This window comes from Schistocerca nitens, chromosome 3 (assembly GCF_023898315.1).
Source record: "Schistocerca nitens isolate TAMUIC-IGC-003100 chromosome 3, iqSchNite1.1, whole genome shotgun sequence".
NCBI classification, from domain to species: Eukaryota; Metazoa; Arthropoda; class Insecta; order Orthoptera; family Acrididae; genus Schistocerca; species Schistocerca nitens.
In genome coordinates, this window is record NC_064616.1 from 554,597,768 (window position 1) to 554,669,856 (window position 72,089).

The window sequence follows — 72,089 nt, forward strand, 5'->3', positions numbered from 1 at the left end:
TTCGGCTGGGGTCAACACGACGTACCTCCGGTCGGCGAGTTCTTTACAAACACAGAGCAGTGGAAGTGTTCCCAAGTCACCCCTGGCCCCTAGTGAGTACCACAGTGGGTCATCTCGGCTAGTGTCCCATGGTCTGTCTAACTGCTGGCTTTTGCAAAACATCGGCTCACACAAGCGAAACACCTACCATTACATGCACAGAAACCCAATTAGAGTATAAAGAAGAAGATTAAAAAATGTCTCGGCCTACACAATCATTGTTGTTAATCTCGTAACTCGAATTAAAAATAAATTGATCTGTCTAAATACGACTTTAATGTATATTAAAAATGGGAAGTGTAAGATCGGGATTGGCTTGTCGCGGCTCAATTACATTATAACTCATTTTAGCACTACAATACAGTAATATTTCATAACGTTCAATGATTTCATTGTATTGCTCTGAAGTACACATCCTTAATTTATTTCCACATCCTGGGCACCCCTCTCCATAGTATCCATGGAATATGACTAACGTAACGTAGTGTTATGCAGGGGGTTTAAGCTGTAATTTAGAGTCTCATTTATTTTGTGGTGCTTATGATGCCCATATTTTTGTTCACTGTCTCCAGAAAGACATCATAGTTTCACCTGGGGGCCTACAGCGGATGATTTTTGATATGAGAACATCCTTATCAGACAGTAATAGGTAATAGAGTAACTGGAGTGAATATCTGGTTTAGTCAACCGAAGATTAAGAAATGTCTTGACCTTTACAGTCATTGTTGTTAATCTCATAACTCGAATGACTGGCCAGGCCTAAAAAGACTTATTAGTGTTTAATAATTATGACTGCTATGAGTATAAGAGTATTCATTTTGAGGTTAAGGCTCACTTTTATGTTCGTGTTTGCTTAAAAATAAATTTGTTTTTGAATATGTTCCCTCTTGAGCAAACACAATTTTTTCTTCTTTTTATTCAGACACGTTTCGCTGAAGTTACAGTATCGCCAATGGTTTCTTTTATTTTCTTTGTATTAAATAAAAGGAAAATTGCTTTTTATGATCTGTGCATACAGAAATTCCAATTTTTAAGAAAACATGTTGACAAATTTGATACCAGACATTTTTTTTTATATCTACCTTGTTACCACATGTTGCGGTTTCCTGTATTTTGCGTTACAGTTGTTTTTTTTTTTTTCACTGGTGAAATTGTGATTAGCATCATTTTATTCTCTGCGGAAGACTATGTGTGTGTGTGCGTGCGTGCGTGTGTGTGTGTGTGCAATATATTTCCACTTACTTTTTCTGGTTTCCCCATTAACTGCACTGGGAAAAACTGCACTTTTAAATTTTCGCTGTGTCACTGTTGACAAGATTCGAAAACAAGATGGTGGATAGCTGAATGTATTCTGTATGGCAGTTTTTCAAAATTCACAGTGGAAGTTTAAACTTGCAGTTGCTCATGTATCTGAGAACGTATTCCGTATGCCAGGGTCATCCGTTAACAGTCTGCAGCGCGGCACTGTATATTACATTGTCCGAAATCTAGGAATGTGGAACCTGCTTGTTGCCCCTCATCCATTGTTCGCAGGATGTCATGCGAGAAAAGTGCAAACTTGAGTTTAGCGCCAGCGATGCTTTCTATATCCGTGCTGATTTGTGTACAGAAGCCCTTCTGTCTCAGGGAAATTTACTACATTAGAACTTAGAATACGCTCAAAAAAAAAAAAAAATGGTTCAAATGGCTCTGAGCACTATGGGACTTAACATCTATGGTCATCAGTCCCCTAGAACTTAGAACTACTTAAACCTAACTAACCTAAGGACAGCACACAACACCCAGTCATCACGAGGCAGAGAAAATCCTTGACCCCGCCGGGAATCGAACCCGGGAACCCGGGCGCGGGATGCGAGAACGCTACCGCACGACCACGAGCTGCGGACTACGCTCAAAAACTCTGCAGCAAGTCGACGTTAAGGTTATTGGTCTGTTGCCTGCGGCTGCGGTCTTTTGCCCTCCCTATAAACGATCGATTAGTTTTTAACTCTTTCAGTTGTTTCTCAATGCCAGGGATGTCTATTTTTATGTCCTTCACATAGGAATCTGCGCAACGGTCAAACGATGGTATGTCTGTACGATCAATCTGTGTGAATTAAAATCATAAGGCAATTCGTGTGTTCAACCATTAGCAGAGGCTGACCACAAATGCGTGGGCTGGTATTTTTCACGATTATTTGATTGGGCCGTATCTTCTGCACAACACGTAAATTACCGTATCTTCCTCCGTAAAGTACTACTGGAAGTATCGGAGACTGTACGGCTAACAGTCAGGTAACAATTATGGTTCCAGCCTGACGGGGCCCCACCACGCATTGCCGTTGATGACAGAAAACATTTAAACAGTGTTTTCCCCAATTTTTGGATTGAAAGGGGTGGACCATTGCGGTGGCCACAACCTCACTCCCATTGATTTCTTTTTGTAGGGGGAGATGAAGCGTGACAACGATAGACACTCCAGAAGAACTGGTTGCCCCTATCTGGGAGACGGTGAATTTGTGACTTTTTGTCACATTAAAGTGTGTTTCTTTTATCTCTTATAAACACTAAAATTTCGTGTACGTGTTTTCTTTACGCCTTGTGTATGATGATGGCTACGATAATACTCATCTCAGGCGTCTCTGTAGTAAGTTAAGTAAAGGCTCATGACAGCTTAGGGGTGAAGATATTCCTTGTTACAAAAACCCACTGAAGATTCCTGTTCTGCTGGTGGGTAACGATATTCCCCTTTCTCCAATCACCGAGCGAGGTGGCGCAGTGGTTAGACACTGGACTCGCATTCGGGAGGACGACGGTTCAATCCCGCGTCCGGCCATCCTGATTTAGGTTTTCCGTGATTTCCCTAAATCGCTCCAGGCAAATGCCGGGATGGTTCCTTTCAAAGGGCACGGCCGACTTCCTTCCCCGTCCTTCTCTAACCCGATGAGACTGATGACCTCGCTGTCTGGTCTCCTTCCCCAAAACAACCAACCAACTTTCTTCAATCAGATCGTCGTAAGTCTTCAGAGGTTCTGCGACCAGTCGTTTTAGAGGAATATTTCCGCGAAAGTCGCAAACGGAGCCTACGGTGAAAAGGGTGCAATCTTTGGGATAAAATCCTCGATCTTTGTAAGACAGTATAAGCGAGAGACACTTTCCCAAATGCAATCCCTGAACATATTTTCTTTTTCTCATTTTAGTAGTGATACCTTAATTGAAATAGGAATCTGAAGGAGGTGGCCATTGTCAATCTAGTTGCATAGCCTTGGTGTAATCGTATACACCAGACTGACATATACATCATCCAATATCTGATGAAACTAAAAAATTAACGTGATATAACCGCACGTTGCGATTGTCAGATGCAAAGTAAGATGATCCTTGCCATAGTTACCGAACGAGGTGGCGCGGTCTTTCGTACACTGGGCTCGCATTCGGAGAGACGACGGTTCATTCCCGTTCCCAGATTTAGGTTTTTCGTGATTGCCCTGAATTCCTCCAGGAAAGTGCCGACATGGTTCATTTGAAAGGGCTCGGCCGATTTCTTTCATCATTCTTGAAACAATTCGAGCTTGTGTTCCCTCTCTAACAATCTCTATGTCACCTGGAAGTTAAATCCTATCTTCCTTCCACCCTTCGCCTTAGGTGCTGAAGCAAAAAAATGAACATCAAAACAGTAATTAAGGAGGTACAGCTCACAGTAGCGAAGTTACTTCTCCTGAACCTCTTAGCTGAAAAAATATCAGTCGCTCTGACAGACACATGACCACTCATCCTAGTCAGTTTCTTTATACATATCTCCTTATCGCCGCGCGGGATTAGCCGAGCGGTCTACGCGCTGCAGTCTTGGACTGTACGGCTGGTCCCGGCGGAGGTTCGAGTCCTCCCTCGGGCATGGTTGTGTGTGTTTGTACTTAGGATAATTTAGTTTAAGTAGTGTGTAAGCTTAGGGACTGATGACCTTAGCAGTAATAAGATTTCACACACATTTTGAACATCTCCTTATCAAAATTTAAATTTAGTTATTGCAAGAATAAAGTACTGTAATACAATGACTTGTTAAGAAAGTGAACTAGCACTAGTACACGGTACTGTCACATCAGTGTGACCATCACATATGTCCGACGTCAACGTCCAATAACCACTCACAGACGTCAGGTGTCAGCACTAGAAGTGGAGGGAATACAAACTGTGTCGCAGGACGCGGAAAATTGTGCAGGCGTTGTCGTAATACGTAAACGAAACGACTTATCTAACGTACAAAGCGGCTTGATCATTGGCTTTCGGGGCCAAGGGTGGAAATATTTCCGAAACAGTTATGTTTATAAACTGTTCGCTTGCCACCGTTGTTAAAGCATACCGTGGATAGCAAAATGGCGCTATCGAAAAACGAGCGCCGAGACAACTGCGGTGTACCACGGGCCATAGATGACAGTGGTGAATGAAGGCTGCGGAGATGTGTACGGGTGAACACACGTGGAGCTGTTGGGCAGCTGACCGCCCAGATGAACCAAGGGGCTACCTACAGTGACTCCTCAATGACCGTTCAGCGAACGTTGCTGCGTATGAACCTCCGCAGCAGGGGCCTGTTTCACGCACCCATGCTGGCTACTGTTCATCAGCCTCGATGACTGGAGTTTGCACACCAATATCACAACCGAACGTCCACTGAGTGGCAACAGGCGGCGTGTAACGTCTACAAGCAAACATCCTGCAACAACGTTATGGTCTAGGGAACGTTTTCGTGGCATTCTCTGCGTGATCTCGTCATACTGGAAGGCACAGTGGATCAATACAGGTATGCATCTATCCTTGTGGACCATGTCCATTCCTACATGCAATTTGGTTCTTCCTCAGCACATAAATGATCTTTTGGATAGGGTGGATAGCAATGTGCGGCTGTTTGCTGATGATGCTGTGGTGTACAGGAAGGTGTCGCCGTTGAGTAACTGTAGGAGGATACAAGATGACTTGGACAGGATTTGTGATTGGTGTAAAGAATGGCAGCAAACTCTAAATATACAGAGATAAATGTAAATTAATGCAGATGAATAGGAAAAAGAATCCTGTAATGTTTGAATACTCCATTAGTAGTGTAGCGCTTGACACAGTCACGTCGATTAAATATTTGGGCGTAACATTGCAGAGCGATATGAAGTGGGACAAGCATGTAATGGCAGTTGTGGGGAAGGTGAATAGTCGTCTTCGGTTCACTGGTAGAATTTTGGGAAGATGTGGATCATCTGTAAAGGAGACCGCTTATAAAACACTAATACTACCTATTCTTGAGTACTGCTCGAGCGATTGGGATCCCTATCAGGTCGGATTGAGGGAGGACATAGAAGCAATTCAGAGGCGGGCTGCTAGATTTGTTACTGGTAGGTTTGATCATCACGCGAGTGTTACGGAAATGCTTCAGGAACTCGGGTGGGAGTCTCTAGAGAAAAGGAGGCGTTCTTTTCGTGAATCGCTACTGAGGAAATTTAGAGAACCAGCATTTGAGGCTGACTGCAGTACCATTTTACTGCCGCCAACTTACATTTCGGGGAAAGACCAGAAAGATAAGATAAGAGAGATTAGGGCTCGTACAGAGGCATATAGGCAGTCATTTTTCCCTCGTTCTGTTTGGGAGTGGAACAGGGAGAGAAGATGCTAGTTGTCGTACGAGGTACCCTCCGCCAAGCACCGTATGGTGGATTGCGGAGTATGTATGTAGATGTAGATGGCATCTACAAGCAGGACAATGCAACGTGTCACACAGCACGCTGCGAGGTTCGAAGAGCACGAGGATCTGTTAACCGTTCTTCCCTGAGGTAAAAAGAGCTTACGCCATCTCAGATGCAGATAGTTTGACACAGGAACTGGACCATCTAAAAGCTGCTTTCAAGCGGAATGGTTATACTGACAATCAGATCCGTCATGCTCTACAGATTGGACCTTCGGGGGAACCAACGGAAGATACAAGCATATCGGAGGCATTCCTACATTTTGCGGGGAGCATATCTTCAAAAATAAGTAGAATTTTAAAGAAATTTAATATTAAAAGTGTATTCCATCCGCCAGGTAAGACCAGAGCCCTGTTGGGCTCAGTGAAGGATGATTTAGGTTTGAGAAAGCCCGGAGTCTACAAGATTCCCTGCCATTGCGGGAAAGTCTATATTGGACAAACAACTCGTACAGTCCAGGATCGTTGCGTGGAGCATCATCGACACACGCGTTTATTTCAACCAGAAAAATCTGCGGTGGCGGAACATTGTCTTACGGAAGGACATAAAATGTTGTACGATGGGACACAAGTGGTTGCCCCCGCGTCGCGGTATTGGGGCTATGTAGTGAAAGAAGCTATTGATGTCCGGCTATCTAACAATGTTATAAACAGAGATAAGGGGTATCCTTTAACTAAGTGTTGGAACCCTGTTCTGTATGACATTAAGAAACAACCGTCCCCGTCTCGGTCTTCAAAAATTGTCAGTAGTGTTTAATATCGATTTATCGTTTCCGCGAGCTTTCACCCCGGGTGCGCTGTTGTGTCTGTCGCTAGAGGGCAGTTTTTTTTTTTTGCGCACACGCGATGGACCCACGGTCGGTGTATAAAGGAGTCACCGCGGCGTGTTTGATTTCAGGTCCGGCGAGATAGGCGACGGCCTACTCACCTGCAGATAGCGGCCAGGTGGACCGCCGAAATATTGCGTCCAGATGACGAGATGTCCCGGGTGGAGACCCGATGTGAATACAACAAATTTTGTGTTATTTTCATTAGGAATGAGGTCCATCATGTTTTATTATTTTATTCTTTCTTAGTTTCTGTGGGACCATATGAGAAAACTTGGAATGATTCACTACTTAATTGATGAAATTATGATGTATGTATAACACAAAAAAAAATTGCAGTAGTATATGCAAACATGTAACACATTACAGCGGAAATCTCTATACGACTGCAAAGAAACTCCTGTGCAAAATTAAATCAGTGTGCTTCAAGGAAGCCTTTCAATTTATGTTTCAGAGTCTAGGGTTTATCATCACTCAGATTTTTCAGTTCTCCTGGAAACTTACTGAAAACCTGCAGCATAGTGCACACCTTTCTGCACAGTGATTCAGGTAATCATCAGAGATGAGGGTATCGTCAGGACGGCCCCTGGGAAGTGTGATAGGATCGCTATTATCTTCTATATACATAAATGCTATGGCGGTCGGGGGGGGGGGGGGGGGCGGCAGCAATCTGCCGTTGTTTGCTGATGATACTGTTGTGTACAGGAAGGAGTCGTCGTTGAGTGACTGTAGTGGGATACAATATGACTTTCAAATTTTTATGCCTACTTCCAAGTCGCCATTCGTCTTCCAAAGTACTAAAAATACACTATATCCCCAGGTCTGTCTCCCCCACCCCCAATCTCTACAAACTATCGTATGGGCGCCCTTGGGTACAGGGCATCCTCCCCGCAGCTTTTACGGTACCTTGCGGAGTATATAATTATGCAGATCTAGATGAAGTGTTTATGACGTCCAAATAATTTTTCTGCTGATTGTTCGCTTAGAGAGTGCTGTAGTTTCTTTTGGATGATTCCATATCGTCAACTGATAATCACACGGCAACGCGTATGTTCAGAGATGGTAGAGTCGCTATTGGAAAATGCTTAAACAACGGTCTTCACGAAACTCGCAAATTGACATTGTAGATAGTTCTGACAGGCAGTTTCTCGCCAATTATATTCTTGTTTATAGGCGGGACTGCCCGAAAACATGACACCATCGGAGATACCCTGTACTTGAATAAAAGCTAACCAGGCAAACAAGTTATCGCGTTTTAACGCCAGTGATTATGAAGCTTTTCTCCACAGTATCCTTTCTAACAGGAGTGCTAGTCTAGCAAGCACGAGAACTTCTGTGAGCTTTGGAAGGTAGAAAAAGTACTGGCGGAAGTAAAACTGCGAGGTGTGCGGCGGGGACGAAGGGAGGCTTGGGGGAGTGGGGGGAATCGTGCTTGGATAGTTCAGTCGGCAGAGTACCTTCCTGCGAAAGGCAAAAGTCTCAGGTTTGAGTCCCGGCCCGGTGCACAATTTTAATTTGCCAGGAAGTTTCGTCTTCATACTTGTTCGCATTACCAATAATTTAAAACGTTCGACTTTACTAATTATTTGGTCACTATAATGATGCTGCTCAGTACCGTACGTACTAAATCAGTAACTTTTCATTCAACGTCTTTCACGACGACACTTCTGTCTTCCAGCTGAAAACAAAACAAAAAAAGTAACCATCTGTATTTCAAACAGCAGCTATAAACATTGATTTCCGGTAGACTTTTTCAAATGGTTCAAATGGCTCTGAGCACTATGGGACTAAACTGTTGTGGTCATCAGTCCCCTAGAACTTAGAACTACTTAAACCTAACTAACCTAAGGACATCACAAATATCCATGCCCGAGGCAGGATTCGAACCTGCTACCGTAGCAGTTCCAGACTAGCGCCTAGAACCGCTCGGCCACTCCGACCGGCAGACTTGTTTTCATAGTCGTCTCTGCAAGTCCAGAGATGTAACAAGACATACTGCTTGACAACTTGGTTTCCGCAGTGGTGGGATATATATTATGGTCTGAGTGAATGCTGTAGCTGAAACAGGCGATTTTGTTAGAAGTAAATGTGATTGTACAGTTACCGCCTGTACTATGGTGCTCGATTCCGAGGTAAGCCGGTTCGAATCTTGGTGGTGGATGAAATTTTCTCCACCAGTATTTGGCCGGTAAGGTGGGGGGGGGGGGGGGGAGAGGGAGAGAGAGAGAGAGAGAGAGAGAGAGAGAGAGAGAGAGAGATGGATTAAATTCCAAACCTCTTAGCAATGTCTTAAGAACTGAGGGCATGTGACACTGTTGATGGCGATCCGTCCGTCGGATGTGGACGTTGAGCGCATCCATTTCGCTAACCTACGCTCTACAATAACACACACGGCAGAATTCTTACATATCCACCGAACCAGGTGGCGCATTGGTTAGCACACTGGACCCGCATTCGGGAGGAAGACGATTCAAAGTTCAAACCCGCGCCCGGCCATCCTGATTTAGGTTTTCCGTGATTCGCTACAGGCAAATGCCGGGATGGTTCCTTTGAAAGGGCACTGCCGACTTCCTACCACATCCTTCCCTAGTCCGATGGGACCGATGACCTCGCTGTTCCCTCTCCTCCCCCGAATTAACCAACCAACCATCTTACATATCCGCAAGGAAAGGGGCCAATGTGCGGCAGGAGGAACATCCTTTCCGACAGGTGCCTGAACGTGACCCGTGGGGCTTCCCATCCAATAATGCAATACATTTACAGTGTTATTGTGCTAGACAATAAATTATTTTCAAAATGCATTCAGTCTACAAAGGAGACTTTTACAAACACACGTACGTCCTATTTTCTAATACTGTATTAAGTGTGTGAGATCCATATAAAGCAGAACTAACAGGAGATATTGAACGTATACAAAGAAGAGCAGAACGAAAAATCATAGGTTCGTATGGCCTATAGGGGAGTGCCACGGAAATGCTGAAAAATCTGAATTAGCAGACGCTTGAAGACGTAAGTCCATTACTCTGCGAAAATCTGTTTACAAAGTTGCAAGGTCCAGTATTACATGAACAACGTAGGCGTACATTACAGCTCCCAACTTAGCCATTCTTCCCGTGCTACCTATGAGAATGGAACGGGAAGAAACCATAAAAATGTTGTATGATAGAAAGTACCTTCCGCCACGCACTTCACAGTGGTTTGCATATAATTTTGAAATTAGTAGTATACCTAAAAACAAATTGCACGTCTCTATTTCACAAGGAGCAGATATATGTTTACATAGATACGTGGAGACGAAGGATTCATAACGTCGTGCTATGGATTTTATCGAACCCGAAACATCCATTTATGAATGACCTTTAGCGGGAGGTGGGTTATAGAGGTGGTCCGATAATAGTTTGCTGAAATATGCAAACAGACTAGCAAACGACCCAAATGTAGGCGATGCGCTGTATCTGTAACATTTATTCATTACTATGACTGAACTGAATGAATGACAGTTGAAGAAAGTTTACTGCACTACGTAGATATACTAAGTGAAGTGTCCGTGTCCACCGCCCTACCCAATGGTGCCACGTTGATCGAATACTGCCGTCGTGTAACTGTACTTCCATGCTCCAACAGTAGCCGCGTTGGAACCGGATGATCCCCACCACAGAGCTCTCTAGCGGTCCTTGGAACGAAACTGCGCCTGCGTCGACGAGTCACGTGACTGGTTGACTGTGGACGTGTAAAGCATAGTTGTCTTTCGAAACTGTGAGAGGGTGGATTGCGGACGGTGTTTTAATTTTCACGTGTTGCAGTAGAACGTGTAAAACAAGAATTGCTGTATATAAATAGTGTAAAACTCCGTAAATATGGGGAGTAAGTATTGATTGTTCTAAATGTGACATTTATTTCCAGTTTCTGAAGTTTTGCTGAACTTCATTTGGTACTAATCACAGTTTGTTTTTGAGTGTTTAATTATCTCACATTTCGATCTGTGCTTACTGCGTTATTGCTTTTTATGTATTGTTTGGTGACATATTTTAAGTAATTACTTTGATGGTTGGTCGTGTGTTACAGTCAAGTTCCTAGAGGTAATCAAGCCGTTTTGCAGTATACTTCCAGAAATCGCGAAACCTGAACGTAAGGTATGACGTTTAAGTGCTTTAATACGTTTTGTTCATATATTTTGTGTTTACCTTCTATGGCGAATTTATTATGAAGCTTCTAACGAACCATATGTTTGTTCCAGATTCAGTTTCGTGAGAAGGTGCTATGGACAGCGATAACGTTATTCATATTTTTAGTCTGCTGCCAGGTCAGTATTAAAATGTGACTATTCGTTAGTACATACATAAATTTATTCTTGTCTTTAAAATTGTAGTTTCGCCTTGCAACTTTTTGCCACTCCCTCATTGTAGGTTAGACAACCATGTTTCTCACAGCGTTCCGTTACTTGAATTTACCATAAGTACTTGCTTTAAATTTGTTTTCACGTGTTTTGTGTGTGGAATTGTTGTTTTTAAACATTTGTAAGTGCGTCGACATGTTTTCAGCTTCTGCGTCACACGTGCGTATATTTTTGACGAACGTCAGTTTCAAACAGTGTTTCTATGCAGCAGTGTATCCATCACTGATTGTTCATGTTTGCCATATAACATGCAAATTGGCAGCCGAAAGGCCGATTTCATTTCTTGGTGGACTCTAAAAGTCTACAAATGTCCGTACAGAACGTGCTGAAAGCTATGATTTATCGTCGCCCTCTAATGCGCACGCCCGCCCCAGTTATTATTTTTATAGTTTATGTACCGTACTTCACATGTGATAATGACATGTTAAATGTGGAACAAATGTTGGTGACTAACCCCAACCTCAGATTACTCTTCAGATCCCCTCCCCCCCCCCCCCCCCCCCCGGAAAAAACGTAAACAACGCTGTTTATAGGGGAGGGGGATGGGGGAGTAGTCAGTGGCACTGTAAAATTTGAGCCCACTATCTCAAGTAGTATTATGGCTTTGAGAGTACTGAATCATTTAGGAAATAGTAGAGATACAGTTGACAGCTGTAAGATTTGTAACCCAAGCATTTTAGCTGTGCTGTTGATATTGTATTAAAGGCAAGATATAAGTACCATGAGACTTTCTTGTTCTGCACTTTCTGAAGCAAAACGTAAACTTATTGTTCATCTAATACACTGCATAATTTTAAGAATACGTGGTGTCACAGTTTTTATACATTAAGAGAACACACAGTAATGTAAGGTAACATGATGAGTGTGGGAGCTACAAGAACGATGCAACAAGTAATGGATGTAAGCTATTTAGTTTGCTTCAGCAATAATTCAGTATTAATTAGACTGGCTTGCAAGGGAAGTAGAACACAAATGGAGGTGAGATACTGCTATGAACAAGACTATGTTCGAGAAGGAATAATAGACAGGTGGGGAGACTGATTCCATAGACTGGCTGGTGACATTAGTAGAAAAGCAGATGGTGTGTATGGGGAGGAGAAAAACAAAGGATGAGTTAGTGTGGGTATGTGATAGTTTTGGCAGGGAGTAACAGCTGATACTGTGACAGCATGTTCCCATGCAAGTCTCCGTGTGACACTTTTGGTACTTTGTGACTATCTTATTTTGTTACTGTGGTTTATGGAATCACAGTGTGTGTACCAAAGTTAAATACATTCAGGAGCATACTACAAGAATTTAGATTAGGAAATTACACTAAAAATAGTTAAGTCTTGTTGTGTGGTTAACAAAGTAACTGGCTGTCTGGAGTAGTGAGTGTGTAAAAGGCAGACTGGCTGTAGCAAGAAAGGCATTCCTTAAAAAGAGAAACTTGTCAACTTCTAATATAAATTTGTCAGGAAATCTTTTGAGTGTGGCCTCGTATGGAGGTGAAATGTGAGCTTCAAGCAGTTCAGAAAAGGAAAAGACACTTTGAAGTATGATGCTACAGAGGAATACTGAAGATTACATTGGTTGATTAACTAATAAGGAACTACTCAAACAGTTTGAGGAAAAGAGAAAGTTACAGCACATCTAAACTGGAAGAAGGCATTGGTTCATAGAGCCCATTGTGAGGTATCAAGGAGGTAATTTAGAGAAGTGTGGTAAGTGAAAACTGTAGAGGGAGACATAAGCATGAATACAGTAAACAGGTCAAACTGCATGTATGTTGCAGTTATTAGACGAAGCAGTATGCACAGGATAGAAAATTGCGGAGAGCTGCATTAAACTGGTCTTTGGACTAAAGACAATAACAGTGCAAGAATAGTTTATGCAGATTCTTTTGCTGGATTTGTAAATAATATTGAGTTATTTGTTATAAAGGGTGAAACCAAACTCTGACAGAATTTCTGAAGTTATTTAGGGATATTTTTGCTACAATGGGTCCAGTCTCTGGTGGCTCATTACAGACTAATAATGCAGTTGTGATTTATTTGGTTTGTTTCCTCAGTTATCTTTGTTCCTGTGGAAATACACCAACAACAGTGAAAAAGCCTGTAATATTGTTACCAAAGCGTTAAGTACATAACACAGAATGACTTTATTATGTACTTGCCTCATTGCAGCAACAGCTAAGTGTAGCATGATTGTGTCAGTCCTCTGGTTGCAGTCAGTGAACTTGTACGTGAAATGTGTATTGGCCAACTCTTAATCAGTGAGCAAATCCATAATACTGTGGCACTGTTAACAAACAGCTAACGCCACTGGAAAAACAATCCAGAGACAACCAAGCAGTGCTGAATGCGAACTTAAAGGCAAAGAATAAACTGGACGTTGGGCATTAATATTGTACTAAGAGTGTATGGAACATGGGTTACAGTGTAGTACTGAAAACACACACACACACACACACACACACACACACACACACACACACTCGTTTGAAATCTTCAGTGTGGCGAGAGACTGGACAATTTGGTTCTGAGTTGGCAAAGCAAATTGACCAGTTGGGAAGCCTAATTGGTACTTCCACGTTATACTGGAAAATGTGAATTGGCACTCTTGGTGTTTAGTGTAAAAATACTCAGAAAATAACTATCACGTAGGCAATTTGTATCTTGTACAAGCTTAGTGATTTCTAATCAGTTTTGGAATAGGGTATTTGACTGTTTTCTGGAAATCCTTGTAAATGATTGTCATTTTTTGCTAATAACATGCTTCCCATCCACCTTCATGAATTAAAAAACAAAAAACAAATATGTAACCCCACTAAAATGCTTCATTTGAGGGATGGTTCCTGTGATATCACTGGCTAGATTTCTGCTCTTAACTGTCTTAAATATCATTCAGAGAGATCTTATTCCGAAAAACGGGTTACAGATGGTGTTTTGTACCACATTGTACAAATGCATGTACAAAAACTACTGAAATTGAGTGTTCCAAAGAGGAGGAGAATCGTTACAGCTCTTTTAGAGATCGAAAAGAGAGAATGGTCACTGTGTTTCTTTCTGTGACAATCATTTTAGTGTCACTATCAGTGATTATAGTAGTGGTGGTGGTGGTGGTGGTGACAGATATAAAAAGAATTTATAGGTGTACAAGATAGGAGTTTTCTGATATGGTGAGCTCTGGGGATAGGAAATTTAAGGAGACTGTACCAGCTAAGCTTACTGGGAAATTACGAATATCTTGTTGCAAAGGAGGATGTAGAAGGGTAATCCTTATTGTTGCTATATTAGTAAGTCATTAACTGTCTTCGGAAGCTGGAGGTGTTGTTCAATTCTCTTAATATAATATGGGAGGTTATTCCAGAGTCAGATTCCTAATACTGAGGACTCGGAGAAAATGGCTGAATGTTGGAGGGTGACAAAGGATTTTGCTCTGATGGGGATGGAGGTTTCTGCCATCTTGTTTGGACAAGATTATTAAAGTTGAGGAAAGACAGGTTAGGAGGGACAGTGTTTATTGATAAGACTGTTGACAAGACAGAGGGTATGAAAATCTCTGCACTTGTCTGCATGCACAGAATAGTTGTGAATATGATACACAGGATAGTTGTGAATATGATAAAGTTCAACATCATCAATATAATGAACACAGGCATCATGACCAGTTATTGTTGCTGCATGCTTTCCTGAGAAAGCCCTGGCAGGATAACGTTGCTCTAATCAGTAACTAGAAGTATAAGTCTTTGTATAAGTTTCTTTTTCAGGTCAAGAGGGAATAGCTTTTTATATTTTTGTAGGGCATGGAGAGATGCTGATGGCTTCTTGCATATTGGGGTCATGTGCTCAGTCCAGTTTAGTTTTTCATTTATTTTTACTCCTAGACTGTTTGCTGAAGGAGAGAAGTTTTCTCCCATTTGGGGTTAAAGATGGTAGGGATTCCAGATACTTCAGGTTAATGATCTGGAATGACCAGTCAGTATCACTTTGTTCTTTTATGGGTTGTCTTTTAATCTTATATCCCGCACCCATTTATGTAGTGTGCACAGGTCGGTATTGAGGTTCTCAGTAGGTGTCGTCAGGATAATTTGTTTTGCGCTCATATACAACTACAGGTCATCAGCGTACATGCGGTATTTGCAGTAGGACAAAACTGATTGCACATCATTTACATACAATGAAAAGTATGTAGGACTTAATACTAAACCACGAGGACATCTGATAGTACCTGCCCCCACTGTAACTTTTATGGGGTTGAATATGATGCATGGATGGTGAGACATCAGGTATGAGCCAAACCATTGCAATGCACTTGGCAAAAAGTTAAGGCTGCTAAGTTTGGCTAGTAAAATGTCAAAGTTGACAGTGTCGAAGGCTTTGTGGAAGTCAAAGAAGCACTTGATGGTTGCCTCTTGTGCATCTATGGCAAGCTTCATGTCATCTGTTACCTTTATTAAGGCAGATGTGCTGTGATATTTACAGAAATCTGATCAGTATTTGTCTAGTAGGTTGTTTGTGTTTAGTGTTTTAGCTGGTAGTGGTGTATATGCTCTCAGGTCTTGGACACTGCAGGAAGAATGCAACATCCTTTTCAGGTAGTGGCTTAATCTGTCACATTTCCAGGCCTCAGGGAATACACATGTTGTTAAGGAGTGATTAATATGTGGGACTGTGATGCCATTTTGTCCAATAGATGCTGATCTGATATGAATGGTTGCTTTTGTGATGGTATTCAATGTAATGTCCTTTAGATAGAATTTTTCACAGCTTGTCATTTATCCCCATGAATAAGCAATGAGTCTGTTTCATTTGTGGTTCAGCTGTGGTTGTAAGTAAGTTAGAGTACCAGTTCGGTTCTGTGGTGGTGCCAATCAGATCAGCTGCAGCTTTTACTTTGCCTATACTAAGACCATGTAGGTTTTTGTGTAGCACAGCTGTTCTTTCTGTTGTCTGTTACTGTATGGACATGCAAGAGTTTTCAGTTTCACACAGCTTGACTGGCTCTGTTCCACTTCTGCTTGTAAGCAATAGGGCTTTCAGGCATGGATATAGTTTGTATGCATGATGTGCAACATCTCTGAAATTCATGAGCTGTTTTAGTTCTTCAGATAGCCAAGGTACAGGTTTTCTTCTTACTTTTCCAGACTTCAGGGAAGCATATTTGTCATATAGTTAGTTAAGTTTGTTAATAAACCCATGAAGTTTTTTTTGTTTATGTCCGAGAAATAGAAGACATTGCACTATTTCTTACACCTCAGTTGCAAGTCCAGTTAAAGTAATGTGTTTGGGGTTTGGTATGTAGTCAGTTGCAGTTTCCTCCTGAGGCATTCTATCAAGAACGTCATGAAATTTATGGGCAGACATGTGAGGTGCAGATATTTGAGGGGGTATGAATTATTCTGTTAGGGGATTTCATTGCAAATATATGTATGAGATTGTGATCATTGTTCATGTTATGGGTAGGATCAAACTGTAGTAGCAACAAGTTTGAAGAAGAAATAGTCTGCTTAAATTTCACACTGTAAGAACTAGTGCATAGAAAACTTGTTAGTGTCACCACCTATAGTTACCTGCTTGTATGTCGATTTGAGACTTTAAGAGTAGTTTCGAAGCAGGCAAACCTACCTGTTTTACAAGGTTTGTGAAGGACACATCAGGCTCTTTCTGTTCAGGGATTTGATCTCTGTGAATGTATTCCACTTGTTTATCATCCATATTGTTGGATATTTGTAGCACAGTAGATGATAAATCAGAGCAATATGTGCGCTCGTACTCCAGCCTGACGTTGATTACATGTGTCGTGTCTTACAAAGATGTAGCCCTCTAAATCTACTGAACTTGTGGCAATACTTGGTTTGAGCCAGATCTCTGATGCAGGTCATATATGGATATCTTTGTCTCAAAATATGACAAAACTCATCAGGATGAGCTGCCAGAGATAGACTTTTGTGTGTGGAATATGCAGCTAAGTGGATTCAGGTGCAAAGCTCATGAGGATGCCACTACTGGACATTAGTGACTCTGGGCCAGAGTGGGGGACAATGCATAGTGGAGCATTCAGCAAGTAAGGGGTGCAGATTCCCAGAAGTGGAAGTGGTAGGTGTCTTCAGGTAGAAGCTTTTGTGGGCAAGATTGAAGGCTTTCACAAGTTGCCCTGGAAAACCTTTCCAGCATGGTCCAACCAAATAATAAAGTTGCAGATTTCCTCAGTTTGTAGACAGGTCTAAAACTTACTGCCACATCACAGTACTTTTGTTCCAGTCACCACACAGTGCAGTTTTTGTATTTCTTACTTTTGGAACTTAAGTCTGGTTTGTTTTCTAAGCATGAAGAGGCCTTAGACACCAACTTTTGGAAGGTTTCCCCTATCAACCTTCACAAAATTCGTTTCTGTTCTTACTTAAAAGTGGCAAATGCAGTTTCCACCACTGAATAACTGTTTGCAGGAAGTACAAAAAAACCCAAGTAATCATCGATGGAGACTTTCATCCAACTATTACTTGGGAAAATTAGTTTTGTTAGTAGTGGTCATAAGACATCCTGTGAAACTCTACTGAATTCCTTATCTGAAAACTACCTAGAACAGGTAGTTAGGAACCCTACTCATGATGGAAATGTATTGCATCTAATGGCAACAAATAGACCTGACTTCTTTGAGGCTGCCTGCATTGAAACTGGCATCAGTGACCATGATGCAGTTGCGGCAACAATGGTTACTAAAGCACAAAGAATAACTAAAACAAGCAGAAATATATATATTTCAGTAAACCAGATAAAAAATCAGTAGTGGTATATCTTGAGGTGGAACTCCTTAATCCATTGATATTTCAGAACATGTTGTATCAACCGATCCCTTCTTTTGGTCAAGTAGTTCCACGAACTTCTTGTCTCCGTGATTCTGTTAAGTACCTCCTTAGTAGTTAGTGAACCACCCATCTAAACTTCAGCATTCTTCTGTAGCACAAAATTTCAGAAGCTTATATTCTCTTCTTGTCTAAGCTGTTTATTGTCCATGTTTCACTTTCACACATGGCTAAACACTGGACAATTACTCTCAGAAAATAATTGGCAGTCTACATTTTATATCATCTGTACTTTGACTATCATCAGTTATTTTGCTATCCAAATAGCAAAACTCATCTACTACTTTCTCATTTTCTGATCTAATTCCCTTAGCATCACTCAGTTTAATTCAACTGTATTCCATTATCCTTGTTTTGCTTTTGTTGATGTTCATCTTGTATACTCCTTTCAAGACCCTATCCATTCTGTTCAATTGCACTTAAGTCATTTGCTGTTTCTGAATGAATTAAAATGTCGACAAACCTCAGAGTTTTTATTTCTTTTCCCTGAACTTTTATTTCTACTCCAAATTTTTCTAGGCTACAACCATGTCTCGCTCCCTTCTCAACCACGGCTTCCCATTTATGCCCCTCAGCTCTTTTAACTGTCATCTGGTTTCTGTAGAAGCTGTAAATAGCCTTTTGCTTCCTGAATTTTATCCTAATACCATCAGAATTTCAAAGAATATTCCAGTCAACATTGTCAAAAGCTTTCTTTAAGTCTACAAATGCTAGAAATTTGGGTTTGCCTTTCCTTAATCTGTCTTCTAACACAACTTACAGGTTCACTGTTGCCTCGCATCTTCCTGCATTTCTTTGGAATCTAAATTGCTATTCCCTGTGGTCAGTTTCTACCAGTTTTTCCAATCTTCTGTAAACAATTCATATCTGTATTTGCAACTGTGACTTACTAAACTGATAGTTCAGTAATTTTAACATCTGTCAGCTACTACTTTCTTTGGAATTGGAATTATTACATTCTTCTTGATGTCTGAGGGTATTTTGCCTGTCTCGTACATCTTGCATACCAATGGAAGAGTTTTGTCTCCCAAGGCTGCCCGCAATTCTGATGGAATATCTTCTTCTCCTTGGGCCTTGTTTTGACTTAGGTCTTTCAGAGCTCTGTCAGCTTCTTCACACACTATCATATCTCCCATCTCATCTTCATCTATGTCCACTTCCCTTTCTATAATATTGCCATAAAGTTTGTCACCTTTGTGTAGACCCTGTGTATACTACTTCCACCTTTTTAGCTTTCCCTTCTTTCCTTGGGACTGGCTTCCCATCTGAGCTTTTGATTTTCATACAGCTGCTTCTCTTTTCTGCAAAGCCCTCTTCAATTTTTGTGTAGGTGGTATTTATCTGTATCTTACTGAAATATGCTTCTGAATCCGTACATTTGTTCTCTAGCCATTCCTGCGTAGCCATTTTGCACTTCCTGTCGATTTGATATTTTTTTAACGTTTGTGTCCCTGTTCACCTGCTTCATTTGCTGCATTTTTATATTTTTACCTTTCATCAGTTAAATTCAATATCTCTTGTGTCATCCAAGAATTTATACTAGGCCTTGTGTTTTTACTTATTTGATTCTCTGCTGCCGTCACTATTTCATCTCTTAAAGCTGCTCATTTGTTTGCGACTGTATTCCTTTGCTGCCCCTGAAAATCTCAGCAACTTCTGGTTCTTTCAGCTTATCCAGGTTTCATCTATTTAATCTTTTACATGTTTCCAATTTCTGCAATTTTAATCTACAGTTGTTTTGCGGCCTAAAACCTGGTTCCTAAATCTGTCTCTTACCATTACATAATCAATCGCAGACCTCCCCGTGTCTCCAGGTCCCCTCCACGTATACAACCTTCTTTTATGATTTTTAAACCAAGTGTTAGCAGTGAGTGAGTTATGCTCTGTGCAAAACTCTACCAGGGTGCTTCATTTTTCTTTCCTTTCCCCCAAGTTCATACTTATCTACTATTTTTCCTTTTCCAAGTATCGAATTCCAGTCCATCACCATTAAATATTGGTTTCCCTTAACTATCTGAGTAAATAATTTCTTTTATCTCGTCATGCAGTTTTTCTATCTCTCCATGTGTGGAAGTAGTTTGCATATAAACTTGTATTACTGTGGTGGGTATGAGCTTTGTGTCTATCTTGACTGCAATAATGCATTCACATTGCTGTTCATAATAGCTTACCCACATTCCTTTTTTCTTATTCGTTATTAAACCTACTCGTGCGTTATCCCTATTTGATTTTGTATTTATAACATTGTCTTCACGTGACCAGAAGTCCTGTTCCTCCTGCCACCAAACTTCACTAAATCCCACAATATCTAACTTCAGCCAATTGTTTTTAAAATTTTCTAACCTACCTGCTCATTTAAGGGATTTAACATCCCATGCTCTGATCCTTAGAATGATAGTTTTGTTTCTCTTGATGACATCTTGCTGAGTAGTTCCCGCCTGGAGATCAGAATAGTGGACTGTTTTGTTTTAAGCAAGAGGATGCCATCCTCATTTAACCGTACAGAATGCTGCATGCCCTGAGGAAGAATTACGGCTGTAGTTCCCCCTTGCTTTCAGCTTTTTGTGGTACTACCACATCAAGGCCGTTTTGGTTGATGTTAAAGGGACAGATCAGTCAATCATCCATATCATTGCCCTGCAAGGCTGCTGCCCCTCTTCAGGAACCACATGTTTGTCTGGCCTCTCAACAGATAGCCTTCTGTTGTGATTACACCTATGGTGCTGCTGTCTGTATCACTGAGGCATGCAAGCCAGCTCACTGATGGCAAGGTCCATGGTTCAGTAGAATAGTTCATAATGGGAGGGAACATCCATGGTACACATCCACTGTAAAGAAACTTCTAAAGAAACAGAGATTACAGCATAATAGGTGTAAAACAAAGTGTAGGGTTGTAGATAGAGAGACGCTGAATGAAACTCATTTGGCTGTTAAAGCAATACGTGATGCCTTCAATGACTACTGTAGCAGAATATTGTCAAATGATTATTCACAAAAGCCAAAGAAATAATGGTTGTATGTAAAGGCTATTAGTGGGACAAAAGTTAGTGTCCAGTCCCTAGCAAATGAGACAGGAACTGAAACTGAGGGTAGCGAAGAAAAAGCTGAAGTGCGTAACCCTTTTTAATTTTTTCTGTTATGAAGAAAAACCCAGGAGAATTGCCTGAATTTAATCCTTATACCACTGAAAAGATGAATGAAATAAGTGTTGGTGTCAGTGTTATTGAGAAACAGCTAAAATCTTTAAAATTGAACAAAGCCCCAGGGCCCAATGGAAGCCCTGTCAGATTCTATACAGAATTTGCAACTGACTGTTGTAGATCCCTCGAATAAAAATCCATGTCCCACTCTTGGAAAAAAGTGCAGGTCGCACCTGTCTACAAAAACGGTAGTAAGTGATGCACAAAACTACTGTCCAATATCCACGACATGGATTTGTTGTAGAATCTTAGAACATATTCTGAACTTAAACATAATGAGGTATCGTCAGCAGAATGGTCTCCTCAATGCTAACCAGCATGGATTCCAAAAACATTAATCATGTGAAACCAAACTTCCGCTTTTCTCATGTGGCATACTCAAAACTTTGGATCACGGCAGTCAGGAGCAGTATTTCTTGATTTCTGAAAAGCATTTGACTCAGAACCACAAATACACTTATTGTCAGAAGTACAATCATATTGGGTATCAATTTAAATTTGTGACTGCATTGAGGACCTTTTGGTAGGGAGAATGCAGCATATTATCTTGGATATTGTGGCATTGTCAGATGTAGGAGTAACTTCAGATACACCTCAGGGAAGCATATTGGGACTCTTGCTGTTAATGTTGTATGTTAATGACCTTGCAGTTATTAACAGTAACCTGAGACTTTTTGCAGACAACTTACATACAATGAAATACTGTCTGAAAGAAGCTGCATAAATATTCAGTCAGGTGTTGACAAGATTTCAAAGTGCTGCAAAGATTGACATCTTGCTTTAAATGTTCAGAAATATAAAATTGTGCACTTAACAAAATGAAAATAAAAAAATAGTAACCTATGACTGTAATACCAGTGAGTCACTGTTGGAATCAGCCAACTCAGCCAAATACCTAGGGGTAACATTTTGTAGGGATTTTAAATTGAATGATCATGTAGGCTTAGTCATGGGTAAAGCAGGTGGTAGACATCAGTTTATTGGTAGAATACTGGGGAAGTGCAGTCAGTGTACAAAGGAGATTGCTTAAAAATCACTCGTTCGGCTGGTTCTTGAATATTGCTCAAGTGTGTGCAATCTGTACCAGATAGGACTAACGGTATATTGAATGTGTACAGAGAAGGGCGACTCGGATGGTCACAGGTTTGTTTAATCCATGGGCGAGTGTCACAGATATACAACTGGAACTGAACTGGAAGATTCTTGAAGATACACGTAAACTATCCAGAGAAAGCCTATTAACAAAGTTTGAAGAACCAGCTTTAAATGGTGATAAATCTAGGAATATGTTAAAATCCCCTACATTTAATCACATAGGGATCATGAGGATAAGATTAGAATAATTACTGCACACACAGAAGCATTGAGTCAATCATTCTTCCCATGCTCCGTACATGAATGGAACATGAAGGAACCCTAGTAACTAGTATAGTGGGACATACCGTCTGCCATGGACCTTCAGTAGCCTTCATAGTATAGATGTAGATGCAACTGCTACGTGGAGTGGCCACGCGGCTTGAGGCGCCTTGTCACGGACTGCATGGCCCCTCCTGCTGGAGAGTTGAGTCCTCTATTGGACATGGGTGTATGTGTTGTTCTTAGCATAAGTTAGTTTAATTACTGTGTAAGACTAGGAACCCTTGACCTCAGAGTTTGGTCCCTTTTCACACACATTTTTTTAGAAGTAACTTTGGCTAACACTCTTACAACACATACAGCTTCATCTTACTCTTATTCCTGTGACATCACCAGAGCTGCAGCCAATAACAAAACAGTTTTGATCATGTGGCCAAATCTTGATATTTAATGACTTTTCAGCTTAAATTACAGAAAAATTGAGAATATTGACTGAAAATGCTATTAAATGATAAAATCATTCAGAATGACTAGTGTGAACCATATCTTCAACATAGGAAAATAGCCTGTTGTTTGATGTAGACTCCATGAACTCGGCACCCTCATTTGAAGGAAACCTAATATATTGTTTTCTTTGACATTTCAGATACCCCTGTTTGGCATAATGAGTTCAGACTCTGCAGACCCATTCTACTGGATACGTGTTATTCTAGCTTCCAATCGAGGTACTCTTATGGAACTTGGCATTTCCCCCATTGTAACTTCAGGTTTAATTATGCAGCTATTGGCTGGAGCCAAAATAATTGAAGTCGGTGACACACCAAAGGACAGAGCTTTATTCAATGGAGCACAGAAATGTAAGTATCTTTCCATTACTTAGTGTTCTATGCTAACTTGTATGCCATGTTTTTGGAACATTTAGTAACGAAATATGTGAGATTAGCATTTTTCTCTCCATGAACTATTTATACTTGAAAATTAACTGCCAGATAATATTTTCCTAAAGTAAGCATACTTAGCAATACATTAAAAATTGTAACAGTATTGTGTCAGTATAGAAATGTTGCAGTACCACTACCATTAACATTATTTTCTGTAAATGGTAATTCTGTGTTTATGTATAAGAACTAACGCCATAGGTACTCCTGAGCAGGAATGGAAATTGTTTTTTAATAACTTGTGATGCTATAACTCGTAAATTGTACCTCTGTAGGTCATGACATATGGTATTTTAGATTTTGATGCTTCGGAAGTTAGTCCCCTTGGAACATTTAGTGACTACTGTGCAATTGGTAAACCTACTTGCTTTGGAGGCAGTAGTTCCAACTAAGCTTCCACATACCAACATTTAAACCACCTTGAATTGGATATATTCCAAGAAATTACTTGGCAACTTAAGAGCAAGTAAGAAACTAAGCAATATCAAAAGCTATCAGTCTAAGACATAGATTGTGCATAATGATTTCTTGTCTTTCAACTGTTATGTACAAATATTCTAGTCTTTGCTGATCAGAACCGACAATGTGTACATATGTAGCTGAGGAAATGCGACCTAGTTGGAACTTCCATGTTTTAAATTAAAACTGAGGCTGCTAAATTATCACTGACAAAAGTGAACATAACACAATATAGATAAATTAACTTAATATACTGATATAGAGTACTGCATCGTTGGCCTATCAGTCATAGTTGTCAAACAGCAGAGTAAGATTAAATGACAACATACAGTTGTAAAGACATCATTGTCAGACAAGGTTCATTGGGGAGTATTTTCAGCTGTTGTAAATTTACTTTGATAGTTAAAATTCATCCAAATTGTCAGAAAATAGTGTCATACATTTTCAGGTACTAATTATTTACATGAGGAAGGTAATATTTTGTGTCATAGGCTTTTTTGAAATTTTATATAAGGTTTAAAAACACACTACTATATGCCAGTATATGTATATGAATCAAGGTTTATAACTAATTTAGTCAGTCATAAACCTTGATTTATATACATATACTGGCATGTAGTAAGTAGCAAGTATGGTTTTGTCACAGTTACCTTCTTTTCTCACACACAGTTTAAGCAGTGGATAGGGAAGGGATGAAAAGTATAGAATATGAGAGTCTGTACTTTTGCCCTCTTCAAATGTACCATGGACATTTAGATTTAAAATCAAGTCAAAATGCCCTGTAGCAGTCTGCTTTAGCTTTATATGTACTTTTTGTATTTTGACATTTATCTGACATGAAGCTAGCTGTTCAGGGAGATCGTGTTGTAATGCTAATGAGTGTTTTGGAGACAACTTGCTGGAAACTCCCATTTCCTACAGTGTTAATTAAAATGGTGTGTGTCACTGGTGACAGCATTTGACCTCTGTGTTAGGAGTCAGTTTATGAATGAAAAATTAGTCATGCATTGAGAAAATTACAGCCCGACCTATACTCGGGTGCAGTCTAAATAACACAAAGTTGCAACCCGAGCTATTCTTGGTCTCCAAAGTGTTAAGAATATCGTACAATAATGACAATATAGTTTTTACTTTAATGGTAACTTAAATATGACAGTACTTAAGATATACTAACAATTTCAGCCAATTGTTTCTTGGTACTTCGGCTCATATTTTATGCTACATGTCAGTGTAATTTCCGCAGCTGAATGCTTTCATTAAAAATAAATTCTCAGTTCATGAATTGTGGAGGTGAGTCAGTGAAGAATTTGTCGCCAGATCTTCATTTATCTGCACCAGTTTATTTCATCAAAACATTGTTTATGGTGTTCCTACTTAGTTGGTAGAGACAAGTTTTTCTCCAGTTGCGCACAACATTTTCAATGCTGTATTTATAAAGAAGTTACAGTAGGTCTCTGTTTCACCAAAGATGAAACGGTTAGCTCTTCTTAGGCCTTCTGTAGGCTTACTGTCCTTTGAAAAAATTGCAGTACATGTTGTGGCCAATTACCAGATCACATTCCGTTTTTTTGACATCTCCCCTCCATCCCAACCCTTCCGCCCCTCCAGAGGATTGAAATTGAAGCCTGGGCACATCATGATGGGTAATGGCCATTACGCAACCCAGCCTTGAATGAAATGCATTTCTGTTAATGTGGGTTTAAGTGTGTAACCCATGTTAACATTTTGAATCTTTGTTCCATCAAAGATGAAATTTTTATGTATAAATAATAGATTACAATAGTTGGCCACATTATCAGTCACTTATCTACCTGCCCCAAATAAAGAATCTTAAAGTATTAGTTAGGTTTTTTCCGGAGGGCATTCCGCCTATAGTTAAGTTTTGTTCATTTCTATGTAGGCCATGACGAATATTTATGGATATTAGAAGCTTTAATATCAGAGTATTTTAGAAAGGCAGAAGTCTAGATCGGGGCCAGTTGTGTACGTTTGTGTTCTCTGCAGCAATGTTGCCAGTGCTCGCCATGAGGGTTGATGGGAAGGTAAGGGATGTGTGTGGTGCTTTGTTTATGCAGCCAATGAGAGATCAGTGGACAGGCAATGTGTTTCAAAGTAATACAGGCACATTTTGGTGTCGGTATATCACATCCTTCGAAATCATAACACATTAAAGAGAGACAATTATTTTGACAATTAAGATTATGAATGTAATTTTTAAATGTGATTTGAGACTTTCTCGGCGTATTCCATTCGTGAAATCTTCTCGGGTGATCAGCCGAGTAAAGGCGTCGTCTTCTCGCAACGTTTCGAAGGGTTTCATTCCCATCATCTTCAAGCGAAGTGTCGAGATGCTGTGTTGCGCTCCGGCACGAAGACGGTAGCGGCCACAGACGTATTAGGAACCGGCAGGGACTCGACGCCCGGTCCGCGCCGCGAACCCCCCACCACTGGCGCGGCGGCCGATTCCGCAGGTACCTGATTGGTCGGCGCCCGGAATCAGTCACTGGTCCAGGAGCCTTTATAGGACCGCGCAACACAGCATCTCGACACTTCGCTTGAAGATGATGGGAACGAAACCCTTCGAAACGTTGCGAGAAGACGACACCTTTACTCGGCTGATCACCCGAGAAGATTTCACGAATGTAATTTTTATGAGTAAAACTATCATTTTCCAATGTAACCTAGGCCTCTGGCTAAGTTGCAGATCAGTCTAGCACTGCAACCTGATATTTTAGCTTTCACATTTGTTGCTTTGCCAAATCACAACCCAGCTGTCGCACACCAACCTAGTCATAATCTCGTGATTTGTGACATGTTCAGAGAAAAGTGTCAGATACCTATGACAGCAGTGAAGAAGAGTGATATATATTTCAACACTAGAAGTTCATTTTCTTGCCCGTCATTGATCCCGTGAAAGTACCATCCCAATGGATAAGTGAAACTGAAGTGTTATTAACCTATGGGCAGCAGAGACATTGCCGTGACTGCCACTGGCCCTGATTGAGACTTCAGCCTTTTAGAAATGGTCCACTCTATAGGCTTTCTCCAGTTGTTCCCATTATATTGTTCTTCAATTTGTTGTCCTGTTTGGAGAGTACTGTATAACAGATTTACACAGCAGTACTGTGTGTGTTACATAGGTGAGTCAGCTTGAAATATTACAGGAATTAATGTGTGAACATTAGTCTTGGAATAAATCTTCAACGTTGTACTAGAGGCCAAGTGACACACAAATACATTTTTAATAACTTTTAATCTTTATTAGTTTTAATGAGATCATTAGTAGGTAATTCATTAAATTGATTCTCACCTAATGCAATAATTTTTGTGCTTTTAGTTCAGGCATTTGTCTAAAATGCTTTGGTAATACTGACACTTTTTTTTTATGCACAGGGGCACGTCGTGATAGTTCAGCATAAACTGAGATGGATAAAAATGAACTTACACTGCACATGTGGGGTAGTCAGTGACATTACTCGTTTGTATTTTGTAATTTTCTTTGATCTGTAAATGAAGTTGGGGTATTTTGCTTAAGCTGTGCTATCACATCCGGACCTAACCAGAACCTTGGAAATCACAACATGTGAAAAAACAGCCAAATGTTGGTGATGATAAAGATTATAAACTCCAGCAATTCCCATTGAGCACTGTGCACTGTCACCCCATTGGCTGTAACCAACAAGAAGTTGTCACCAGTACACAATCAAAGGGCCACACACACAGTAAGTGCACTTAAGCCACTGAAATGCACATAAGTCAAGAAATTGTAAATATCCATGAGGGGAAAACATGGCACCATTGTGAAACGGTACTGCCTAAACTGTTCTTCACACTAAGACATCAGTGCAAGGCACACTTACAGTTAGTGTGCCTACAACAGTCCATGTGGGAGGAAGTATTGGATATTGAAATGCTGAACAGCATTTTTGTCGTTGGGGCACACCATACTCGAATCAAGTAACAGGAAGATACAGCAAGCAGATTACAATGACCGTAGTAATGACCAAGTCATAGGGAGACTTAAAGGCTTACTACAATCAGTGAGAGTTGGGTAGGGAATTGAATGTTGCCTCTAGTGTTTTCATGGATGTTGACCATTGCAGGAGAAAAATTGTTGTGTGGAAATATGGCCATGATTCACAGTATGCTTCAGCCTGTTGCAGGGATTTTTACCTTGCCCAAGTGACAAGGCGTGCAGTCTGTGCCGCATGTTGTAGTCTAAATCTCACATGAGTCTTTGTGTCGCACATCCTCATTCAGTTCGTGTATCATTGGCCTAAAGAGGTTCCTCTGTACACACACAAATGCACCATATGAGTCACTGAATGTGATGTTTTGACTACTATGAGTGGACCCAAGGAACATTGATACGTCGTTTTGTGCACAATTTAGCCAGGAGAGTGATTCTCATCGTTTATTCGACTGTGATGTGTTGTAATCTTGTTGAAACGTGTGTGTGTGGGGGGGGGGGGGGGGAGCTGTATGTTGGAAGCATTCGTTCCACTGTCCACTGTATATGTTTTACAACAGTGTTGCAACTGACCTTTGCACGTAATTTACTGCTGTTTCGCATGCATCGTGAATGTGGCGTATGTTAACTTGGTTCCCATATGCTGCTTGGTAATGCCCAACCACACAAGTGGCAATTGATGCCAGCAGCTATGTGAGGCTCTTTGGAGACAACACAGTTGTGTGCAGGAAGCTGACATCATTAGAAACTTTGTATAAAATGCAGACATGCTAGGAGATCAGTGCCTGGTGCAAAGATTGGTAGCCAGCTCTAAACATAAACAAATGTAATGTGAGAGGACATATGATACTGTTTAGCCAAGCAGTCAGTCACTTGAATTGGTTACAATCATAAAATATCCAAGATTTCCTGTCTAAATTGATTTAAAAGGAATGACCAAATAAATCTAGCCATTGGGAAGGCATAGCCTCATTTATTGGATGAATCCAGAATGTAGTAATTCACATGTTTAAATGACCCTTATTTGACCAATTATTGACAGTGGCTAATTCACTGCACTTGCATTCAGGATGATGATGGTTCAGATCTGTATCCAGCCATTCAGATTTAGGTTTGCCAGGATTTCCCTGAATCGCTCCAGGTAATTGCCAGGATAGTTTCTCTGAAAGAGCATGGTCAGTTATAGTCCCCATCCTTAAAAAAATCTGTGTTTCATCTCTAATGACATCTTTGTCGACTTGGTGTATAACTGTCATCTTGCTACCATTGTAACGTTTCTTGAACATAATGTTGTAATCTGTGATACTTACCAAGCTGGAGTAACGGTGATGATGGTCAAGATTCAAAGAAGAACTGCACAACTTGTCATGGTTTTGTGATGGAAATTCTCGAAATGCAGTGGTACATATTAGTAGATAGATGCAGCACAGCAAAGGCAGTTTTACACAATGCAGAGAGCCCATATTAGAAAATGAGTCAAGACACATACTACTTTCTCCTACATGCTTCTTGCAAAATGACAGCACTGGAAATTTGACTGCATATGGAGGGGTGCAAGTAGTCTTTTTTTCCACATTCCATCTGTGAATGGGAAAGGGGGGGGGGGCGGAGGTGCTGGTGGACAGATAAACTATGTACTGTCAACCACAAACCATATGGCAGCTTGTCAAGTGTGGTCACCTGCTAGATATAAGTCTAATTTACCTAATGTTCTGGGCTGATTGATTGCAACCATTGTGCTACCACTGTGGGGCATTTCTGACATTCCTCCCAATCCATGCTGGCTAGCCTGGGCTGCAATATGTGAAGTCATTGTTCATCCTATGACACAGGAAGGCAACATACATGTAACACCACTTTCCTTTATTTTTTTAGTGTGGGTGAGATTTTGCTCAGCAAGTGGTGTTCTTTTAACAGAGAAAATGTTGTAATTCATAACTCTCATATCAATTGCATGTGTATCAGCATAAGTTTCTGCTGTATGCAGACATATCTATCTGTTGACCCTGAAGTTGTGTTGTTGGTATTTTCACCACTGTGCCTGCAGTTGTTGAGAGTTTTCTCAATTCGCTGTGGATGTTCTATCTTCTCACTCTGCCTATTACAGGATTTTACTTGTTCGTTTAAATTATGTTCAGTGTGATTCACCATTGGTTACAGTAATAAAGGCAGCATCACGGATATAGTTTATGGGTTGATAATGGATCCAGCGACGAATATTTTCCATCACATTCAGTCATCCAGTGCTGATCAGTGTGTTCCATTTTCTTGTTACCTTATTACTTTTCATGAAAATTGATAGTCTCCTGTGTTTGGTTGCTTTTACGGATATTGAGTAAAACATCTTAGATGTAGCACCTATAGGTAAGTTAGGGAAACTAATTTTAGGTGAAAAAAAACATAAAAATCACAGATCGAAAGCTCATGACAGCTGGCCATTTCAATCTCTTCAATGAAGATGATTTTGCCTTAGTAGAAAACTCCATCAAGACACAATAAGTATTTTGTCCCAATCATTGATTCAATATTATTGCCAAGTCAAGGAAAAAAATCACTTTCATGTTACTGTAATGACAAACAATTACTTCTTGTCTGTCAAAAACATGAATTCAGTCACCAAAAGAAAGACTGACACTGAAAAGCACCTAGTGTCCTGGCTGAAGAGGCTGTGGACTTGGTACCAAAAGAGGAATCCATTCGCTCTTCTTTTTGAGAAAATTCTTTCAATATACATGGAATTTCACTTGTTGAGCTTCAAGCATATATCTGAAAGGATGCACACTAACATTGTTGAAGGAAATCTGTATGCAAGACAGTGGGTAGTAACAGAAGAGGAGGTGGACATGGAAGAACTTTAGCCCTTCAGTCCACCTATTTATTACCAATACTTTGAGATGTCTTTCTTTCAACAATTCTGAAGAAGTCACTGAATGGAAATGATAGTTTTGTTGATATGTAAAAAAGATTATGTAAACATTTTATTGACTGTCATGTGTATTTTTATAGTAAATAAAATATTTCACCTGTTTTATATCACAGGTGATGTAACTTAATTTGGGCGCTTTTATCAAGTCAATAAATGTATAAAATTTATCAACATTGATGTCTGCCTCAGTAGCGCAGCGGTAGCGTTACTGCCTACCACGCAAGGGGGCCCGGGTTCGATTCACGGCATGGAACTGGGTGTTGTGCGTCCATCATCATTGACACGCAAGTCGCCAAAGTGGCACCAACTAAACAGGTGTGCAATATGGTGGTCGAACCCCGAAGGGGATATCCCGGCCAATAAATGCCATATGTCCATTTTGTTGATTGACATTGATAATTTGAGTAAGGAAAAACTACCCTGATGACATACATGATCAAAAAGATACAAGAAGGACTATTGAATTTTGTATAAAAGTTCTAATACATCATTAAATATATCAAGAAAAGAATAATGAGTTACAGCACTTGGGCTCCAAGATGCTCATATGCGAGTTCTGCCCGTGAATTATTTTCTGGTGTTCCTTGTATTATTACTACAATGTGACCAGAGCACATTTTATTGCGTATGTCATACACAGTGCCCTGTCTTTCTTTGTATATCTTGAAGAACCCTTAACTTGTGAAAATATAAATATTAACGACTCTCTGAAATTGTGACAGAGCCAGATGTGTTGGAAATGGTACTAATGTTGCTATTGCAGAATGAAATTTCATAGTCACAATAAATGCCTCCAAAATTGCAATGAAACATCAGTTTTGTGTGTTCTAAATTCATGCAGTACAGTACATTGAACAGCAGACTGCCAGAGTATTCAGTTTCCTGCTTACAATGCAGTACTTTACATTTTCAGTGATTTTGTATTGTATTTTCAATCAGGTATACAAAATTTTATTTTCTGTTTCAGTGTTCGGCATGGTCATAACTGTTGGACAGGCAATAGTGTATGTTATGACTGGCATGTATGGTGATCCTTCAGAGATTGGTGCTGGCGTTTGCCTTTTGATCATAATTCAGCTTTTTGTTGCTGGTCTTATTGTTCTTCTGCTTGATGAGCTTCTGCAGAAAGGCTATGGACTTGGATCTGGAATTTCACTGTTCATTGCAACAAACATATGTGAAACAATTGTGTGGAAGGCATTCAGTCCAACTACTGTGAATACAGGTATGTAACAGTGTTGTAAAAGTGTTAAATTTAATTCTCTGTTAGTGTGCTGCAAGAAACATTTACTCTTGAATCCTTAAGTTCATTGAGGTAAGTTATGCCATCTAAAGTAGAGGATACTTGCAACAGTACTTGTTAGTGTAACAGCCATTTATTTTCATGTTTATTAATGAAATATTAGTATTATGTCCCCCCCCCTTCCTCCCCCCCAATACTGTGTAAGTAACTTTTAGTGTTACTAATGGTGGAAGCAAAAGATAAATATCATCTTGAAAGATGTAAGTACCATATTATTAATATTTTCTGTATTAGACAAATGTACGTTTAACAGTTACTCTCTTCTTACTCCAGGACGTGGTACAGAATTTGAAGGTGCAGTGATTGCCCTGTTTCACTTACTGGCAACACGTCAGGACAAAGTGAGAGCCTTGAGGGAAGCATTCTATAGGCAGAATCTGCCAAACTTGATGAATCTGCTTGCAACTATTCTTGTTTTTGCCATTGTAATTTACTTCCAGGTATGAACTGTTGTGAAATAATGTTCTGTACAGTGTATGTTATTGCTAGCTAATTTATTTATTTATTTTTCAGTAAAGATAATTCCATGAAATATCTCAGCATTGAGTTTCAAATAAGCATTTTGATAAGTCTTTGCTGTTAGAATAGGACATTTTTGTGTGTTGCATTGTCATGTCAAAGTGCGTTTCCTTTTTTGTGGGTTGGGGTTGCATTATCAAAAGTAAGTACAAAACACTTGTGAATAACTAAATTGTTGAAGGACAGTGGTAGAATTGACAGTAATGATTATCTTCCACATATTGTGAAATTTCAAAGTGGTCACATATTGGGAAGGTAATATGATATTCATGTCACTGTCTGAAATCGGTAGTCATGTTATTTAACGACACGTACTTGTAGCTATTATGAAATTATTCATTGCATAAATCTTCACAACTTCCAGAACTTTACACCGTTATCAGTCAATGATGTTAAAAGTAATGTTTGCAACATTCTTGAAATCAAACTAGCTGCAGAAAATTTTCGCACATCCATAACTAAAGAGGACTTAGTGTTGAGTAATCGTATTTAAGAGGGACTTGACAGTATCACTGATAAACTTTTGCTACTTTTGTTCAGTGCTTCATACTTAAATTTGGTTAATTGTTATTACTTTGTGGAGTAGCATGGAGGTGTTACGTATGTATAATTCAGAAGTCTAGATGGAAGTTATTTCTGTGGGGTAATTTTGGGAGATAATTATTTTGTCCCCACTTTACCCATAAGTAGTAAGTTAAGTTTCTCTGGTAATTCTTTTACTTGCATAGTTAGGAAGGGCAAATAGTGAATTTCACATTATGTATATGGAACATTTATATGAAAGTTGAGAACTCTGCTGTTGAGAATGTGTGGATGGTGAACATTAACAAAAGATAGCATATAAAAATGAAACTGTTCAGGACTGTGGAGTATATAATGTTGGTGACAATTTCAAATAAGAATATCATGTGAGATGCCACCAGTAACTGCCAAATATATATATATTTTTAGTAGTAAAATATTGTAGTACATCTGTGGTTAAAAGATTTCTGGCAAGATAAACCAAAATGTTACTAAGTTGTCATTAAAATGTGACATAAGGTAATTAGTGTTAATAAAGCTGTTTCTTTGGCATTTTGATAAAATGACATTAATTTTTTGTAAGTATCACTATTAATTTACAAAAAGATTCGAATATTAAACAAATGCTGAATGGGAGCTGGAAGCTAAACATTCTTCAGTGCAAATTATGCACAAATATTAGTCCTAAGTTGCAGTATTTTATATCATTTGAGCATTGTGGGTATGTGTGATGGAGTTAAGGCTAGTGAAAAAAGTGAAATGTTCTTAAAACAAGCAATGCAGCTATAGGAATATTCTCATACTTCTAAAATTATTGGTTAACCTTACACAGGAACAGCATGTGGTGGTCCTGATAGTTCAGAAACATATTTAATTTTTAAAGTATATTTTACTCAAAGGAAGAAATTCTAAATGGTATATAAAAATCACAACATTTGACTTACCAAATTTTCGTTCTTGACTTGCTAATGACTGTGAAGAGTGTATGGAAAGTGTGTTGATGATACCTTCAGGAGTACACTTCTTTTGCTGTGTCCAGTTGGTTTTACTGTGATAACGTTCTGAGGTCTTGTCCACTCTTTTAGCAAGTTCTGCTGTTTATTTTCTGTCATTTTGTGTGATGCAACAAGTCTACAAAGACTGCAGTCAAAAGTTTTTGATCACCTGTCACAAATATGGATTTGTGGTTACAATGGGAATTTCATTTTGATTATTCAATTGTATTCCCATCTGATAATAAAATAAGGATAAACATGTAAAGACTAAGTGCCTCTGTGTATTTGACTGGTTGTTCATCTAGAGGGGCACTGATGAGTATCTGCAACACTGACATGCCTTAACCTAAGATGGTGCCATTCAAATAGGCCTCATACCTTCAGCTGTCTCTGTAACAATTACTTCACATTAGTTTACAATACGTTGTGTGCACGTAGCAGTGTGTTTGGATTCCTGATCAGGTTCATACAGTTATGCCTCCTAATGGGAAGGAAGCAAGAGATTGGAAATGTGCTGTAATTCTAGCCCTTCATCAGGAAGGCTATTCCAGTAAGACACAATCAACAAAAGTTAGTGTAGCCCAATCTAAAGAGGTGTGCGTGTTGCAGTGATGGAAGAAAACTGTTGCTGATGCATGCGTTTTGTGATCTGAAGGAAATAAACCAAGAAAGATCATACAGGGAAGATCATTTCATGTGTGTTCAGAGTAAACATCAGAGAACTTGTACTGCACCTGAAATTCGCAAAGAAGTGAATAGTATGCAAGCCGCCGCAGTCTGTCTCAAGAGGGCAACACTGTCTTCATGAGCAAGGTTTAAAGGGTATAGCAGTAGAAAAGTCTTTACTATGTAAACTAAATAACATGAAACAATTGCAGTGGGCTTAGCAACATCAAATCTGGAGTGTGCAGAAATGTGTTTTTTCACAGATGAATTAAATTGAAGTATTTGTGGGCCATTGTCAAATGTTTGTTTGTTTGACTGGCTGGAGAACATATGACGAGTAGTGTGTGATGCCACTGGTGAAGCATGGTGAGAGGTCGGCCATGGTCTGGGCATGTGTTGTACATCATAGTCAGTGGTCTAGTGAAAATTAATGGAACATTAAAGAAAGGAGGATATTACAGGATACTGATAAACAATGCTGTTCCATCTGGCAAGATCCTTCTTGGTCATGGGTTTGTTCTGCAACAGGACAGTGATCCTCAACATGCTTCATTGTGAAAAGCATATTTCAGTAGAAAAGAGAAATGTGGGGAACTGAGGCACATGATTTGCCCAAGTCAGTCACCTGACTTAATCCTGTTGAACTCGTGTGATGAAGGTGGTCATAAAATGGTCACCTAATGTTGAAGGTCTGTGGAATAACTTAGACATTTTGGACTGCAATATCTTCAGAAACATTACAAAAGCTTAAATCCAGAGTTCCTAGAATTTGTGCAGATTTTCTAAGGGACAAAGGATGGATTCTTTAAAGAGGCTAAATCTATAACATATTGTGTTGTACTTAATGATAAAGAGAGAAAATATTTATTTCGTTGGTCAATGTCGTTTGTTTTGTGATGTGTTCGTACATTTAAATGAAGCATACAGCTTTCTTTATGGGCGATTTAAAACTTTAGACTGGTAATGTCTCTCACTTTAATATGTAATAATATTTAACAAATATGACTTGTTAACACCTAATCAGTGTTGATGGTTTTGGCGCTCTGCAGTGATTTTTAGTGGTTGTAGTACAATCTAACATTCATGATAAATTGACGGATACTGCATCAGCACCTTGTGTAACATTGGTCTTTCTGCATACTACACATTTTCCTCATATTTGCAAAGTGTAATCAGAGAAACTAATGGCCAAACAATTACTGTATGCTTTCAGATGTTGTGCATGTTTGCAAAAGTATTGATCATGATTACCATTTGCTACTTTCAGTTAAGACATGCTGTGATAATGAAATTTCACATTTCACTGACTTAAAAAATTTAGATGACTTGTAATGTCATAATTGTGTTACGAACTACTTACGTAGTGTGTGTTCTCAGCTGAAATATTACTGATGATATGTATGAATAGTAGTTTGTAGCTGGTTTCCTTATATCTTTTTACTTACTTACAGGGCTTCAGGGTGGATCTGCCAATAAAATCTGCTCGCTATAGAGGCCAGTACAGCAGCTACCCAATAAAGCTGTTTTATACATCAAACATTCCTATTATCTTGCAATCAGCTCTTGTTTCGAATCTCTATGTCATATCTCAGGTATGTTTCAAATGCTTGCCATGTGTGCAATAAACAAGAATTCATAGGCAAATAGTAGTGTTATAAAATGTTGTAACCAAAGTCAATGAAATACAGTAGCTACACATACTAATATTGTTGACTGTATCAAATGTAATTAAGTAAAGCCGGCCGAAGTGGCCGTGCGGTTAAAGGCGCTGCAGTCTGGAACCGCAAGACCGCTACGGTCGCAGGTTCGAATCCTGCCTCGGGCATGGATGTTTGTGATGTCCTTAGGTTAGTTAGGTTTAACTAGTTCTAAGTTTTAGGGGACTAATGACATCAGCAGTTTAGTCCCATGGTGCTCAGAGCCATTTGAACCATTTAATTAAGTAAAACTATTTTAACCGATTGCCTTAGTGGACTTAAAGTGTGTACTAGTGAAAACAATGAATATTTTGTCACAATTAAATAGTGTAGTGTGACAAAACTGTCAGTTTTCTCTGCATACTAGTTTATACTTAATATTTAGTACATACTATTCTCATTTGTTCTTAATACAAAATGTGAAAATTTGTTATTAAGGTGTGGGCTAAAGTGTAGATTGGTGCAGTGCAAAGCAAGGTGGTGTTTCTCTACTGCTCATAGGTTTCACATAGCCAGTGGGAGGATAGTTTCATGTAACCAGTGAGAGGTGGGAAAATATGCAATGCATTTCTAGTTCTGAAATTGAAACCATTCTTTTTGCTGTTGATTTGTGGCTTTGTACTTGGTGCTTCATGGTTTTATTCTGTGTTAAGGCTGCCAGTTGCTTCAAATGAAGGTTGTGTTGACAAAATGATCTGTAGTGTAGCCTTTGCTCTAGGTTGGGTTGAAATGTAATAATTTGTGCGTTGATGATGTGAACAAGCAAAATGCATGCGCGCGCGCGCGCGCGCGCGCGCGCGCGCGCGCACACACACACACACACACACACACACACACACACACACACACACACACACACACTTTCATTCCCATCAGCAGCTCTGGGACTGATCTAGACTTTCACCCAGGCTTGCATTTGTGTTGTAATTGGTCCTCAGTGAAAAGAAATCTTTGGAGGTACACAATTTTCATCAATATTTTGTAGAATCATTGATTGACATGAAACTGGACTGTAAAGAAGAGGCAGACTTTCAAATGAACCTTTATATGTACCTGCAAAGCATAGAAGTGAACTAAAACCAATAGAGGACATTGGATATGATTCTGTGGATCATTTACCATACATTGATTAGCAGAAACGGGCATCTAGATGGAAAAAATCCTGAGTGCAAAGCTAAAACACATACAATGTGCCAAACTCAAGCTCCATCTGTTATAGCAAGAGGGCACAACTGCTTTCTACAATCCCATACAAAATACACTTTCCATGAAAAACCAGTGTCACCAGCACCATTTCATTTTTGTAAAGCTTTTTCTAATAAACTTTTATAACTATTTCACAGGAGTATTATTTAAATGTTTCATTCCTTTTAAAAACAGTTGTCACAGTACACAATACAGAATTCTGAACACTAGAAAAATTATACCTTGTCACAGTGTCCTGTAGTTGATGATGTGGATAATCCAGAACTTGTATTTGGATTGTCCAATTTTGGTTTCTGCTATAAAAAACATTTCTTTAAAAGAAGTTCTGCTTGGCTACCAAATTACAAAATGTTAATCCGAGAAGTGAAAAGAGTGACTGAAAGGATTACTAAGATGCTGCAAAACCCTGAGTTCAAAAACCAATAATGGAATGTGGGAATTTGTTAGTGGTCAACACTCTCGTAAACAAGACATCCTACGTCAGATCTGACTAACAAAATACTCCCACACTTACGTTGCCCCCATTACTGCAGTTCCAGCTGGGTTTGAGATGACCTGTGGTGGTGGAGGGGATGGGAGGTTGGGGGCTGTGGGGGGAGGGGGGGGAGAAGCAGCAAGGGAATGTGATAGCGAAGTGGCACTGGTGAGCTCATTGTTGCTGGTGAGGGAGATTACATGTGGCATAGTGGAGGTGTAGTTTGAAAAGAAAGTAAAAGGGGTATAGAACAGAGGAAGAGGAGGAAAGTGGAGAGGTAAGTGAATGTAGGTTAGTGAAGTGAGGCATATACAGGTAGATGGAAGTGGGTATGGAACGGGCTAGCAGAGATTGAGGACAAGGGGATTTAGAGATCAGAGGGGTGTTTAAGGGCAATGCCCATCTACAAAATTCAGAGAAACTCGTAGAGGGGAGGATAGCATAGATAATTAATTATGTACTGTAGCTGAGCATATGTTCAGTGGCATGTTCTACCACAGAGTAGGATATGACTGTTGTGACAGGAATAAGATACGCTAGTCGGGTGCAAAGAATAAGTCCCACACGTCTTCCACACGGATATCGACATGTCACAAAGGTTTGGGATAAGGTATGGCATAAGGATGGATAAAGATACTTCATAGAGTGGAATACATTGGGATAGGTGGGAAGGATGTTCATTTCAGAACTAAATCAAAGGTAGTCAAACTTCTGGTGGAAGATGGGGTGGTTATTCCAGCTGGGTAAATACTGGGTAAGGATGGGATTGCTCCTTTGAACTGTGGTATTGTCAAATGCTGGTAGATATGTGTTGTGCATTCCTTGTAGTTCTCTTTTCTCATTTGGAACTATGTGAAGACATCAATCCTGGTCCATCATGGAGTTTGTGATTCTTACACCACCATAAGGGATTGGCAGTCACTTTGAACCTATGGTAGTTTCTTTTCCGACCCAATTTATTAATTAAAAAATCTGTGCAATACTCATTTTGACCTTTCGTGGCCACTCATAACTGTGCTACTCATACTTGACGATGTTACACAAAAGATGAAAACAAACCAAAGAACTGTTTTGGAAAAAAGCAAAATCAAACATTTCAGTCAAGAAGCTCACCAATCACCACTCTGTTTAAGTCAGTATCAAAGCACTAAGTCTTAGTCTTCAAGCACTTAGGTGACAATCTTTAACATTGGTATGTTTAATATTTACAAGAAGAAAAACAAATACACTAATTTTGCCAAAAATGGATGCTATATTTTCAGGTCCCTAGGCATGAGGAATGTATTTGTAGCTTATGTTTGGAAAGTAGTGCTTACCTGAAAGGCTTTATTAAGACCTTCAGCAGTCTTTTGCATACTATGCTTGAATTTGATCACTACTGCATTTGACTTATAAAATTTAGGATTTGAAAATCCATGTGAGCTATTGACTCATTAAAATGGTATTTCACCTTTTGCTTTGTCTTCGTGTGTACAGTCGTATTGCATACTGATCTTTCCCATATTGATCAGACTGGCTGTTGTGTCTTAAATATGAAGTTGTTTCTACAACACAGTCATCTTGTAGAGAGGTATGACATTTATATTCAGTCCAGTTCTAGTGAATTGTATTTTGTATTTTTCCTCTTCCACAACGTGCTCCTACACAGAACTGTCATAACAGTAATTTTTTTTGAGTGAGTGCATTGCAAAAACTTAAAGTGGATATTACGATGCATTACACCATGAAGCACATGTCTCCTTTACTGGCTTTCAGAATTTGATACCAGGAATTTATTGTTGAAAGCATAGTTTGTAAAGTGCAGCAGGTAAGCATTTTGGAGAACAAAATTTCTCCAGTGCACTGAATCATGTAATTCTCCGCATTGAATTTGGTAAATTTAGATAGCTGGAAGGACAATCTGCCCCATAACATCCACTGTCCCTATCTTGGCTGTAGAGAAATGAGTAGATTCATCCTTTTTCAGAGGTTTGTGTCATGTTTCAAGAGGATTAACTGATTAATGCAGCAGAGTGGTTCTATTGACACAGTATGGAACTGTGTGGTATGTCAGCCTAGTTGAGGATTACTTTTGGATCTTTGGACAATGGAAGACACACAACAAATGTTTCAGTGAAAAAGCATATTGTGTGTGAACAAACTTCATTACACCCATTAAAACAGTGCCAGTCAATCTTGATAAGACAATGTAGATACCACAGCCCGTAACACCCAACATTCACATCTCATGTTGCAGAATGATCTGCTTATGTGCTAGACTGTGTGTCCTACCTCAGAAGAACGTTTCTTGTTCCAAGACAAAAGGGAAGTTAGTTAAGGGGGCTTCTCCTTCTGAGATGATCAGTGTGAAGTTGGTTTCACCCGTGTTTTTCTGTAACTTTCCTAATTTAACAAGGGGATTTGGAATCACTGTTTTCTGTGTTAACAGTATTCACATGCATCATCAACAGAATTCACCAGTTTTTACTGACGGTGTGTTACACTGGGCTGCTGAATTAGATTTGCTGTATGATGCATAGAAGGTAGCCATTTCAAAAGAGGCAGAGAAACCTGTTCATATATTGATTGGATGTGTGAAGTGCAATGCCTAGTAAGAATTTGATTCTATCAGGCAATTAAAGTGATATATTTTTGTGTTTGCTTATGTGCAAACAAGGCTATGGGGTTTGAGGGGGTGCCAAGTGCTGCTTTGTCAAGAAGTATGCTATATCTAAAGAAATATTTTTTACTTTAATATCTTCTAGAATGGTGTGAACAACAGTTCTTGAAGTCGAAGAATGCTGTGTCCTGTTTTTCCTCCACTAGTTGCTCAGAAACATTTTTTTCAGTTACCAGTGACGTAGGGTAACATGAAACCTGAAAGACGAAAAATAGTGGATCCACACTGTTGAGATACCTGATGACCATACTGAAACAGGTGCAAAAAGGTGTGCAGTATACTGCTGCATCCATTTTCAATAAGCTGCCACTCGAATTCAAAAATCTTAGCAGTAATCCACGCGCTTTCAAATCTAAACTGAAGAGTTTCCTTATGGGTCACTACTCCTATTCTGTCGAGGAGTTCCTTGAAAAATTAAGATGATTCTCATTGTATTGCTGATAGCGTTTGCTTAAACTTATGGACTGATTTTCTTTCACGTTCATGAACATTTATTTTTATCTGTTATTACTTTTTATGTTGTAAGTTCATGTACTGACACGTTCCATGACGTTGGAGATTTGGTCCTACGGAACTTGACAATTAAATAAAAAATAAATAAATAAAATTGGAGAAGACCGATGGGCAGCTATGAGAGATGAAATAATGGAAGCAGTAGAGCATAAAATATGGAAAAAGACAAGGCCCAGTAGAAACCCATCATAATATGACATACTGAATTTGACAAAAGCAGAAAATATAAAGCTGAGATTGACAAAGTGTTTTAGAAACATGCATGACTGTGTGAAAGATAATTATGGTCCATATGATTCAGAGCCATTCGGAGAAAGAGGAAGCAGCTGTATGATAATGTGCTAAGATGGTAAGCCAGTTCTAAGCAAAGAAGGTAAAGTTGTATAGTGGAACAAATATATAGAAGGGCCATAAAAGAAATGACCTTGTAGACAATATTATGGAGCTGTAATAAGTATAGTGTGATTATAATTAAAGTTCATCTTTCAACCACTGTAGAAATAACACCATTGGTCACAATGACGTCAAATTGCAATGGAATATTATTGGAGATGGGGTAAAACGTATGGCAGGAGAAAAATAGTTATAAAATGTAGGAATAGATGGTGCTGTAAGCATCACAATTTAATAGTATTAGACTACAAATGTCAAATGAATCATACAACAATGCCTAAGGCATATGTTTGACATTAAACAAACTGTACTACTGCATGGGTGTACAGGTGTGATGCTGTTTATGTAAGCCCATCCACCACAGCAAGGTCATATCACATCGGATGGTAAAATCAGATTTTAATTGTCCTGAGGCCAAAAACTGCATAAAAACAATCAATCGAAATCAGATTGGATTATTAATTACCGTGTGACTGGCGCAAAACATGTTCAATATACTGTCCACTGTTTTCTGCAACAAATTGAAATCAAGAAACAGCATGTTCCACAAATGATCGAAGTGTTTCCGGTGTCACGTTCAGAATGTGTTGCGCAATGCTTGCTTTCAGTGCAGCTAAGTTTGCAATCGGAACACTGAATACAACACCTTTCAGATAGCCCCATAGCCAGAAGTCACACAGATTAAGATCAGTTGATCAGGATGGCCAGGCTGTAGGAAAATGTCAGCCGATAATTTTAGCATTTCCGAAATAGCACTCCAACTGCAGCGTAACTGGATTTGCAATATGTGGAGGTGTGCCATCTTGCATAAAAATGATCCCATTCACACATCCACGCTGTTAGAGAGCTGGAATGACGTGGTTGCGCAAAAGATACTCATAGTGCTTACCAGTGACAGTACAGGTAACAGGACCGGAAGCACCTCTCTCTTTGAAAAAATATGCCCGTATGATAATTGATGCCGTAAACACGCACCACACAGTGACCTTTCCAGGATGAAGTGCTACTGGGTGATTTGTGTGTCAGTTTTCCGTTGCCCGTATTTGACAATTCTGTGTATTGACATATCCTGTGAGATGAGATGGAAGTAGGCTTTGTCTGTCCACAAAATCTTCCACAACCAATCATTGTCCACTTCCATGTGAGCAAGAAATTCTAAAGCAAACGTCTCTTTCTGGCAGGTCAACAGGCAACAACTCGTGCACATGGGTAATTTTGAATGAATAGCAAAGAAGGATGTTTCATAGGATTTTACGCACTGTGCTCACGGTTCTGTCCAATGTTTGGGCAATTCTCTGTGCACTACACATTTGTACATAACCACTCGTCTCCTCCTGCATTGCTGTGGTAACTGCTTCCACTGACTTTGAAACCATTCCTTTCCTTCATCTACCAGGTTGCACACCAAAAGAACTAGTCTTTTCAAATTTCCTAATCATTTTCTCCAGACTCAAGGCAGTCATCAGACCACGCCTTTTTTCGAACACTTAAGTGTCCGGAACTTCCGCAGATTATGTGTGTACAGTCACCATTCTTGTAGACAGCTTTACAAGCACAGCACGATCCTGCATTGAGACAGTGATGGCGAACGTCGCAGACGCGAAAGGAGGAAAAGCCGTGTACCCAGCATGTTTATATCAACTTCAATGGGTCGTGTGCATGATGGGTGTTTTCATTTACATATTCTGACACATACAGTGCCATCAGTTTTCATGATACTTTTTTCTTCTGCCATACGTTTTCCTTCTCATGTGATAATATTCCGTTTCAATTTGACATCATTCTGACCAGTGGTGTTATTTCTACAGCATTTTGGAAGTTTAACTTTAGTTAAAATCACCCTGTAGTTGGCAAAGAAGGGATTCGAGATCCAATATTTTGAGAATAATTTGGCAGAGCATTGAAGGGCAAATAAAGACACCTGGAGTACGTAACATTCTCTCAGAATTATTTAGGTGCTTGGGAGAGCCACCTATGACAAAACTATTCCACCTCAAATGAGAAATAGCTGAGATACCCTCAGATTTCAAGAAAAATGTAAAAATTCAGGTTCCAGAGAAAAGTGCAAAGCATTGGTGCAAAATATTGACTCTAATTATTTGTGAAAGGTTGGTAGTAGTAGTTCATTTTATTTTCAGTGTTACAAAAATTATCTCTTAATGGTTACATATAAAAATTTATTGCAACTATTTCTTGGGAGACAATTAGGAAGCATTTTGCTTTTTTCTTGTAGGATTGGGCTTCACGCATTTTTTAAGGGTTCCAGTTTGGTTTTCTCTGATAGTTGTGTAAAAGCCATGAACTGCTGTATTGCTTGATATAGTGTAATGCATTTGATTTTGTTTGATTTTACAGATGTTGGCTGTAAAGTTCACTGGGAACTTCTTTGTAAACCTTCTTGGTGTTTGGGCTGATGTCGGCGGTGGTGGCCCAGCTCGTGCCTATCCAGTTGGTGGCCTCTGCTATTACTTATCACCACCAGAAAACATAATGCATATCCTGGAAGATCCTGTACATGCACTGCTGTACATTATTTTCATGCTTGGATCGTGTGCATTTTTTTCGAAGACGTGGATTGATGTGTCTGGCTCGTCAGCAAAAGATGTAAGTTTATTAAATCTGAATATGATGTATGTAGTGATAGTATTTCATAACCATAATTTTGTCCCGACAGTGACCATATATTTTTAATTAATACCTACAGTACTTGTTGAGAAAGAAGAAAAAAAATGAATTGTTGTTTCGAGGCATCCCTACCTCTCCTCAATGGGAGTCCCTCTTAATGTAGGGTCTGCGTGCCTGGCTCTTCCTCCCCTTCCTCCAACCTCTGAGCCAATCCCTCTTTCCTTCCTGTAAAAGGAACATATAATTCAGAAAGTTAGGAATATTATTTTTATTTGAAGAGGGTTGAGATTTACACCTTCTGAATCTAAATTCTGCTGTCTTCCTGACCCTTTGTAATTTTAGCTGTATTATCTGATGACATTTTCATGGCAAATTATTGCTAAATGTGTACTTAGTTCTCCATAGTTGTTGTTGATAATCACTTGTTCAGCCAGGACACTGTCATATTTCAGATAAATTTTTAATCCCATAAGCATCCCAATAGTGTTTATTATTTTTTAAAGAATCGTCTGTACATACAGAAAAATGAACTCCCTGGGCGCATAGTGTGGGTTGTGTGGCATACGTTCCAATTCTAGCCATTGAAAGCTGGCGAAAAGACATTGGTGACATTCACCATGTGAAGTTGATTGTTTTAAAGCAGATTTCAGTTAGTGGACATTTTCAAATGTAATGTTTCAGAATTTACAGGAGCGAAGATTGTGACACCAGAAGGTGTGAGATGAAAAAGATTAGTGTTTTTGATCCTGAAGCCATGATATCAAAATAAACTTTTAAAATTTATTTTGTGCCAGATGTGTTTGGTAATAGTTTAAAGCTTGTGGTTTCGAGTTCCATCATGACAGGACCAAGAAAAATATCTTTCTTGTGCATAGCAAACAAGGATATAACGTGCAGCCTATGTATTTCTCATATTCCTCTGTTAATGTTTAGGGATCCCAAGGCATAAGATTTCTTGGATCCTAATTTTCATCACAGCTGTGTGAAATATCATGTTGAGCACCTCTAAAAGGATTGCATACAATTCACATTTGTCACTTTGACATCTACCACCCTTTGATCTTCACAGTAGTTCATGTGAGATGACAGACTGGGCCATCATTGTGCGTTGTACATCATGTACAGTATAACCCTGCTTTTACGTTTCCATAATTAACGTTTTCCCTGTGTTTGACATTTTTTATTACTCCTGTAAAATTTCGTATGTCAACAATGTTAATTTGCACCCGATTTTGCAATTTGATTTTTTGTGATTTATGCTTTATGTAAAAAATGTTCGTGGAGAAAAACTGACATAGTGACGCTCGCATGGTGTTGGCTATCAAGTAGTGTTTACAAACATTATGTGGCGAAGTTTCTCGACACCAGAGCACTCTACTCTACATGGATACTCTGCAAATCACATTTAAGTGCCTGGTAGAGGGTTCTTCGAATAGCAGATTTGAACTGGTAAACGGGTAATAATTGGAACAATTCGCACCGTATCTCTTGCTATAGCCAAGCTCTACTCACTGGTGGCTGATAGGAGTAATTGATTTGTTTGACTGAAGGTATCGTGACCAATCAGAAACATTTCCAAACTGTCTCTACTGCACATGCACAGTTCCGTGATTGTTGTGATCATCTTGACACCTTTGTCGAACCATGTTTAGTGTTTTTTGTTGTAGCGCTAGTTGACAACTTTACACTTTGTGTCACTCAAATGTTTTTGGTTTAAATACAGTGTCAATTCGGTATTTTTTCATGCTCAGCAAAATGTGTTTCAAGAATTTATTCTAATTGTCAAATGGAGTATTTATGTGTGTGTTTTTGTGATACACACAGTGTGAGCGGGGTTTGTACAAAACTCAGGAGGCAGAGTACCTGATAAGCTCAAAGATGACTACAGTGCAAGAGCCGCAGCACTGCACATATGCAAACACTACACAAAATACGTAAACATTTGTTCTTGGCAACAAGAAAAATTTTTCGAAACACTCGTGCTGGTATGAAAAACTACATAACTGATGCAGTGTTTCGTTATTTAAATAATTGACAGCTTCAGGCTTTCCAAAAAACGTCAATTATGATGTGTGAAATAGAGGCAAACATTTGTACTTCCCAGACAGTTAACAGTTCCCATTAAATCAGCAGTTTTTATTAGGGAATAAGCCTTTGTTAGATAAAGATCAGTCTGTGACAAGTATTTTGATGCTTATTATGCACATGTATCATACACAAAGTACGAAAATGCAAGGGGTATCATACACGTAACTTTTACAGCTTAAAATATCGTTTCTCACATTTTGTGACACTTTTTAAGTCCCTTGAAAAGTGTAAAAGTGGACTGTAATTTTCAAACATGTTCAACAAAATGTATTGCCTCATGATGTTACCATAAACTGACACAGTAGCTTGCAAATGGTACTTGGTATTGTTTGGAATCGGTACAACTACATCCGTATCAGTACTCCGCAAGATACCTGATGGTGTGTTATGGAGGGTGTTCCTGGTACCACTGACTGAGGCGATCCCTCCCCTTTCCTGTTCCACTTGCAAATGGTGTGTGGGAAGAATGGTTGTCAGTAAACCTCCTTGTTATCTCTAATTTTGCAATGTTCATCATGGCCATTTCACAGGATGTATGTGGTAGGACATCGTGTAGTCAGACTCATCCCAAAAAGTGCACTTTTGAAATTACAGTAGTAAACCTCTCCATGAAGCCCAATGCCTCTCTTGCAGCTTCTGTCAATGGAATTAGTTGAACATCCCTGTACTGAGTAAATGATTACATGATGAAATGTGCCACTCTTCAGTGGATCTTCTCTATCTTCCATCAGTCCAGCCTAGTAAGGGTCAAAGGTTAATGAAAAATGCTAGAGAATCAGTTGAAAAAATGCCTTGTAAGCCATTTCCTCTGTGGTTAAGTTACATTTACGCAAGATGCTTCCTGTTAATCTCAGTTTGGCGTCAGATTTTTTACAATTTGTTTTATGTGATCATTCCACTTACAGTCACTCTGGATAGTTGCTCCTAGATATTTTATGGTATATACGATTTGCAGCAATTTGTCATCAATAGTGTAGTTCTACAGCAGTGGATTTCTCTCCCTATGGATATGCAGTATGTTAGATTCATTTTCATTCAGGGTCAGCTGCCAGAGAGGGCACCATTCATCAATTTTCTTTAGGTCATTTTGCAAATACTCTCTTCTGGTGTTTCTTCTTTCTTATAGACAACCACATGAACTGTGAATAGTCTTAGAGTTTCTGACACTGTCTACTAGATTGCTTAATCTACATTGTAAACAGTAATGGTACAATCACTCTTCCCTGGGGTACTCCAGAAATTATCTTTATTTGTAGATTTTATTCTGTTGAAGAGTGACACATTAAGCTCTGTTTGCAAGGAAGTCCTGAATCCAGTCACGAAACTGATCTGATACTCAGTGGGCTCATAGTTCCCCCCCCCCCCCCCCCCCACTAGAAAGCAGTTGGGGACAGTGTCAAATCCCTTCCTGAAGTCGAGGAACACTGCATGAACTTAAGCGTCATTATCTACAGCAATATGGGTTTCATGGAGGAACAGAGTGAGCTGAGTTCAGCAAAATTTCTGTTTGCAGAATCCATGTTGATTTTAATAGAGGAGATTTTAAGTCTCCAAAAATGTCATAGTTCTTGAGCATAAAACACAGTCCATAATTCTACAATAGATCGACATCAACAATATAGACTTGCAATTATGTGCATATATGCTATATGACCCTTCTAGAAATCGGGAATGACCTTAGATATTTTTCCAGTTGTTAGGTACCTTACTCCTGCAAACTACAATAAACTGCTGCTAGAAGGGCAGCAAGTTCTTTCACATAATCTTTGTAGGATCTTACAGGTATCTTATCTGATGCTGATGCCTCTCCTCTATTAAGCAATTGTAGATGCTTTCCTATTCCAAGATCAGTTATCTCAGTATCTGCCATTTTGCTGTTCGTGCGATAATTCAGAGGAGGGTGAAACGATTTTGGAAGACTGACTGGGAGAGGATACCAACTTGTCATCGCCGAATTCATCCAAATTCATGGTACATGGTAGTGTGTGGTGAGACAAAGTGCCCAAACTGGAAACTCCAGATGGCCAAATATTTAGGAAATAAAAGGAATTTTGATACAGATCTATCACAGTGTTCACCAGATCAATTGTCCCTCTGACAGTGTTTTTAGGAAGCGGTGTTTAGCTCAGTGGTAAGACATCGGATTTTGCATTCAAAGGGTTGCAGGTTCGACTCTGCCAGGTGGCAAATATTTTTGTGCTTCTTGGCAATGTGTACACTACTGACATCACAAATAACTGCAGCATCATATAGGTTATTTTATTAATCTATATAAGCGCAAGAAGTATAGGTATAGGATGAAATGCAGGACTGCAAACATTTAAAAAGACATTGTAGTTAACATGTACATGGGAACATCGTGTATGCAAATCGATAAATCCGTATCAAAATTCCTTTTTTTATACTACCTCACAGTTCACGACACCTGTACCAACTTTCCAGACACGCTATACAGTATCCTTAGAGAGATGAACAAAAAAACGAGAACTCTGGTTGCTGGCATAATAATTTTGTCAGTAATCCAATGCCTTTCCATAATTTGTGTGTTCAGACAGTACATACTTGCATCAAGTGTTTCCCCTGAAAATATCTCTGTGTTTGCTACATGCTTTTAGAGATATTGCAGTGGTGTTGAGAGGTAATCGTTCAAGGAAAATTGGAAATAGTACCATAGCAATCCCACTGGCTATATACCATTGCATAGTTTAATTTGTGTCCCTTGTAGGGCTTTCCCCTGAATTGTTCTCTCTTACCTACTTAAACATGTACTTGAACTAAGAATATTTCCTATTTTGCAGGTGGCAAAGCAACTTAAAGAGCAACAAATGGTAATGCGTGGACATCGTGACAACTCCATGATTAGAGAGTTGAACCGTTACATACCAACTGCTGCAGCCTTTGGTGGTCTGTGCATAGGAGCACTTTCTGTTCTGGCTGACTTCTTGGGTGCTATTGGTTCTGGTACTGGTATCCTCCTTGCTGTAACAATCATATACCAGTATTTTGAAATATTTGTGAAAGAACAGAGTGACATGGGCAGCATGAGTACACTATTATTCTAAGACCATTTTCACCATACATACAGGATGAAGTTGTTCCATCACAGCAGTGTCTGCTGTTAGTTGAGTAGCTGTTGTGCATCATCAGAAACATAGTTAAATGCATGATAAGTGTTTTCTTTTGTTGTAGCTGTACCAGACTATTTCCCACTATATCCTGTATGGAATTCAATGTCACATCATAATGCAGAACTATTTGGAGGTTTCTTATTGTTTTAAGTGTCATAGACATAAGTGTTCCTTATTATTTATTGTTTTTGGGGCTGTAACTGCACTGCAAGAGACAAGTGGTGACACAATGTACACATGTATAACCTGAAAGAGATAGCCTGTTTACACTTCTCTGCTCTGTATGTCAATGAAGATCGCCACCAATAAAAGCAGATGATAAAGATGCCACAAATATCAAAGTTTGAATTTATCACACCACTTTAACATTACTCAAATGTTCTCAACTGTGATTGAAATGCAGGAAGAATTGTGTCCTATGTCTGATTGTAATTATTGGGCACTTCCTTCTTGTGGAAGGGATATCCCTATCTTTCAGTATCTCCTTTACTTCCCCTGTAACCAAACTTAAGATAGATCTCTCGAAAGTTATTTACCTAAGGATTATAATGTTTTTATGTTTTTGGCACACATTACCAAGGTTCTTGGTAATAGCATTAGGAATACCTGCAAGGTTTTTTTTTTTTTTTCTGTGACACCATCTTTTGTAAATTTGTCTGCGCAGTAAATTAATAAAGGTTTGACATTTTCATTCATCTCAGAAATTGATACAAGTAATTAGTGTCAAATTTGCTGTGAAAAAGTTGGACTTGACAATGACATAATTGTGACAAAGAAAAGATTGAATGTTACATTTGCTTCAAAATCTGGTCATACCAGTGTGTGTTAAGTTTTCAGATTTCCTGACATGTCATCAGAATTTTCACAAAAACTATCTGTGAATGAATTGTTTTAGGTTAAAGTAATGACATAATTGTCACAGCATACTGCTTCTTAGTTATCTGAAAAAAGTCTGGGTGGAATAGCAATAGAGTGGTTTTAAGAACTGCACAAAAGATAAACCCCTCTGAATCACATTCATAATAAAATCACATAGCATTAATTTCGTTACATTGGACAGGTTACATAACTTTGTTGATGTTATAGCATTTATAAGTTTTTGTTAAAAAAATAAAGATTAAAAAAAGAATGTGTGTGTGTGTGTGTGTGTGTGTGTGTGTGTGTGTGTGTGTGTGTGTGTGTGCGCGCGCGCGCGCGTGCGTGAGAGAGAGTGCGAGAGAGAGAGAGAGAAGTAATTTTGTATTGTATGTCCCTTAATAATGAGTGAACTTGGTCTTTGTGGTTTGATTTGCAAGGGTACACAGTTGTTTTTTTAAACATAATGTGAAATCTTTCCATGTATACGTGACTGTCAGTGTGTTATTTGGTTACTTTGCTGACTTGATATATTTATTTGGTGTAGTCACAAACCATTCAGTGATCATGTGTAATACTCACAGGTGTACAAATAGTTTCTTAATTACTATTACATTCATAGTAAATCATTTCTTTGAAAAATGAGACTGAATCAAAGTCAATGACAGCAGATGATTTTGCACGAAGAATCATTTGTACACCCAAAACATTCTCACACACCAGAGTAAAGCATTATCAGAGTTTTGTTACTGCCATTTAAATTTTCTGGTGTGGTTTTGGTACTGCTACTTCTTTGAGAATCTTATTAGGGAATGGAAATACGAAAGCAAAAGTTGACATAATAAAAACAACCAATATTGTTGTGTGGTCACCTAAGTCAAGCACCATAGTGAATGGCATTAATTACAATATGTGTAGTGGAAAATACTAAAATATACCAACAAATATTGAGAGTAAAGCTGTTATGAATGCACTTGGAGATATATTATTCAGAGTAACACAGTGGCTTGTGAAAATAATGGTAATGCATTCTTCTTCCATGCTACATTTAATAGTACACACAGCTTGATTGTGTAACACCACCTGTTAGTAGTGTGGTGGTTGGATGGATACATTCTTATCTCTGGTTGTAGGTTTTTTGTGTTGTTCAAAAATGGTGCAGCTCATATTGTGTTGCTGTGTAGCTCTTAAGTTGACACAAGCATTCATGATAGATTGCCAGGAAACGTTTCTAAACAAATATATTTCAGTATTGTATGTGCAATGTGTAAAATTCCATTATAATTTCATTGGATAAGTGTCTAATATATTTGATTACCTTTCAAGATTTGATTACTTAGTGATGAATGTAGCAAGACAACCTAATGTAATGAATGATATATAACTTGATCTCTTGTAACTTCCTTTCCTCTTTGGTGACATACACACTTAAAACTGTAAACAGTGTAAGGTTTGTTTGGCATACTATAAGGAATTATTTTTTTAAAAAAAGAAAGAAATCACTTGAATTCTTGTATTTGACATGTTCAAGAATATTGTTAATGGTGGGGATGTAAATTAATATTTCACCAAATTATCTGTTTATTTTGGTAATTATTTATAGTATACAGACTAATAATGAAAAAGTTCCCTGAACACTGGGTGCTTGTTTTATATTTTGCAGATGTAATGTAATTGTAATTAATTATGTAAGTAGGAAAAATTGTGTAGCTCTGTTATATTTTCAGAATCAGACTTTTTGCATCAAATAGTGTGTTTGCACTTCCTTTGTATATCCTTTCTTGTATTTTGTGTGGTATAGATGGTTTTTTTTTTCAAGAAATTAGTTTTTTTGAAGTGTGTGTGTGTGTGTGTGTGTGTGTGTGTGTGTGTGTGTGTGTGTGTGTGTGTGTAAGCATCACCTAGGATTTAAAGAGAACACTTAAAATAGGAAGAGCAGTAACATTTCATTTCATTATATTAAAACATTAGAATATTCCCCACAAAGAAGTCAGTGAAAATATTTTGTTTCCTTTGGTGTATACTTGCCAGAATGACTGTAGCACAAGAATTTTTAAGTAACAAATTAAATTGTAACTAAAGGTTGTGGATCACCATTACATGACTGTGTCAAAAAAGAACACATGCTACATCAAAATGCAGGAACTGTGTACTGAAAAAAAAAACATTGTAATTTGACATAATATAGATAAGGGCATGAGTATTTGGGTAGGCCAAGGATAGAGCTCTGAAAAGAGGACTGCAGTGTGTGGGAACTGTTCATGAAATTTAAGTTATTAGAATACTGTGTAAGTACTAAAAAAATTTTGAGTTTGAATTATTTCCAAAACAACAATTTGGTGATAGGAATGGCAAAAATCATCCAGTTCACTCACATTGCAGACATTGTTGATGAACTGTCACGCTGTTTATCATCACCCCACCTCCACCCACCAGTCCTAAGTGAGTGTATCTTTGGGTTAATTACTTCAGTGTTACCAGTATCAAATTGACTGTGCGACTGAGTCATTACATGCCATTTAGGAATACGATAAACAAATTCCCATATTCAGTGTTTTTCCCTGTTAGTCTTCCAACTAAATAACCCACACTGCTTTGATGTATTTGTAATGAAGATCATAATTGTAAAAGACTTTATTAAGTTATTTTCATGTAAGTCAATGCAGTTCTGATGAACTGACTTAAACTGATTTAATAAGAAAGACTTTGATTGCAAATGTTAGAATTGGTGTGAATTGATGAGAATGTTATACATTACTCTTGTGATAAATCTTATAAATGTAAGATGGTTTTGGGTAGCAATGTGATGGATAATACTGGTTGAGACTTGTAAAGTTTGTATTGTGAAATGACACTAAAGTGATTGTGTCCTGAACAAAACTTTCTTTTTGAATTTGTTTGTGAACTTCCTTATCCTAACCTGTTTTGTCCTATTTTTTTCTGAGACTACGTGCGAATGTAATCAGTAAACACTAAACTGTAAATGATATTCTGTAACTGATGTAAGTTGCTTGCGAAAGTCAAAGGTCCAGGGTTCAAGTCCCTGCCTGGCACTGTTTTAATCTGCAAGGAATTCTGAAGTGTCCACAAATTCGCTAAGTTCTTTGGGCAAATTTGTTCATGGAAATCGAAGTTTTGTTCAAATTATTTCAGTGATGGTGTTCTTGGCAAATCTTCTGTAATTCCTTCTAAAATTGTAACAAGTTCTACTTCATATCACTGTTGTCTAAAATGCCAGTGATAATTTTTGAAAGGCTAATTTCATTATGTAAAAGATATATTTTTTTCTATAATTGACATTAGGTGGAGCCTCTAATTACAGGTTTGTAGTTCATTAAGTTTTATTACAGCTACAATAAATATGCTATGTGATAAAAGTATCTGGGCAGTGGCGTTCAAGCAAGCAACATGAAAACTTGGTTTTGAGAAACTTTACTTGCAAATTCAAAATGATTAAAAGTGGGAAGGATTCTATAAAATGATGGATGGCAGTTAGAGGAAAATATCAACTTTGCTCATTGGTGGTTTGATGATCTTAATGAAGTTGCTGACAAGTTGAAGGTAGTGTGTTGCATTTTAGTTAGTGTTGTCAGTTGTATGGTAAACAATACAAATAGTATAAAGAACAATATGCATGAATCAGTCATTAAACCCAACTGCAATCACAACATTTCAAATCTGGTATGAGGTCAGTAAATCTTAGTACTTTAGCAATGAATGGTAAATTTCACTGCTTTGAGTTCATTTTTCATGGATTGGTATAATCGCAAAATTTATCAGAAACCATTGCAGTGCAGCAAGAGATATTCAATAGTGGAAGACTGTGGTCAATAGTAAAGATACTTTATTCACCAGAACACAATTGATAATTGATTCCAAATGCAAATATATTACCCTTTTAATTAAGTACATACTGAAACCATAAAGCATTGCACCCTTATTGATCATTTGCTTCATGTTAGATGCCCTAAGATGTACAGTTTTAACCATGCAACAGAATGGGGCGGATCTGCACGCACACAAAATCATGGTGCTGAGGTGTGTGGATAGAGATTAAGGGACGTGTTCTTGGGCGAGCAAGCCAGCATTCAGGAGTGCTGTGCACAAGTGTCTGTGTGTAAATGGTGAAATTTGTGTACAGGTATATATGGGCAGTCTTGGCGTGCGGTGTTTCGTCAGTTCTAAAATCCTGAGTGTTGAGTACCTTAATTGCAGCCATGATTAGTCCTGAAGTGAATCGAATGCCTGTTGTTATCACTGGAACAGGAGGTATTGCAGTTGTGGACATGGACATAAATAAGAAGCAGCGCAGATACTGCTCCAATTGTACTTCTTTAAGAGCTGCAAGACAATTACCCAGATGCCTATCAAACCTATTTAAGAATGGATAGTGTAAACATTGGTAGAGATTGTCATGAACAAAATCAGCTGAAGTGGTACACTTGAGAGGAAGAGAGTACTGAGAAATGTCTTGCAGCTGCTCTCAGGTTTTTCAGAAGGTCTTTGGCTCCCTGAAAAGTTTAAAATTTGCCACAGGAGTTTCCACATTACCATTGTGTGGTGTAACTCCAGACACATGAAAAGCACTTTATGATGTGCTGTGGCCAGAGGTCATAAAGGTAAAAAGTACTATTGTATTAATATTTATTATTTAAGAAATTGCTGTAAACTATATGGAAGAAAAGACATTGAAGTCAATTTTTTAATGCATCTGCTTAAAAAAAGAAGTCTTATTACTGTTACTACAATGTGGCCCAAATAATTGTCATACTCTTCTGAGGGAGTTTAGATAGTGCCTTGATCTGGAACAGAAGTGCAAGCATCTGTAGATGTACAGAGAAAAGGGGGGGAAATGTGTTGAGATGCGAGATGGTGCTGGCAACTGTCTGATTTGGTATGTATTAATGTGGCACACATCAGTATGTGCAGTCAAAGTTTTCAGGAAACCTTGGCACCTCTTGACCCACAGTAAATAAAAGCAAGCCATAATAACACAATGTTGATATACAAATTGTGTCAAGAGACTTTCCTGTGCACGGACTGATACAAATTTTCTTCCGTTCCTTTCTAAATTAGCTCCATGTAATTTCTTTATGCTACTATTCACAAGCACTGTTGCTATGTGTACATACAGGGTTGCCACAATTTCTGGAAATCAGGGAATTTCAAATGTGTGAGGGAAATATCAGTGAAATTTGAAAAAGCACTGGAAAATCTCGTTTTTGTCTCAGTAGATGAAATAGTTTTACTGAGATGTCATGCACCGACACTGGTTGAGCACAGATGAGTACGTGTACTGCTTCCATACTCCCTCATTCTTACTGCAATTCCCCTCAGCTTGCAGTCAGTGCTGCCACCACTTCTTGCCCCCCTAGCCTAGCAGTTGTCGATGAGAGGCAGGGTGGCGTGAGGAGTGGTTTGTTCGGATCTGATTCTTGGAGAGTGTTGATGCAGTGGCCGGAGACAGCAGAGGGAGGGAGGGGGGGGGGGAGAGAGCGCGTGTTTGGGTTTTTTTTTTTACGGGGAGTTTGCAACCTATCCTCATTAGTATTGATTCTCAGAGCATTTGCACAAGTTATTGTTGCAGGGATTGATCACTGCAATCTCATTTCATCAACACAGCATCTGTGGCATGTGAACAGCTAGCCACATGAGTGGACTTCCACGATGGGCCATTTCTGTGGGTATCTCTAACTGATTGGGCCTGCTAATCTGAAGCTCACCTTTGTTTTCGACTAATTTGCAAGCTCTGCCCATCTAGTCTCACCGACCTGCCTGCAGGCCGGGTCTGTCTGTGTGTGGCGTAATGCGGCAGATTTCTGTGGCGTATCCAAGGACACAGGGCTGTGGTGCTCTTCGGCAGGCTGGATGCCATGGGCAGTGGATTTTCGGAATTGCGACTGTCTCACTGCAAGTACATAGTATAGTGCAGCATTTTATAGACATTTTATTTATTCTAGTACATTTTGGCACTTTGAAAATAATTTATGTATTAGAAAGTATGGATGACAAGAAGAAAATTGTCAGTCACTGGCAGATCGTACACTACGTACATATATATTTCTCAAAAGAAAAATCACCCAATACTTGTAAAATAATGGACTTAACACAGTGACTAATAATGGACAATAATGTACATAGTAGAACCAACATTTTATTGGTGGTCACCTATAGTGTTTGTTTACACAATTCTTCCTGGCCTTATACACTTCTTACAAGATGGCAACTTTTTTCTGAGGTTATTTCTGAAATCATTGAAGGTGTTTTAAATCTGCCTTGGGACTCCAAAGAAATGCGTATTTTTGTCACAAAATATGTGTAGTTTTATTGAAATAAAATAACAGCGGTCTTAATGAAACACACCATTTGGCTTGCTTTCTCCATCTACAAACAGTTCGTTAAAAAAGATGCTGATATTAGTACTTAAGATTTTTGTTCAAACAGAGAAATAAGGAAGTCCTTACATTTTTTGTTAATTTTATGTCTTTAGTTACCCTTGAGATCTCAAAATTTGTTAGAGAAAAATGTTAAAACTTGTCTGGAAAGCAGGGAAGTTCACGTGGAGAAACTTCTGGCAATCTTGAAATATTTATAAATTCTGTTGAAAAGTGCATGGTCCAGCAAGAGGTTGCCATGATCTTGACGCTTACTGTAGATTATTGATGAGAATCTGGAGAAGAGTGCACAACAACCACATTGTGTACTGTAGGAAAAATCTGAGAGAGTGCACAATGGTAGCAAGTGTGAAAACTTCTAAATGTGCTGGCAGCTGAACTGCACATTTGCCTGTTTCATGTCCATGCATTGAAATAGACATTCTTGCTTACGGGTCATTCCATGTCAATTCAACCAATTTGAGAAAATGTTCCAGCTGATAGTCTCAGATTTGGCTGAAATTTAGCACACCAATGCTACCAAGTGTGGAACACTCATGTACAACACTTTTAAGTTCCCCTGCCAATTAGTTTCAGAATTATGGCTTGTTGAAAGAAGGTGGCGTGACCCGGAAATTGCAACCTGCATCTGGCAATCTATCTTCAGACCCAACTTAAGGTCTTAATAACTTTGGGACTATTCTACACAGTCCAGTGAAACTATTACAGCCCAGTAACATCCATTTAGAGAACACACTCTATGAATCAAAACACCAACAACATATTTCTGAGGGAAAATAAAAAATTCCAAAATGTGATTAAAAAATGTAATACGTTAAAAGGTACATATTGTAGGTGCCCTCTATGCCAAATATAATTCACTCAAAAAGGGTATAAATTTTTTTGTGTTAAGCTTAATGTGGCCTAAACACACACAGAACTCATCTTGCCCATATCAGTCACACAAACAGTGTTACATGCACATGAATATATAAAAATTTGAAAAATTACCTGAAAAACATGGATTTTCTAAGTGTGGTAGCACAAAAGGGACAAGTGATATCCAAGCCAAATTTCAAACATTGCATAAGTAGACCATAATATAATATGTGGCAAAATTTCAACTTGTTATTGCAGGGCATTTGTGTACAATAAAAGTTGACATATGTATTTGGTTAAGTTTCTTTTAACACAATTTAGCAAGTAATAGTGATGGTGCAGACAGCTTGTTTCAGATAAAGCTGCAGCAATTGTTGGGAACCATTAGGCAACAGAAAGTTAAACAATGGTAGTTTTCAGGGGCAGAATGAGTCATTGTTAGGCAGGAACAACAAAGGAAACAAGCAACAATTGCAGGATACTCATGTTTTTAATTTGTAGTTAAGACTGGTCAGTACTGTTGTGGAAAGTCAGTATGGAGGCAGAAGACTGTACTAGTGGTGCTTTTGTTCAAACAAGTTGCAGTATTGGTAGAGCACAAGCATCTGAATGTCATAAAACAACATATGGAACAAAATGTGGCATTTGCTTTGTACTGTATGATCTGGATGAATCGGACCAAGATTTGTTGCTATAGAGATCCGGGATACACCCTGTGGGCACAAGAAGTACAGTTCCAGGAAACTTTAGTGTTTGTTATCATCATATGAAAGTGTTTCCGGATAAGTATTCTTTCCTACAAAGAAGTTGTTTTGATCCATTTCGGATTCATAAGAAGATAGTGAAGTGTAGCCTCAGAGAAATTGATATAAAATCAGTATTTAAAGTGAATCAGTGCATGGGACTTAACATGGAACCAAGACAGAAGTTATGTTCCAGGTGTGTTACACTGCTAAAAAATGAAGAATATTCTGATAATTTACATGACAGTGATGAAGAGTATCAGCCACCTACAACCACAGCAGATGATCAATTAAATACTTCAGTGACTGCTCTTGGTTTGTCTCCCATGAAGGCACACAAAGTTGGGAAGAGAGACAGGCCCAGCTATGGTAGAAGAAAACTACAAGAAGCTCAAATGGAATTAGAACTCAAAATAGCTTACACACTAATGGTGGAAGAGGAAGAACTATCTGCTCCAAAGGAACAGAAGTCATGCCAGAAATACTCTGATTTGGACAAAGTCATGCATGATTTGAAAGAAAAATGTGCTATGTCCACACGCCAGAAAAAAGGTAGCTATTCTTACCCTTGCACTTTCCAGCTGGTCTATTGACTACACTGCAAAGGAATATTCAATGTTTCTACATATATATGGTAAAGCAAGCTAGGAAAATAAAAGCAACCCAAGGAATACTTCCACAACTTCAGCAGGCTCAGGGTAAGCAATTGAGTTCAGAAATAAAGGTGCTAGTGTCGGAGGTTTATGAAAATAATGACTACTGCTGAAAAATGCCTGGAAAAAAGACTATGTAATGGTGAAAATGGGAAATGTACGTCTACAGATGCAAAAAAAGACTGTTGCTATGCAACGTATCAGAACTATATGTAGAATTCAAGGAAAAGTATCCCAATACCAAAGTAGGTTTATCATCTTTTTCAATCTTCGGCCAAAATGGGTTGTGCCTGTAAGTGCAAGGGGCACACACAATGTTTGTGTTTGTGAGACCCATCAAAATGCTAAGATGATGATTGCTGCTATAAAGGATTCTGGTCTGGATTACAAGGGGGCAATGAAGCTGTTAGTGTGTGACATCAGTTCCTACCAGTGCATGATACACAGGTGTGAAGTGTCCTGGTAAGGCAAATCTTGCAGAACACATGAATAACAAACTGTATGGTGAACTCCTTATGGATGACGAACTTGTTTCTTATAAACAAGGGAGACACAGGGATTGCACAAGTCTTGAAACAAAGCACAGTACAGTAGAAGATTTTGTTGAAATGTGTTGTCCAAAACAAACTGACCACACACAGCTTCACAGCAACAGCACAATCGGCTTATCTCCAGTTTTGTAAGGATAATTTGAAACAAGATGTAATTATAGTAATACTAGACTTCTCTGAAAATTATGCATTTATAGTTCAAGGTGCCATCCAAGGGTATCATTGGGACAACAGTCAAGCAACTCTCCAGCCATTTGCGATTTACTATAGAGGTGAATCAGGTGATGTGTATGTCATGAACTTTCGCATTTTTAGTGCTGTTTTATTCATGATGCCAATGCAGTTCATGCCCACATTTGCACTGTCATGGCATATGTGAAAAACAAGCTGCCTCACATACATTTTGCAAAATTCTTCAGTGATTGGGCAGCTAGTCAGTACAAAAACTGTAAAAATCTTAAAAAATTATGCATGCATTACCATGATTTTCAGATTCACGCAGAATGGAATTTTTTTCTCAACAAGTCATGGTAAAAATGTATGTGATGGTATTGGTGCGGTGCATGGCATCACGAGCTAGTCTGCAGCACCCTACAGAAGGTCACATTCTAATTCCTCTTCAATTATCTACCTGGGTACAGAAAAATATCTCTGGCATACAATCATTCTATATTTCAAAAGATGAGGTGAAATCAGTCGAAGAGTTGCTAAAAAGCAGACTAGAACATGTTAAAACTGTTGCAGGCACAAGGAGCCATCATCACTTCTCTCCAGCGGACTCTGACAATATGCAGATGAGCAGACTGTCCGGTTATAACTATAGGTTCATGCACAACGTGTGTCTTCACAGTGTGTCTGACTCAGGATTCAGAAGCAAAAGCAGCAACATACAACCAGGTCGCTATGTTATTGCTGTTTATGATGACAAATGGTACTTAGGATGTGTTGCAGAGTGCTGTGAAGCAGAAGGTGATGTATTTGTGAACTTCATGACACCAGCAGGACCAGCAAGATCATTTCATTGGCCACGTTTGGCAGACAGGTGTTGGATTCCTTTTGAACATATTCTTATGACAGTTCCAGTTCCTACGACAGTGTCAGGAAGACAGTACAATTTGCCACTCAATGTACAGAGTATAGTAGCTAAAGTGAGGGAAAACTTCTCTTCGAAGCACAATTGACTGGTTTTTAGCAGTTAAGGTGCAGTAAACATTAATGATAGGTTGTGTTAATCTGTCTATATGTTATTGCTTAGTGATTAAACAGTTGTGGGAGAGGATAAGAAGAGGCAGAACAGTTTACTATATGTTTTTACAAAATTGTGTTGTGGAACAATGGCCACATCACCAAATACATCTGTTAACTTCCATTGTACACAAATGTCTTGCAATAACATGCTGAAATTTTGCAATATATATCATTATGGTCTACTTATGCAGTGTGTGAAATTTGGCTTGGATACCACTTGTCCCTTTTGTGCTACCACACTTTGAAAATCCACATTTTTCAGGTAGTTTATCAAATTTTTGTATTTTCATGTGCATGTAGCTCAGTTTTTGTGACTGATTTGGGCATGATGAGTTCTGTGTGTGTCTAGGCCACATTAAGCTTACCACAAAAAAATTTATAACCTTTTTGAGTGAATTATATTTGGCATAGAGGGCACCTACAATATGTACCTTTTAAAGTATTACATTTTTTAATCACATTTTGGAATTTTTTATTTTCCCTCAGAAATATGTTGTTGGTGTTTTGATTCATGGAGTGTGTTCTCTAAATGGATGTTACTGCGTTGTAAAAATTTCACTGGACTGTGTGGAATAGTTCCAAAGTTATTAAGACCTGAAGTTGGGTCTGAAGATAGATTGCCAGATGCGGGTTGCAATTTCCGGGTAACACCACCTTCTTTCACAAGTCATAATTCTGTAACTAATTGGCAGGGGAAACTAATACTTTATACATGAGTGTTCTACACATGGTAGAATTAGTGTACTGAATTTCAGTCAAATCTGAGACCATGAGCTGGAGCCCCTGGTTGAACTGACATGGAATGACCCTTACAGAACTACCCGACTCGTCCTAAATCATGCAGTTAAGTGTGTGCATGTGATGGCACCTATTTTGTATGTCTTGTAGAAGGGTTTTATAAATCTCTATAGGAAAAATTGAAAGACAGTGTTCAAGGTTTCTATCATGGGTACATAGCGTTACATCTGGTGTAGAAATTATATTGTCTTAACAGATTGTCCAATACAAGTAAAATCAAACTCTGAATGAGATACACTAAAAATAACATCAAGAAGTAAGTACATACTGCATACCTTTGCTTCCTCCCCCCCATCCCCCCTCCTCTAATGACCTACGAAAGACACTAACCAGAAGGACTCTAGTTTCCAGTTCACTACTATGGTCATGTAACATCCCGTGTGTGCTCACGTGTATGAGCCTGCAGGTGCCCATGTGCACACACAGTATGGTGGTGGAGAGTGGAGAGCTGTGTGTTTGTTGTTATTACCATTGGTGGAATTAAAGTCTTTGATCACAAAAACATTTTATTTATTTTATGACCAGCTTTGATCTATGTGATCATCATGATCATAGATGTCTGTCTTCCTAAACTAGTATACAATGCATAAAAATCTTGTAACCATTATAGGAGCTACCAAAAAATGTTAAAAAATAATAATAAACACGAATGACCCACAGTGTATAGTCTGTCAGCTGACAGTTATACAAATGAAATGGTGACATACCCTTTTACACTCGAGGATAGTGAGTGACATTACTTCTGATTCTGAAGTTGATTTATGTCGGTTGCAACTCAAGCTTAGTAATGGCATTCTATCTTGTCAATGTCTGTCTGACTTCTGGTACTGCAGATAGTGTGTGCATCAGAAAATGAAGAGATCAGGAGTCATAAAATTGAAGTTGCAAGGACTTATCCAAAGATTGCTGAAAAGTTTCCACAGGACAAATGGGAGTGAACTCTTACTTTATGAAAGAGAAGTCAATCTTACATTGGTTTTTGATGTAACATTTCGTGTGTGGATCTGCAGTAAATGAGAGAGAGAGAGAGAGAGAGAGAGAGAGAGAGAGAGAGAGAGTGTTGATAACTGGGTAATGAAAGCCTAGAATTTCTTAGTGTGTCTTCTATTAGACGACCTAATGCACTGCTGATAGGAAAAATTCCCTCTTATGATTGTGATATTGTCAGTGGTATGGAAAGAGGGGGGGGGGGGGGGGGCACATTTAATCAGCAATGACAAATTTTTTCACAAATTCAGATAGATCCTTAAATGCAACACCTGGTTGTGTACAAGTTTGTCTCATAGGAGACACTCCATGTACTGGGTGATCAAAAAGTCAGTGTAAATTTGAAAACTTAATCAACCATGGAATAATGTAGATAGAGGGGTAAAAATAGACACACATGCTTGGAATGACATGGGGTTTTATTAGAACAAAGGAAAAAAAAACTAAGTTCACAAAATGTCCGACAGATGGCGCGTGATTCTGGTTTTGTAATTGCTACCGTGACGGGTTAGAGGTATGCCGATATGTTACAGAATAGCATCATCCCTAGCCTGGCTGATAAACACCTGCTGGAACGTACAATGTTTATGCAGGATGGCGCTCCACCCCATATTGCTAGACGCGTGAAAGATCTCTTGCGCGCGTCGTTTGGTGATGATCGCGTGCTCAGCTGCCACTTTCGTCATGCTTGGCCTCCCGGGTCCCCAGACCTCAGTCCGTGCGATTATTGGCTTTGGGTTTACCTGAAGTCACAAGTGTATCATGATCGACCAACATCTCTAGGGATGCTGAAAGACAACATCCGACGCCAATGCCTCACCATAACTCCGGACATGCTTTACAGTGCTGTTCACAACATTATTCCTCGACTACAGCTATTTTTGAGGAATGATGGTGGGCATATTAAGCATTTCCTGTAAAGATCATCATCTTTGCTTTGTCTTACTTTGTTATGCTAATTATTGCTATTCTGATCAGATGAAGCACCATCTGTCAGAAATTTTTTTTTAACTTTTGTATTTTTTTGGTTCTAATAAAACCCCATGTCATTTCAAGCATGTGTGTCAATTTGTACCTCTCGATCTACATTATTCTGTGATTTATTCAGTTTTCAAATTTGTACTGACTTTTTGATCACCCAGTACATTGTACCAAATTCATTCTTCAGATATTCATATATTCTTTTAACCCAGGTTCTGTGGAACCATCTGAGCCAAAGTTATTTTGTCATAAAGTTAGTCACTAGTTCATTCACTGAAGGCTGGTACAAATTAAAATGTTTGTGATAGTATGTAAAATTAAATAGCACATTTCTGTGAGTGCCTCTTAACCATTGTAAGGAACTACTAAGTGAGGAAGAGGACTGTGTTGAAAAATGGATCCTGAAGAAAATGCATACCTATATGCATAATGATGAAGAAAGTGTTAGTGGGCAAATATGCAGAGCAACATGGCCCACTGGAGCCATACTTGGGAAGACAAGTTGAAATCCATGCCCAGCCATCTGGATTTAGGTTTTCTGTGATTTCCCTAAATCACTTAAGGCAAATGGTTCCTTTGAACAAGCACAGCCGATTCCCTTCCTCAGTCTGAGCAAATGCTCCATCTCTAATGACCATGTCGTCACTGACATATTAAACCCTAATTTTCCTTCCTGCCATCTGGATACAATTTGTCTGTCAATTGGATATAGAAAATTATGTTTAACAACAGTATGTAATAAAATTAAAAATCTATTGAAATGCTCAGATGTTAGAACATTAGTTTCACAAACTGCCCCTGCAGATTGTTAAGAGTGCCCGTCTGTGACCCAGAAATATTCTTTGTGAATGTAGAATTGATCCAAAATATGATACCAATGCAATAGTAGAGTAAGAATATGTAAAATAACCAAGTTGTTGCATTGCTGTTTTTATAGACTGTGGAGATTAGTTTTAGTCACTTGAACAGCATTTGCTAAATGGTAGTCTCCAAAAAGCTTAGCACATAACATCAGTCGTAACAATTTATGATCATGTTCCACTTTGCTCATTGTTTGTCCACAGTACAATAAAAATAATTATTTTTAAGTGTGTTTGTGTTCAGTCTGTATGTGTGTTGTTTAATATAGTTAAGTGACAAATTTATTCTGTGTAATCTATAAATGATGATACATTCTTTACTGTTTGCTAAATCATTTACATTATTCTTAGTATATTTCACAGTGGCACTTTTCATGTGTCAGTCTAAAAAAATCTGCGTCATCCATGTTATTTAGTGGAAGATTGTTGACACACTTTAATACAAACATCTTGCACTTTATGAAATCGTTGTCAGATTCATATCTGTTGCTGTGCTTGCACTGTGAGGAAAATCGTGTGCTTCATATTCGGTAGGTATAAAATGATCAGCTGGTGAATTTTTTTTTCTTAATTTTATAATGCTTCAGCTAATTCAAAAGTGTAACATGTTCCACACTATCAAGCATTAGCTCAAAGAAGAGATTTATTGTGCTCATCATTTAGTCTTGCAAGTGGCTCTGACAAAAAATAATAAACTGAATTTTCTGATGATACTCCTTCCCTGAAGCCAACCCACTGGTTTAAGAACAAATTATATGTAGTGAGATGCAGAAAAACTATTACATATTACCTTCTCAAATACATTTTGAAATGCTGGTAGAAGAGAAACTGGCCTGTAATTTATGTCTTCTCATAAAAAAGATGATGTGAAAGTTGTCCAACAGAAATTAATTTATGTTGTCAACCCAACAAAGGAGAAAATATGCATAAAGCAAATGCATAAAATAAAAAAATATAGAGGAAATGCTTCAAAAGGTAATATTGCAAAATGTAATTATGGTACCTCTTACAAGGGCACTTCCCATAATCACACAAAAAAAGTTTTTCTCATGTATTAAGGTAGTAGCACAATTATTTGTTGCTCAAAAAGGGGAGTTAGCTGGAAAGTTTTCCAGGAATTTTGAAAAGTGGTTAAGGGACCCTCCACCCCTCCCACCCAAACAGTTTTTGACAATATCTCCTCACTGACTCATTTTACAATGAAAATAGTTATTAGTTTTTATGTAATAAGTTAAGTGAGATAAATTTTCCAATAACTTAAGTCAAAACATTTTTTTGCTGCAGGCTTTGTGGTCTGTCCTCCTATGGAATACTTTCTGACAAAGCCCTGAATCATCAGGACGAGTTTGTTGTTTTGGAGCCATGGCTTCTAAGGAAGTTAACAGTTTTGTTTGTGGAAATCCCTTGCCAGGAAGTGATATGATTGAAATGAAGGAAAATGGATTGGAGACATTTTGTAAGTCAAGTGTTCAAAGAAAGGAGAAGAAGGCAAAAAAGATGATCATATGGTATTGTTGGTTGGGAGACACCATCCGGGGAAGTTCAACTGCTGGGTTGCAAGTCTCATTTCAGGCGATGCCACATTGGGTGACTGTCATGTCAGTGATGATGAGAGGATGATGACAACATAACACTCAGTCCATGAATGGAGAAAATCTCCAACCTATCCGGGAATAGAACTGGGACCTGCTGCATGATATGCACACACATTACCACTCAGCTAAGCAGGCGGATATAAGAAGGCAAACATTGGAGGGACTGAGATTGGTAGTGGTTCACTGTGTATGTTTAAAAAACACTATAACAATGAGAAATTAATTTCTGTGTCTTTGTGCAGAGGAAGCGATTTTGCACTTTCCCATCCACAACTGTGACCCACTGTCCCACCTTTGTCATTGAGAGATCATTGTTTTCTGTGGGCTGATGAGATATCGGCAAAGTTTGTAGCGCAAGAAAAACAGGCATGCTTATGTGTTCATAATATTGTGTATAGTGTGTGTAAAATATCAATGAAAACCAGCATTTCAGAAGTTGCTAGAGGTTGTAATGATGATTTGGGTTGAGCAATTGTTGGGCCTGTTGGGCATGTTAGTTATTTGGTTGCAGCTGATGGGTAGTATCAGAACTCGTACATGAAAAAATTTGAACCAAGTGCCACCGACTGAAGGTACTAAAAAATGATATCTGTTGATCCATTGTGGATAAGGGACAGTGGCTTGTCAAATATTTACCTATGAAAACCGCCAAACAGGCCGTATGTTTTGTGAAGTTGTCTTATTTACACAAGCAGTTTCGGCATCTCAATAATGCTATCTTCAGGCCCCTATGCACTCCATGTGATATATTGATACTTGCACAAATGGAGCCATCAATTTCTGGATTCTGTGAATTTGTTTTAGTAGTAGTGTCTACTTTGAATATTTGACTACAACTCAGTTACCGAAACAGATTTTCTAAATAAAATCATTTCTGAAAACATATGGCTGTTAGGCAGTTTTCCTTAGTAAAAACTTAAAAAAAAAATCCATATCCTAATGAGATCGATACTGCAGTGCAGTATATCTTCTCTTAACTTGAGCAATTTCCTGAAGCATGACAGTTTTCTGTGGATGAGCTGATGGCCAAAACTGAATGTGATTACTGTCCACTCATAAAAATGGCAAAGGCACAACTCCTCAAGGTATGTGGTTACAATATTTTGATTGCCTCCACTACCAATGAGACTCCTGTGGTTGGATTCTGAAATGTAGGGGATATGTTATTGAAAGTGTACTGTAAAGTCTGCTACAGCAATTCTTGTAAAGAATATTTGTTCCAAGGTCTACAAGGCAAAACATTATACGCCATCAGATAAATTTTTTTCAAGAAATTGAGTTAGATATACCTGAAACTTTGTGTTTCCCTGGATGGTGTAGTACTGAAGAATAAATGTGAATCTCTTTATAAATAGAAGAAAAACAGTATTGCTCTCACACATTGCATCATAAAAAGGGTGAAATCTTTCATGTCACCACTGCAGGTTGGAGTAGCAGTGCTTTTGTTTTAAAGTATGGATGTCGGCAGTTAACAGGTACATTATCATGTCTCAGATTTTGCTCCTATACTGAAGCATGTATAACACTTAGAAATGTTATTGTTCCAGATCATAATATTCAATGATTAAAGCAAATTGAGGAATGAGAGTATTACAATGAAACTGATAATCCTCTCATGGATAACTTGGTAGAAATTTTTATCTATGACAGTTTGCTCAGTACTGAAGACAATGATGTCACAAAACCCACACTGGACTCGCATTCGGGAGGATGACTGTTCAATCCCACGTCTAGCCATCCTGATTTAGGTTTTCCGTGATTTTCCTAAATCCCTCCAGGCAAATGCCGGGATGGTTCCTTTGAAAGGGCAAGGCCGACTTCCTTTCCCATCTTTCCCTACTCAGATGAGACCGATGACTTCACTGTTTGGTCTCCTCCCGCAAACACCCCAATTCGCAAAACCCAGTCCATCAAAAATATGAGAGTGAAGGAGAATGTGCTAAATTTCATAATGGTGCATTTCATGTGGTTTATGCCTGGGGATACAAGAAAGAAACAAAAACATGCCACCTACACTGGTGGTGTGGAAATGAGCTTCTTGGCTAAAACGCTCATTGTAGTAGACTTTCCGGTGCTCATACACTGAAATTACAAAAAAAAAAAAAAAAAAGTTACCGCATAAATTATAAGAAATTTTCTCTAGTTTAATTTACTACATAACTATTTTCACTGGAAAATGAGTGACAAATGAGATATTGTCAAAAGACTGTTTCAGAGCACCATTTTTCTTGGATGAGGTGTGTGTGTGTGTGTGTGTGTGTGTGTGTGTGTGTGTGTGTGGCAGAGATACGAGATGGCAAAGTAAAAATTTGAAAAGAGCATACCCAAATCTATTAAAAACACCAATTTTTAAAACTGTGTTTGGACTACAGGTTCTGTGATGAGGAAAGCCCTTCTCAACAAGCAGATTGTGTATACTTCAGACTCATAGCAGTGAAAAATAATGCAGTAGTAATGCACTGCAGTAAATGTCAGCATTATCTTCTCACAGCTAAAAACTACACTAGGATTGAAGTTATATGTGCATACTCTACGGAAGGAAGAAATAAGAAAATAGACTGTGGAAACAGAGCCCAAAATGCGTACCTTATTCGAGAAGATGGTCATGTACTCCGAATTGAAACAACTGCCCAACACGTTGGACATTCCCAGACATGATTTAATCATGTGCATCAGTTCTAGTTAAAAGACAAATATCACCTAATCACTCAGGATTTCTCAGCTAAATTGATTAACAGTGTGCTTCCGAGTGTTCTGCCAAGTGGTTGTTTCCATTGTATGTGTGAAACTACTACTTGGCAGAACACTTTGAAGCACACTATTAAACAATTATTACCTGGTGACAGAGCACAATATAAGGAGAATATAACTGACAGAAATCCCTTTCCTGGAAAAAGTAAGATTCAAAGAGGGCACAGAATTTCTGTCAAAAATTATACTAGAGTTGTGGCCACTCAGAGGAGAGAGATTCATAACCCAGTCTAAAACATGACTGGAGTCTGCGTAACATCTACCTTAACTGGAAGCAATCACTGGGCATTGAAAAAGGGAATACTAACACTGGACCAAAAGAAGATACCAAAATTCAATGTAACAAAGTACGGAGCACAAATGTTAAATATGGAAAACATTCAAATTGCAATCCTACCAGTGTAGCAAATTATAGCGAAAGGAAGGGAGCCATTCACAAAATGAAATGTGACGTTCACAAGAAGATATGATGCCACAACTTAAATTTGGGAGTCAGAACATTCACAGTTTTTAACAGAAATGCTGAGACAAGATAGGCAGTGTTATACAACTTTAATGGAATAAAATATGCACGGGAGGGGTATATGTAAAAATTACTAAGTAATAGGAGGAAAACATTCCAAGGACAAAGCATATATCCACAGTAAATCGGCTGTGGGTGTGAAGACTCATATCAACTCACCGTACTAAATGAATTTCAAACCTGCTAATAATACTGGAGCACACATTGGAAAACCTACCCAATAACTTAGGGAAAACTTACTGCTTCAGGTTGAAGACACAAAGGAATTACAGACTTTGGCTGTGAGCAGGCATTAGTTGAAATCAATGGGGAAAGTTGAAAATTTGTGCTGGACCGGAATTTGAACTTGGGTCTCGTGATTAATAGACAGATTCTCTGTCCACTAAGCTGTCCAGATGCAGTGGTCATTGCAACTGCATGGACTACCCTAGCACACCTTCTGTCAGACCCATATTCTCAACTTATCCACACACGACTGATGTTGTGTCCCTTGCCCAGAAAGAACAGACACCATTTACATATGCTTAAGGCTTATCATAAAGACATACAGTAAATGATATTCAGGAGCAGTACAGGCAATTTGTTACATTGCAGGGTCAGCATTTGACTCAGGACACAATGGGTTTAAAAATAGTCCAGCTAAATTGCATGAGGAGTCCAAATGTCATGCATGAATCTGCGAAGTAGCAGAGGATATTTCTTTTATTTTTATTTTTTATTTATTTTAATGTAGGAAAGATGGAGAAATTTGTGGAATCCCAACTGTATTTCAGGTTATCACATAGGGTCAGAAATTGATGGCAGCCATACTCATATTTAATAAGAATATCTTCTCCGTAAAACTAGCATAGCACTGTAATAGTCACATGACTTGCGTGGAGGTTTTAATGGACATGGGGGAGCTGCATTATATTCTCACTATACTCCCAGTTCAGTGATGCTGCAACATGGAGCAATTTAAAGACATTAGTCACCTTAGTCAAAGGAAGCCAATGATATGGATGATGAATGTGAAATGCCAGATCCCCACTACAGTATAGTTCAGAGTAGGATGAAAGAGGTAAAGTACTGTAATGGAACTAAATGTGTAAGTGGCAGACATAAATGGAAATGATCCTTCGTATGGAGAGGGTTGCTGGTATACAGTCTGATATTGATATCACAGTAGTTAATGAACATATGGACAGAAAGATCAGCAGCTATGAACTGGAAAGATCTTACCATGAATGATCAAAATGAGTCTGTTTATAGTTAACACCTACAGAAACAGACTGAGAGAATCGTGCATTAAACAAAATGTAGGATCCAGAGTGTGTATGTCCATGCATACAATCCAGAATTTCTTGAAAATACCCACGGGCAGGCTTACATTGGTGTCCGTGTATATTTGAGCATGTTTCCCTAGTATTGCCAAGCTCTCACTGCGTGCCCGTAGTCCACTTCCATTACGGCAGTTCCCCTAAGTTTACTGGTGAATGTGGTTCTGCTAGAAAATGTGGTTTCATCAATTCATCGCAAACCAAAACTGTGTTATCGGTATGTACAGCTCTGATGATGTGTGTGACCTCCTGATGCATTGCCAATCAAGTGTATGAAGAGATGCCTGCACTCAACACAGTGAATCCAGAAAGCAGAATGTAATGTTTTTGGTGACTCATTTGGAGAATGAGATGTATTTTTTGACATTATCAGGTAGAACACTAGCCTTATCATCTCCCAAACTCAAATCATCCAAATGCTCAACAAGGAAGTGAGCATCATACCCACTCAAATTGTGAAAGAAAATGGGTGTATATCATGGTAGTTGGTATTTCAAGTTCCATGCATTGTGAGCTGAGCTGCAGTATTTTCCTATTGGATGACAGTGGTCTCTACTTGGAGTTTCCACTTTTCTATCCTACAGCAGCCCACAAATATGAGTCAATTGCCTGCTTGTATAAGGTGTCATTCTCCTGTGATTTGGTCATTGAAATGTTTTTCCAATAAATTCCATCAATATGCAATGCAAATTTTTTGAGCTCAGCAAGCATCCACCTCGCAGGATACTCACTGATGTATGATCTGAAAAGTTGAAGACTCGAGTCGTATGGAGCATACAACTTTCAATGCAGCTGCATATGGCATGTGTCATTCTGTGAGGGTACTATGGAAGTAGGGTTACTAACCCAAAATTATCAAAAGCAGGACAGTTCTTCAGAAAAAGTGTGACTTTTTTTTAAAATAGGCCTGTCAGTTTATTTTAGAAGCAATAAATTGTTTCTGTTTTACACAGTGGGATAATAAACATGTTCTAATCTCAATATGAGCAAAAATAATAAATTTAAAATCTGCTATAGCATTAAACAATGGTATTTAATTGTTACAAACACAATGCAATCACCTTGAAGTGACTTTCAATATTTTTCAGTTGTGTGTCTTTTGAAAGTGTATTTTTCAATAGTGTAGTGTTGAGAGAAGAGCTAAATTATCTTGAAGAATATAGCTATGAAATTCCTCACAAAACATGTCCTTGAAATAATTGTACTTGGCCAGTAAAATTCTTTTGACTGACTGTATTAACCTAAAGTTCCTCTCTTTCTGTGCACTGAGCAACAATGAATGAACACAAACATTCAGTAGAATCATGAAGAAAAATTGGCAAATTTTCAAAATTTCTGAAAATGTTTAGACATTTTGACACCTTTTAAACAAAGAACACTGCTCTTGATCTAATCTTTATTTTTCGTCCAGCACTGTAGATTTGGCACAAAGCTTGATGTTGCAGAACTGAGCATACAATTTTTAATCATTTATTTTCCTTTAGTTTGTAAGTACTGAAAATATGGAAGAATGTCCTGAAA

At 38.7% G+C, this 72,089-nt stretch overlaps 1 protein-coding gene across 1 annotated transcript; it reads left to right on the plus strand.

The window, feature by feature from the left end:
- The first annotated feature begins 10,278 nt into the window (after positions 1 to 10,278).
- On the plus strand, positions 10,279 to 52,540 carry LOC126248463 (protein transport protein Sec61 subunit alpha). Its single transcript, XM_049949468.1, has 9 exons — positions 10,279 to 10,434; positions 10,636 to 10,703; positions 10,808 to 10,873; positions 23,016 to 23,226; positions 31,630 to 31,887; positions 32,239 to 32,405; positions 36,119 to 36,259; positions 43,966 to 44,214; positions 49,122 to 52,540. The coding sequence occupies exons 1-9, from the start codon at positions 10,428 to 10,430 to the stop codon at positions 49,383 to 49,385; spliced, it is 1,431 nt and encodes a 476-aa protein (XP_049805425.1). The 5' UTR covers positions 10,279 to 10,427; the 3' UTR covers positions 49,386 to 52,540.
- The last annotated feature ends 19,549 nt before the right edge of the window (positions 52,541 to 72,089 follow it).

Bases quoted from the DNA above. Each gene is read 5' to 3' on its own strand.
- LOC126248463 (XM_049949468.1), top strand. The intron at 31,888-32,238 runs GTATGTAACAGT...TTCTTACTCCAG, and splicing joins TCCAACTACTGTGAATACAG to GACGTGGTACAGAATTTGAA. The intron at 36,260-43,965 runs GTATGTTTCAAA...TTGATTTTACAG, and splicing joins ATCTCTATGTCATATCTCAG to ATGTTGGCTGTAAAGTTCAC.